Consider the following 72,089-nt stretch of genomic DNA (forward strand, 5'->3'; position numbering starts at 1 on the left):
CTGCCGCTATGGTCACCGGGTTGTCGTTTTACGGTCGTCACCGGCTTATTATTCGGTCATCGAGCAGCAATATGGCTTTTCTCTCCACGTGTCCCATGCTTATTGGCTTTGTTGTTCTCCATGTTAATATCAATTCTCTCTTTGATCAAGTACGTAAGAGAAAGTATTTAATCGTAGGATATAAATTCTTCAAGTAAATTAGGGGCTTATTTATACTAATAATACAAATTATATTAGGAAATTGCAAATTCTAGTTCAAATAGAAAATTTCCCATCGCAGGTTTATTTAATTAGGAGTAATTCTAAAATATTTAAAAACACCTAAGGGAATTCTGCAAAACTAAAATATCCCAATATCATAGTGAAAGTTAATTGAATTTACCTTGTATATATATTTTTTAATTTTGCAACAAAATATAATATTACTTTTTTTTTTTATGAATTGTTGTAATTTATTAATTAATTGGATTAAATTATGGGGTGGAAGTTTATTCCTAATTTACGTCCATCTTTTATATAAAAGAAAGAACGATAGCAATCTAAGAAACCCTAATGATTTACTATATACTAAACTAATTATTATTTTCATTTTTGAAATATTATTTCGCATGTCATGCTAGTGTATATAATGTATGGAAGTTAATCAAACATTCAAAATCCTAAACATGACTTTGACAGAAAGCAACACTTTCCTCTGTTTCTATTTTTCCAAACGTGAAGTGTTTCTTCATCATCAGAACTCGTGACGATATTTACTTAATTTCGTTCCACAACTAATCCCCATTCAGGCTCGGACTACTGTTAGTTGTACTGTCTATTTGTTTATTGGCTTGTAATTCTTGAAGGGGCACAATTGAATCATTGGCCATGTTTTGTTGGTTTCCTGTTCGATAATAACCAAATTTAGTAACAATGAAAATTCGGATATGAAGAATATACTTACCGGCCAGATGTTCAAAATGCTCAAGTGTCCATTGGGTATGTATCTTTGGTGAAGGTGATGTTGTTAAAAGTGGTATATATAGGATATCAGTTATTTGTGTGATTGAATGCATTTTTGTATATGCATATTTTGTTTTGTGTGTGAGTATAATTTACAATTGTATGAAACCATTTTCCTTGAGGGGTTTGTTTGTTTGTTCATGAGTGATGAGTAATCCTTCGGTTACTTTGCGATTTAAACGACGATGAAGGAGCTCAACAGAATTCGAAGATTGTAAACAAAGAGGGAAAATTGTTTTCTGGTATGAAAGGGCTTCTTTGTTAGATGTAGAAGGGCGTTATTTAGACGATAGCCTTATTTTTTTAGAGTAGTATTGAGAAGCTTAATGTTATAAGTTTTTAATGTGTTAATGATGGGTTTTCATATAGGTTAGTGGAGATAGACATAGGTAGTATGTTTTTTTTTCCTTTCTTTTTATAATACATATCCAAAAAGAATTTGGTTAGAGAAAATATAATGAAACTTTCTTGTAATATTTTTTTTAATTAATTATTTTTAAATCTATTTCTATCCAAAAACAATTAGGTCGGAGGAAATATAATTATGGGCAAATGGCAAAAAGGCCCATCACATGGGACTTAAATGCATTTTAGTCCACAAAAAAAACAGTCTCTCAATTAAGCCCATCCCCATGTCTTTAGTCTAAAATACCCTCAATAATATAATTCTTAACAATTCCACCCATTATGCTCTAACTTCCTAAATATTACACATTGACCCCGGATTTAAACAAATATATCACATTAACCCCCAAAACTTTTTTTTTTCAGAAAATAATTTTTTATTTGAAATGTTTTTTTTCCAGCCAGATTCCGGCATTGATCGCCGGAGACCGCCGGTCTCCGGCGTTGACTTTTTTTTTTATTTTTTTTTATTTTTTTTTCCTGAATTTTTTTTCCGGCCGGTCAACCACCGTTGACCGCCGGTCTCCGGCGTTGACTTTTTTTTTTTTTTGAATTGTTTTTTCTTAGAAAAAAAATATTTTAATTAATATTACTGTCTTGACTACTAAATTACTGTCTCAGACAGTAATATTACTGTTTGGGACAGTAATATTATGAATATTATTTTTCCGAACACTAATATTATTAATATTATTGTCTAAGACAGTTAAATTACTGTTGGAGACAGTAATCTAACATCCAAGACAGTTAAATTATTGTTGGAGACAGTAATTTAACATCCAAGACAGTAATATTAATTAAAATAAATATTTTTTTAAGGGAAAAAAAAAAAAAAAAAAGTCAATTAACAGTTAAATTACTGTCTCCGACAGTTAAATAACTGCTGGAGACAGTAATTTAGCAACGAATACAGTAATATTAATTAAAAATATTTTTTTTAAGAATAAAAAAGTCAATTAACAGTTAAATTACTGTCTTCGACAGTTAAATAACTGCTGGAGACAGTAATTTAGCAACGAATACAGTAATATTAATTAAAAATATTTTTTTTAAGAATAAAAAAGTCAATTAACAGTTAAATTACTGTCTCCGACAGTTAAATAACTGCTAGAGACAGTAATTTAGCAACGAATACAGTAATATTAATTAAAATATTTTTGAATAAAAAAAAAACAGTCAATTAACAGTTAAATTACTGTCTCCGACAGTTAAATAGCTGCCGAAGACAGTAATTTAGGACCCGGCGGTCAACGGGCTGTTGACCGGCCGGAAAAAAATTTCAGGAAAACAAAATTCAAAAAAAAAAAAAAAAAAAAAAAAAGTCAACGCCGGAGACCGGCGGTCAACGCCGGAATCTGGCCGGAAAAAAAATATTTCAGAAAAAAAATTATTTTCTGAAAAAAAAAGTTTTGGGGGTTAATGTGATATATTTGTTAAAATCCGGGGTCAATGTGTAATATTAAGGAAGTTAGAGCATAATGGGTGGAATTGATACGATATTGGTTAAAATTGGGGTCAAAATTGAAATTTGGGTTAAAATTGGTTAATTGATGAAATTGGGCTAAATTGGGGTGTAAATCATGAAATTGGAGTTGAATTGGGTTTCAATGAATTGGGGGTAATTTTGGTATATATAAAGGGATTTTCCTTATTTGCAAATAAGTTTGAATGGGGTGGATTTATTTGAAAGACAAAAAAGTAGGATGTCCCTATTTTAATTAAGTGCCCTTGTCATGGGCCTATTTGCCATTACCCCTATAATTAAATACTAATGATCTGTAATTGGATCAGAATATGCTATTTTGTAAATGAGAAAAAAATATAAAATGTTATAAACTAATTAGTTGTACGTAGTGGTAGATGTTGGAGAAAATATAATCAAGCCTTCAATTGTATCAGGATATCCCTTTTCTTAAGAAAAATAGTACTTGAGAAAATGTTAAACTAATTAATTTTGACATCATGACAACTACTAAACTGTTATTTCGTTTCAGTTATAAATACAAATTAAATAGGCATAAGTTATTTTTTGCCTCTGAAATGTCATTTGAATACTAGCTTATGTAAAATGATACTTTTGAACTATTAAAAAATGAAAGACACCTCCATATCAATCCCACTTTTATAAGTAGTGTAGAAAATGAGTCACTCCCTTTAAGAAAAGACAGGATTTTAGGGAACGTTACTACAAAAATCTACAAAGCATCTATCTATTTAGCTGAGTTTTTTTATTTCTATCCTTTGAATCTATTAGTACACTTCCTCTTCGTGTTCCTGCCTTCACCTACTTGCTCTCCAAGATGGAATTAAAGAATCTTTATCTTCCATCTTGAGGAGGAAGTATTCGAACATAGTCTAATATTCCCCAGTGTGGAAATTTCAACTTCAATGAGGGTTAGTTCTTGTTCTGGTCCGCTACCCTAACGGGCCGTTGAGTCACCATAATTTATATTCCTCCATCAAATACTTGTCAGGCCAAGATATGGGGGTCCCGGGAGCGAGAGATTTCGCCTTCCGGTGCAAGTATTCGAAGATAGTCTTAGTTTTATTTTTATGTTTATTTAGGGGAAAGTACAATTTGCACCCTTGAACTATGAGTGTTGTCATAAACACCCCCTTGAACTACAAAACGTAACAAAATGGCCCCTCCGTTTCAAATCCGTTTGTGTATGATGACGTGGCGAGTTGACTTTGTCCTTTATTTAATTACTTTTGTAGTTGCAATATTTTTTGACCTTTTTACCCTCAATATGCTACATTTGTATCTCTCCCACTCGATATACTGTATACATACACGTTCTTGTATGTACACACACATGTTCTTATTATTAATATTTATAAATATACATAATTTAATTACAAAATAAATTAATTATTTAACTCATATTTTACACATAAATACACAAAATTAAACCAAAACAAAATTCAAAAAATTGTAAAACTTTGCCTCAAGAGTACCCAAAAAATTCAACCAAAACAAAAATCAATATTTCTATTATCTCTCTTGCAAACTTTGGTACGCGCATTTATGTTGGTGTTGGATCCCGTCAGAAAAGAATTGCAAAAATCAGCGCTATTGGTTAGCCAATCGTCGGTGGTGGTTATCGACGTGGACAACCAACGCCGGAATTTCGTCGGCGATTTGAGAAGGTAACAAAAGGCGTCGAACATGATTGTGTGAGCGCTGCCTTGGAGGAATCCTCCTCCGCGCTGTGATAGTAAACGACGAGGGGCAATTTGGATGCCGAAGCGGGGAAAAATGCCGGCGAGGGGAGATACGAGGATGAATCTTCATTGGTGGGAATGTGTTTGCTGGGGACCGGAGATTTGGGATCGGAAGAGGCGGCGATTGTGGGAAGAATCCAAGCCGACGTGTGATGGTACCATCGGAGTTTTGGGTTTATTCCAGGTGGGAAGAAGAGTGCCCATTCACTTTAACTCAGAGATATCATTGACATGTTGAAGAAGAGAAGAAGAAATAATTGACTAGTCAAACGTTTTAAATTAAATAAATTTAAGGTTAATTAAGTAATTGCCCAGAAAAACTAACGGTGTTAATTTTCTAACGTTTGACCAAAAAACGGAGGGGCCATTTTGTTACGTTTTGTTGTTCATGGGGCTGTTTGTGACAGACCCCATAGTTCAGGGGTGCAAACTGTAGTTTTCCCTTTTATTTATTTTTGTATACTAAGCCTTATTTTTATTAAACGCGCTTACACATTCTCGCTCCTTATGTAACTTACTTTTCACATTAATAATAGTTTTCTTTTCATCCTTTATTTTTCGTCTCTCAATCTCCTTTCTTCTCCCCATTAGTAAGTGGCTAATTCTCTCGATTTCAAGAAGAAATAGAGAAGAGCATATTTTCTATTTTTACTTCAAATTAGTTTACTTACAATTTTTATTTTACAATCAAACAAGAAAATTATTGTACTTCACCTTTTTACCATTTTACTTGTCATTTTCACTGATCCAATCAAAGCATTCGTGATTCCATTTCACTGCGTCACAAAAATGCACATGAAAGAAGAAAAGTGTTAGGGTGATATAAAGAGCCTAGTCCCGGTTCCGTTAATAGAAAGAAAGAGTGAACTCATGAACATGTCTCTACTGGGGTCAACTCCTTGGACAACGTTGTACACCCTCTCTATTGTTCTGAAATCCTAAACATATTTCATAAGAATTTTCAAAAAAAAGTTCTAAATATTATTTTAGTTAAAAAAACTTAAAAAACGGTTCTAACTCATTGGTTTCGGTTTCAAGTCGGAGCAAATCTCAAATGCTAACATCCTTGACGGGTCAGGTCACGAATTTTAACAAGTTACGCCCCATTGTCATCCAGCCATCCTGTAAGCTCCATTGAAATTCCCACTTTAAATATAATATAAAAATTTCAAGAATTATTATAATTTTCATAAAGCACAAAAATGTAATCTTTCGGGTCGAATTTTTTTAGTTTTGTCCTGACAAAATTCCAAGATCCGAACAATATTAGGAGAAACGAAATACAAGTAACATGAAACGAGCAACAGTTAATCTTAGCCCTTCAATCAAAAAGGTTACACCAGATATATGTGGTGCAACCGAAAATACACAATCATAAAGTACCTATTTTTCTTCGGTTAGCTTCAACGTGCAGTACAACACCACTTGACCATTCATTCCAATGCTTCAAGCACATGTTTTACGATTCTTATTTTTCCCTTTTGCCAATAACTGATTGCGATGTAGACTTGGCCGACAGTTCATTCAAATAAGGGCCAATAAATTCTCAATGCTGCAAGCAAGAGACAATTCGAAACTTTCCAATTTTGGAACACTTTTTCTCATTACGATTTCCAAAATTACAATTTTCAGTTTTTCAGAATATTTTTTGGTTGGAACTGGAAATATATGTAGAATTTTTGAAATTTTCAATTTCCGATCCAATTTTAATTTGCGAAAAGTTTTGATATTTTCAACTAACTTCGTGAAAAATAGTTACATATCGAATATATTTTGCTACTTTCAACATTTTCAATTGTGGTATTTATACAAAATTTTAGTAGTTCATATATTTCCTTTCTTTCTCTAAATTATTCAAAAATGAGGATTCACCAACAGAGATGTAGTTCATATATTCCCTTTCTTTCTTATGGTAAGTTAAGTGTTATTAAATGTTCATATATTTTCCTCAAAAAAAAAATGTTCATATATTCGCCTTTTACTTTTTATTAATTATTTGCGTTCATGTTCTTATATTGAAACTACAAGGGGTCATGAACAAAAAATCAAACCACATGGGAGTTAAGTGTTATTTATCTTAAAAAACAACCTAAAAAATGTTTATAAGCTTTCCCCCTCTTGTTTGGGTAATTACAACCACCCCTCAACTATGTATTATCTTACGAAAATACCCCTCCAGAGGTAAATTTAGGGATGTTAAATCGAGAAAGTACCTCTGTCTACCGGATTCCAATTTCTAATTAGCTTCGATCAAAGCTACAAACCAACCATTGCTCGAGTTGACTTCCTAATAAGTTAATCCAATTCGTCCTTCGAAAATCAGCTTAACTCATCACCAACTTCATTTGTATAAGGAGCTACAAACTCATTGAAGGTGTCATCCGTCATTTTGCTAAGAATTGTAAGACAAGGCCACTTTTTAATCACACCCCGACTTTCCAAGATACCTAAAACTTCAAACCGTGACTTATACCGCTTCTCGATGCTGTGCATAAGTAATTTAGGGTTTTTAACAAAGCACGACGCGTCGTACTTCCCGGTCGAAAGTACCACCTCTTTTACTTTCTTTATCTTATCCTCCGATACAGAAAAGGCCTGAGGCATCTGCCTTACGGTTCTCAATATGTCATCTTCCGATAATCTCAGTATATTTCGAAAGGCGTCCAGTTTGAGTTCCCACGTCCCGTTTGTCATCGAACCAACAATCGCAACGGCATAAACAAACATTTTCGAATGCCGATCGACCCCCATTTCATCGACCTTTTCGACACACCTCCTCACAATTTCTTGCTTAGAAATAAAAAATCTCGGGAGATATTTGAAAATCATAGTTATCTGCTCCGTGGATACGCCGCAGCTCTTCAAGAATATAACGTTCGGCACCATGTTCTTATTCAAATCTGTTAGAAGCAACCAACCGGATTTTCTTAAAACCTTGGTTACCTCTTCGTTGGATCCAAACATACCCCTCAACAAAGATAATGCCGGTACGACTTTATTATTCGTGCTCGAATGTAAAACTGCGGGTACTTTCGATATTATATCTGCAATGTCGTTGTCGGAAAACCCGACGTCTTTGAACGCAGCGATTTTCGGCTGGATGGATCTTTCGAGACTTGCCGACAGCAAACGAGGCAGAAATACCACTTGTTGTTCTTGAAGCCAGCACATCTGGGAGCATGCTTGATCAAGATCCTGCTCCTCTCTTGAGTTATTAGATTTCTTTACAGACCTTGACCCTCTTGTGTAAATTGCCAAATGAGCATCTCTTTTGGGTTATTTTGTACTCATTATGTATACTTTGTATATATCTCTCTCGGATGATGTAGTACCCGAGATTGAGCTATCTTATATGTTGATGTATCCATATACATATTTCCCTTTGGATGTTGTTCCCAAGGTCGAGCTGATATTTTGATAATGTAGTATAAGTTTGTTATCATATCTTTTACAAACAATACTACTATTTGGTATTAATTTTATGTATTTAATTCAAGCAAACATTGAGAACATGGACAAAAGAGAAATTTGCCTACTTGATTTACCCAGACTTGAATACTTAAGCTTATTGCCTTTTTTATACAGGTCTAAAAAGCTTATAGTACAAGTTTTTAGTTGCTGAATTGGTGTTTTCAGGTTGAATTGTTGATTTTTCGTATTTGAATTGGTGATTTTCGTATTTGAGTTGGTAGTTTTCGTAGTTGGATTGGAGAAATCAATCACAAAGATGAGATTTATGAAGAATTGTGCCGTGTTGATGAGTCAGGGGACGAAGGTAAATTGGAGAAGATTGTGTTTTTGTAGTTTTATTCGCTCAAATCCACAACAGTTTTACTAGAATAATTGATTTCTTTATAGTAGTTTTCGATAATTTTATAGTTGTTTTCAATTTTTTGTAGTTGATTTCATTTTTTTTTATAGTTGATTTCGTTAAGTTAAGTTGTTTTTATTTCTGGTGAACTTGCTATTGTAAACCACTATTTTTTATAGTTGATATCGTTAGTTTTAGTTGATTTTATTTGGTAAACGTACTGTTTAAAACCACTATATTTCATAGTTGTTTTACAGTTTTCTTATAGTTGATTCGGAGAGAAAACGAACAAACAAATTTAGTTGTTTTCTGTAATTTTGTAGTTGATTCTTGAAAAAATTAGCCAAAAAGAAAAATGAAATTGTTTTCTAGCAACTCGCGTGTGGCGCACAATGAACTGTTAGGGACTTAAATAGTTTTGACTAATTTTCATAGGGGGTTCTTGCTAATATTAGTAACACATGGGTTTTTTTTAGCAATTAGAGATTGCACATGGATGGTTCTTGCAAAAAAACCCTCTAAATAATTAAGACTACCCTCTACATAACGCCCTTCTACATCGAATAAGTGCACATGTGATGCACGTGTTTTATTAATTTTTCAATTTATTTCTTAATTTTGCATTGTACTTGCTCCAATGATGTCCATTATCCGTTTTGACGGGCAATTTCTTTGAAATGGTTATTTTTGCATGTGTGTATCTCGTTCAAATGCTTAGTTTTGGATTGTATCTCGTTCAAACGCTTAGTTGTGGATTGATAAGTGTTTTAGTTAAATTAGTTTTTTGTTTTAAAAGTACTATTAATATTGCATTTTTTAACATATGCTAAATTTGATATATTTTTTTTTAATTTCCACAACATCTTTGTGCCTCTTCCCTATGAAAAACTTAACCATTTGTCCGCTAGATTTTGTTTAACGAACACCCTACAGAAGACCGCTTACCCTCTTCCTCTCCGTCTCCACATGCAATTTGATTCATCCAGTTTTGCAGTGTTTAAGATTTGGACTCATAAATTCATTTTCTTTAATAAAAATCTTCAAACTCAATCCTTGAACTTCATATGTAATCAGTCAATCTTAGACATTGAGCATTGGAAATGACCGACTCAGGTGATAAGATCTTTTATATTACGTGCATTAACTACTAGTGAAATAATGAATAAACACAAAAATAACAATAAAATAAAAAGACGTTCATATGTGCCAAAAAAAAAAGGCAGATAATATCATTATATAACCAGATCAACAACCTAACGATTATAAAATTTATCACATCATGTTGATATATATCTTGTTAATTAGCAAATATGTTCTATTAAAAACTCAAATATTAATAAAGTCTAAGCAAAAATTTAAACGACAATCAAGTATACATCAAAGTAGCAGCAGATTACTCATTTTCCTTGCTGATTTTGACAGAAAGCAACACTTTCCTCTGTTTTTATTTTTCCAAACGTGAAGTGTTTCTTCATCATCAGAACTCGTGTCGATATTTACTTAATTTCGTTCCACAACTTATGTCCATTCAGGCTGCTCGGACTACTGTTAGTTGTACCGTCTATTTTGTTTATTGGCTTGTAGTTCTTGAAGGGGCACAATTGAATCATTGGCCATGTTTTGTTGGTTTCCTGTTCGATAAGAACCGAATTAAGTAACAATGAAAATTCGGATATGAAGAATATACTTACCGGCCAGATGTTCAAAATGCTCAAGTGTCGATTGGGTATGTATCTTTGGTGAAGGTGATGCTGTTAAAAGTGGTATATATAGGATATCAGTTATTTGTGTGATTGAATGCATTTTTGCATATGCAACTTTTTTTGTGTGTGAATAATTTACAATTGTATGAAACCATTTTCCTTAAAGGGTTTTTTTGTTCATGAGATGAGTAATCCTTCGGTTACCTTGCGATTTAAATGATGAAGAAGGAGCTTAACAAAATTTGAAGATTGTAAACAAAGAGGGAAAATTGTTTTCTGGTATGAAAGAGCCTCTTTGTTAGATGTAGAAGGGCGTTATTTAGACAGTAGCCTTATTTTTTTAGAATAGTATTGAGAAGCTGAACGTTATAAGTTTTTAATGAGTTAATGAGGGGTTTTCATATAGGTTAGTGGAGAATCGGCATAGGAAGTAGTTTTTTTTCATTTATTTTTCTAATATATATCCAAAAAAGAATTTGGTTGGAGAAAATATAATGAAACTTTCGCCTATAGGTGTAAATTTTTTTTATAATTAATTATTTTTAAATCTATTTCTATCAAAAAACAATTAGGTTGGAGGAAATATAATTAAATAATGATCTGTAGTTGAATCAAAATATGCCCTTTTTGTAAATGAGAAAAAATTAAAAAATGTTATAAACTAATTAGTTGTACGTAGTGGCAAATGTTGGAGAAAATATAATCAAATGGCCTTTAATTGTATCAGGATATCCCTTTTCTTAGGAAAAATAGTATTTGAGAAAATGTTAAACTAAATAATTTTGTACATCATGGGAACTACTAAACTTATTTTGTTTATGTTACAAATACAAATTGAATAGGTATAAGTTACTTTTTTGCCCCCGAAATGTCATTTGAATACTAGCTACGTAAAACGATACTTTTGGACTATCAAAAAATGGAAGACACCTCCATATCAATCCCACTTTTATAAGTGGTGTAGAAAAGGAGTCACTCTATGGTGACCCTTTAAGAAAAGACAGGATTTTAGGGAGCGTTATTACAAAAATCTACAAAGCATCTATCTATTTAGCTCCGTTTTCTGATTTCTATCATTTGAATCTATTAGTACACTTCCTCTTCGTGTTCCTGCCTTCTCCTACTTGCTCTCCAAGATGGAATTAAAGAATCTTTATCTTCCATCTTGAGGAGGAAGTACTCGACCATATTCTAATATTTGCAGCTCCTATGTGAAAATTTCAACTTCAATTAGGGTTGATTTTTATCCTAGCCCGCTACCCTAACCGGCCGTTGAGTCACCATGATTTATGAAATTCCTCCATCAAATACTTGTCGGGCCAAGATATGGGGGTCCTGGGGGCGAGGGATTTCATCTTTTGGTGAGAGTATTCGAATATAGTCTTAGTTTTATTTTTGTGTTTTATTTATTTTTGTATAGTAAGCCTTATTTTTTAGGGCAAATTACCAAAACCCCCCTGAGGTAAGCCTAAATAACGAAAATCCCCCCCATGTTCTCGTAATTACGAAAACCCCCCTTGACTAACGGTTGACCGAATTTTTTTAACCGAAAACGTGAAATGTCTATTGTATCCTTCTGTTAAATATGTAAAAAATAAAGGGCAAATTACCAAAACCCCCCAGAGGTAAGCCTAAATAACGAAAATCCCCCCTGACATCCCTTTCAGTTGATGATTTATTGCTTTCATAAAAATTTATTTATTACTTTGTAATTTGTATTGATAATTTGATATTATAATTTTTTATTTTTTTTATTTATATATTTTAATTGATTTTATTTATCCAGAGGAGTATTCATACGGATTTATGCTTTTAGCTTGAATGATGCATGGTTGTATTTCTCGAATTGTAAAATATTTAATTTTATATATAAAAAATAATTAAATTTTGAAATCTCATTCATTGATTTTTTTTAATCCAATAAAAATACATTGTACATTCATAATGATTGATTATATTTGGGTTTAATTTAAGAAAAATAAGTATTTTGCAGACACTTATATATTTTTTATTTATATATTTTAATTGATTTTATTTATCCAGAGGAGTATTCATACGGATTTATGCTTTTAGCTTGAATGATGCATGGTTGTATTTCTCGAATTGTAAAATATTTAATTTTATATATAAAAAATAATTAAATTTTGAAATTTCATTCATTGATTTTTTTTAATCCAATAAAAATACATTGTACATTCATAATGATTGATTATATTTGGGTTTAATTTAAGAAAAATAAGTATTTTGTACATTCATAATGACCCCTCATTAAATAAAATGCTTACAATTACCCCCCTAAGGTTAATTTCGTGTACAAGGGCAAAATTGGTATTATCGGAGGAATATTCCGGAGAATCAAAAAGATTCTATCGAGTCTAACACCGTTAGAGCGATTTGTAAGACGTCTGCATACCTCAGGGGGGTTTTCGTAATTACGAGAACATGGGGGGAATTTTCGTTATTTAGGCTTACCTCAGGGGGGTTTTGGTAATTTGCCCTATTTTTTAAACGCGCTCATACATTTCTTATTTTTTAAACGCGCTTACACATTCTCGCTCCTTATGTAACTTACTTTTCACATTAATAATAGTTTTCTTTTCATCCTTTATTTTTCGTCTTTCAATCTCGTTTCTTCTCCCCATTACTGGCTAATTCTCTCGATATCAAGAAGAGATGGAGAAGAGGGAAGAAAGAAAGGACGCAACGATTTTACAAAGCATTTTCTGTTTTTTCCTTGGGCGGAGAAAACATATTTTCTATTTTTATTTCAAATTAGTTTACTGTTGAGTGTAGATATTACACTCAATACGTTTACTTTACGTGGATCTTTTGTTTAGATTTAATTATATTTTTGCTTTAATTGATTGATTTTGTGTTTTATAGGTGAAAAACGAGAATTAGGTGTCCATGAAGGAAAAAAGATCAAAAAGAAAGGAAAAAGTTGCAAATAAGGAAACAAATCAAATTGGAAAAAGGAATCTCGCCACAGCTTTGACAGTGTCCACCATTTCGAGCATATCTCTCTCATACGAACTCCGAATTAGGTGATTTTGACGGCATTGGAAAGCTAATTTTACGATTCTTATTTTTCCCTTTTGCCAATAACTGATTGCGATGTAGACTTGGCCGACAGTGCATTCAAATAAGGGCCAATAAATTCTCAATGCTGCAAGCAAGAGACAATTCGAAACTTTCCAATTTTGGAACACTTTTTCTCATTACGATTTCCAAAATTACAATTTTCAGTTTTTCAGAATATTTTTTGGTTGGAACTGGAAATATATGTAGAATTTTTGAAATTTTCAATTTCCGATTCAATTTTAATTTGCAAAAATTCTGATATTTTCAACGAACTTCGTGAAAAATAGTTACATATCGAATATATTTTGCTACTTTCAACATTTTCAATTGTGGTATTTATACAAAATTTTAGTAGTTCATATATTTCCTTTCTTTCTCTAAATTATTCAAAAATGAGCATTCACCCACAGAGATGTAGTTCATATATTTCCTTTCTTTCTTATGGGAAGTTATATAGTGGCCTTTTACTTTTTATTAATTATTTGCATTCCTGTTCTATATTGAAACTACAAGGGGTCATGTACAAAAAATCAAACAACATGGGAGTTGAGTGTTATTTATCTTAAAAAGAACTTACAAAATGTTTAAAAGCTTATAAGCTTTTCCAAAGTGTTTGGTAAAATTTTCGAAAAATATCTTAAAAGTTCAAACAATAAGCTATTGGAGAACAAATAAGAACGTTTTCACTCCACCTTTTTATTTAAGATCTTATAATTAGTAAAAATTATTTATAACGTCATTATTAAAACACTTTAAAATTAATTCTAAAAGCAGACGTAATAACTTATCAACTCTTAAAACAACTTATCAGATAATCAGTTGTTTAAAATAAGCTTAGCTAAACGGGCTAAACGGGCCCTTAAATATGCTGTTCAAAGATTCTTAAGGAGAACTTAAGCAGATTTCATTACTAATAAAAAAATGTGGAGTTCCACTGATTGCCTTGAGGATACCTGATTAACTTCGAACATCTATGTTGATAAAAGAAAGAAAGACACAGGAACTCGACCAATTATGAATTAATGACTCGATTTGCATCAAAATGGAACTTTGATAGTATTGCTGGGAAACGAAAAACGAAAGAAATTTTACAAAATGGTTCTGGGCGTGAAAATTAAAATTAGCAAGGCATGTCTTCGAACCGAAACATGCTTCAAAACAACAATTTTTAATTCGACATTCACGAATTAAAAATTACGAAGCCAAATTCTTACAAGATAAGGGCAAATTACAGCCACCCCGAGTTATGGTCAAATTACGAAAAACCCCCTCCTATTTGGGTAATTACAACCACCCATCAACTATGTATTATCTTACGAAAATACCCCTTCAGAGCTAAATTTAGGGATGTTAAATCGGTAAAACCGAACCGAAATTTCGGTATGCCAACATTTTATACCGTTTACAGAACTAAATATACGATTTGGTTTGGTAAATAACCGAATCATATAACTTTTATGTAAAAATATTTAAAAGGGGGGTAGCTGTAATTACCCAAACAAGAGGGGTTTTTTCGTAATTTGGCCATAGCTTAGGAGGGTGTCCGTAATTTGCCCTAAATTAAAATAAAAGATAGCCACAAGCATCAAGAAAGTACCTCTGTCTACCAGATTCAAATTTCCAATTAGCTTCGATCAAAGCTACAAATCGACCATTGACCGAGTGCTCGAGTTGACTTCCTAATAAGTTAATCCAAGTCCTTCGAAAATCAGCTTAACTCATCACCAACTTCATTTGTATAAGGAGCTACAAACTCGTTGAAGAAGGTGTCATTCGTCATTTTGCTAAGTATTGTAAGACAAGGCCACTTTTTAATTACACCCCGACTTTCCAAGATACCTAAAACTTCAAACCGCGGCGTATACCGCTTCTCGATGCTGTGCATAAGTAATTTAGGGTTTCTAACAAAGCACGACGCGTCGTACTTCCCGGTCGAAAGTACCACCTCTTTTACTTTCTTTATCTTATCCTCCGATACCGAAAACGCCTGAGGCATCTGCCGTACGGTTCTCAATATGTCATCTTCCGAAAATCCCAAAATATTTCGAAAGGCGTCCAATTTGAGTTCCCACGTCCCGTTTGTCATCGAACCAACAATCGCAACGGCATAAACAAACATTTTCGAACGCCTGTCGACCCCCATTTCATCGACCTTTTCGACACACCTCCTCACAATTTCTTGCTTAGAAATAAAAAATCTTGGGAGATATTTGAAAATTATAGTTATCTGCTCCGTGGATACGCCGCAGCGCTTCAAGAATATAACGTTCGGCACCATGTTCTTATTCAAATCCGTTAGAAGCAACCAACCGGATTTTCTTAAAACCTTGGTTACCTCTTCGTTGGATCCAAACATACCCCTCAACAAAGATAATGCGGGTACGACTTTATTATTCGTGCTCGAATGTAAAACCGCGGGCACTTTCGATATTATATCTGCAATGTCGTTGTCGGAAAACCCGACGTCTTTGAACGCATTGATTTTCGGCTGGATGGTTCTTTCGAGACTTGCGGACAGCAAACGAGGCCTGATTTTCAAGATCCTCTCCAATTGGGTATCGGTAAAGCCGACGCCTTTGAAGAATGAGATAATTGAATCCCAATTTTTCGGGATTCTCGGAAAAGCTAAAACAGAGGAAACGTGTGAAGCAACTACATGGGAGAGTTTATGTTTCTGCACTAAGAAATCATAAACCGCGGGGGTGTTCGGTTTACTGTAACTGGAGGTAGAGAAATAAAGCAGCGAAATTGAGAATGCAAATTGAGATGAAAAATTGTTCGGAGAAATGAAGGCTAGATTTTTGCGACGAAGTGCGTAACAGTTCATGGTGATTTAGTAACAAAAAAATACAATTTGAATCAGCGAACAGTGAAGACTCACTCGCCTACCTAAATCGAAGTGTCGGAGAGCATGAATTTGTTTTTCCGATTGAAAATTGGGCAGAATCGTTGCTCCGGTGAATTCAGAAAATTTTAGGGTTTTTCAATTTGGGAGATGTTCTTGTTATTTGAGAGCCGACCCGTTAGATTACGGGTAAATTTAAAAAAGCCTAGTGTAAACAACAGCCCCCTGATGTAAGGTTTATTTACAAAAAATGCCCTCATGTTTTCATAATTACTTCCACTCAAAATGTTGTAGCTTTCTTACGTTAACACCCTCTTGTAGGGGGTGAATGTAGGAAAATTACAAACTACAAGGGGCTGAATGTAATTTCTAGCATTACAATACGTACTCTTCTATTTCCATAGTATAGTTCTTATATAATATATATTATAGTTCACCTTATAACACGTTATCAGCACGAGCTTTTGCTCTACAACATTATAGGTTTGTAAAAATTGAATTTCTTTTTGTTGTAAATTTTTTTTACTTATTTAAGATGACCGGAATGGAAAAAAAAAATTCAAATCATTGATCTTACCGGCAGTAACTTTTTATCCTGGTGTTTAGCTATCAAATTACACCTCCAAAGACTAGATTTTGTGAAAGCCTTGGATTGTGTAGATATCAAGTAGGCAAACATAAAAGATGAGGCAAATGCTATGATTTTTATCCGCCATCATCTTTCCGAGGATTTGAAAGACGAATATATATATACAATTGAAAAGGCCATCATAAATATGGTAAAAACTCAAGGAGAGGTTTGATAACACCAAAGACTGTGATTCTCCCCCAGGCTCTATATTGGAAGCACCTAAGGGTGTAGGACTTCAAATCTGTTGCGGAAAATAATTCGGCACTATTTAAACTTGAATCCCAATTAGCCTGTGCGGAGTTAAAATATCTAACTATGATAAATTGGAGAAAACCTTCTTCACTATGCATGCCTCGAACTTGGTGCTCCAACAGCAATATAAGCAGCGCCAGTTTAAAATTTATTCGTAATTCATCTTTGTATTCCTCACAACAGAAAAAACAAATGAATTGTTGTTGAAAAATCATAATTTGCGAGTATGTGGGTCCCAAGCTGTGCCTAAAAGCACATGCTAATCAAAGTAGAATATGGGCTAATTTAGAGGTCGTGGGCGTAGATTTGGGCGTGGTGCCCGCAGAGGCGGTGGACGTGATCTCCTCAAGATATCAGAAATAATGACCGAGGTGGATATGAATATCCCGTCGAAATAATAGTACGGTCAGGCAGAGACAACCATTCAGGCAAATCGCGATAAAGGCAAGATGCCCGCAGAAAAAATTCCAAAAAATATGTGTACTAAATGTGGAATGACTGGACACTGGACAATGTTTGCAGAACTTCCCAACACCTGGTAAATTTGTACCAGGCTACAAAAGGAAACAAAGAAAACAGGCACATGCCATTGAGGCAGAAATACCACTTGTTGTTCTTGAAGCCAGCACATCTGGGAGCATGCTTGATCAAGATCCTGCTCCTCTCTTGAGTTATTAGATTTCTTTACAGACATTGACCCTCTTGTGTAAATTGCCAAATAAGCATCTCTTTTGGGTTATTTTGTACTCATTATGTATACTTTGTATATATCTCTCTCGGATGATGTAGTACCCCAGATTGAGCTATCTTATATGTTGATGTATCCATATACATATTTCCCTTGGATGTTGTTCCCGAGGTCGAGCTGATATTTTGATAATGTGGTATAAGTTTGTTATCATATATTTTACAAACAATACTACGATTTGGTATTAATTTTATGTATTTAATTCAAGCAAACATTGAGAACATGGACAAAAGAGAAATTTGCCCACTTGATTTACCCAGACTTGAATACTTAAGCTTATTGCCTTTTTATACAGGTCTAAAAAGCTTATAGTACAAGTGTTTAATTGTTGAATTGGTGTTTTCAGGTTGAATTGTTGATTTTTCGTATTTGAATTGGTGATTTTCGTATTTGAGTTGGTAGTTTTCGTAGTTGGATTGGAGAAATCAATCACAAAGATGAGATTTATGAAGAATTGTGCCGTGTTGAAGAGTTAGGGGACGAAAGTGAATTGAAGAAGATTGTGTTTTTGTAGTTTTATTCGCTCAAATCCACAATAGTTTTACTAGAATAATTGATTTCTTTATAATAGTTTTCGATAATTTTATAGTTGTTTTCATTTTTTTGTAGTTGATTTCATTTTTTTTATAGTTGATTTCGTTAAGGTAAGTTGTTTTTATTTCTGGTGAACTTGCTATTGTAAACCACTATTTTTTATAGTTGATTTCGTTAATTTTAGTTGATTTTATTTGGTAAACCTCATGTTTAAAACCACTATATTTCATAGTTGTTTTACAGTTTTCTTATAGTTGATTCGGAGAGAAAACGAACAAACAAATTTAGTTGTTTTCTGTAATTTTGTAGTTGATTCTTGAAAAAATTAACCAAAAAGAAAAATGAAATTGTTTTCTAGTAACTAGCGTGCGGCGCACAATGAACTGTTAGGGACTTAAATAGTTTTGACTAATTTTCATAGGGGGTTCTTGCTAATATTAGTAACACATGGGTTTTTTTAGCAATTAGAGATTGCACATGGATGGTTCTTGCAAAAAAACCCTCTAAATAATTAAGACTACCCTCTACATAACGCCCTTCTACATCGAATAAGTGCACATGTGTTGCACGTGTTTTATTAATTTTTCAATTTATTTCTTAATTTTGCATTGTACTTGCTCCAATGATGTCCATTATCCGTTTTGATAGGCAATTTCTTTGAAATGGTTATTTTTGCATGTGTGTATCTCGTTCAAACGCTTAGTTGTGGATTGATAAGTGTTTTAGTTAAATTAGTTTTTTGTTTTAAAAGTACTATTAATATTGCATTTTTAAACATATGATAAATTTGATATATTTTTTTTTAATTTCCACAACATCTTTGTGCCTCTTCCCTATGAAAAACTTAACCATTTGTCCGCTAGATTTTGTTTAACGAACACCCTACAGAAGATCCCTTACCCTCTTCCTCTCCGTCTCCACATGCAATTTGATTCATCCAGTTTTGCAGTGTTTAAGATTTGGACTCATAAATTCATTTTCTTTAATAAAAATCTTCAAACTCAATCCTTGAACTTCATATGTAATCAGTCAATCTTAGACATTGAGCATTGGAAATGACCGACTCAGGTGATAAGATCTTTTATATTACGTGCATTAACTACGAGTGAAATAATGAATAAACAGAAAAATAACAATAAAATAAAAAGACGTTCATATGTGCCAAAAAAAAGGCAGATAATATCATTATATAACCAGATCAACAACCTAACGATTATAAAATTTATCACATCATGTTGATATATATCTTGCTAATTAGCAAATATGTTCTATTAAAAACTCAAATATTAATAAAGTCTAAGCAAAAATTTAAACGACAATCAAGTATACATCAAAGTAGCAGCAGATTACTCATTTTCCTTGTTGAGTTTGACAGAAAGCAACACTTTCCTCTGTTTTTATTTTTCCAAACGTGAAGTGTTTCTTCATCATCAGAACTCGTGACGATATTTACTTAATTTCGTTCCACAACTTATCTCCATTCAGGCTCGGACTACTATTAGCTGTCTATTTTTTTTGATTGACTTGTAGTTCTTGAAGGGGCACAATTGAATCATTGGCCATGTTTTGTTGGTTTCCTGTTCGATAAGAACCGAATTAAGTAACAATGAAAATTCGGATATGAAGAATATACTTACCGGCCAGATGTTCAAAATGCTCAAGTGTCGATTGGGTATGTATCTTTGGTGAAGGTGATGCTGTTAAAAGTGGTATATATAGGATATCAGTTATTTGTGTGATTGAATGCATTTTTGCATATGCAACTTTTTTTGTGTGTGAATAATTTACAATTGTATGAAACCATTTTCCTTAAAGGGGTTTTTTGTTCATGAGATGAGTAATCCTTCGGTTACCTTGCGATTTAAATGATGAAGAAGGAGCTTAACAGAATTTGAAGATTGTAAACAAAGAGGGAAAATTGTTTTCTGATATGAAAGGGCCTCTTTGTTAGATGTAGAAGGGCGTTATTTAGACAGTAGCCTTATTTTTTTGGGGCTATTTCACAAAACTCCCTCGTTGTAATTCGGTAGAGTGATAACCCCAAATTCAAATTACATATTTGAGATAAATCCAAATAATTCAATAACCCAATATTACCCCTATAGTGGCACCTGGATTTATTAATCAGCCAAAACTTGAAAAATCACATATTACCACGTTGCCGAAACAACTCCTACAATTTCGTTGGCGACAACTGAATCTTCGGCGAAGCCCATTATAAATACCATTATTATCTCTGCAATTTTCGATACAACCGACCATGAAGAAATTCCCGGCAAGAAGTATGTGTTCTTTTTTTTTTTTACGATAATTTCAGATTCAAAACATCTACGGGAAAAAAAAAAGCGAAATTTTAATTCTGACTGTTGCAATTTTTTTAGGGGAACAGAAAGCCAATATGATGAACGGCATAAGGGCTTTAGATGCAGACACAAATTCCACTACAATTTTTATTGTTGATTTTTCGGAGCTCTTTTTTTTGGGGTTATCACTCTACCGAAATACAACGAGGGAGTTTTGTGAAATAGCCCCTCGTAGGATGTAGTTGATTATGCTCTTTGATAATTAAAATTGTTGTACTTAAAGATTGTATTACACTTCCAATACGGAAAATCAAGGTACTTCAATGTTTGTATTAGATCAATTCCACTATGTTATCAATAAAAATCCACTAATTTACATAGAATAGTTGTTTTTTAAAGTGAATTATTTGCTCAGAAAAAAGTGGGTTTCGGCAACAGTAATTTTGGATTCATGTCTTTCATGTAGTGTGTTCTTTTCAATATACATACATTACTTAGAATAGTTGTTCAAAGTGAATTATTTGCTTGAAAATTGTGGGTTTCAGCAACATGTTTTGGATTCATGTCTTGTATGTTGTTTATTCTTTTTAAACATGAAAACCACTATGTATAAACAGCTATATAAACATGAAAATCACTATGTATAAACAACTATATAAACATGAAAACCACTCTTTATAAACAAGTAAACAACTATATAAACATGAAATCACCCTGTATAAGCAACTATATAAACATGAAAACCACTCTGTATAAACAACTATATAAATATGAAAACCACTTTGTATAAGCAACTATATAAACATGAAAACCACTATGTATAAACATCAATATAAACATGAAAATCGCTCTGTATAATTAACAAAAACCACTATATAATTAACGAAAACCGCTATATAATTAACGAACCATTACAAAAAATCCACTATAAAATTATCAAAAACCACTATATAATTAAAATACTCAATTGCAAAAATCCATCACAGATATATCAAAATCCACTATGTAAATAACGTAACCCACTAAAAAACTCTACTACAAACTATCAAACTATAAATTCTAACAAGCCGACTATGAAACAACCATCTTCTCTCTCATGAACGAGCATACTCAATGTAATCTTCTTCTTCTTATTGTTACATTTCTCAAGCCTCATCCACCTAGTCATCTCCTTCATGTTCACTCCACCTGCTCAAGAAACAAAAAATACTATTCAATGTGCTGGGAGAGGAAAATCAAAATTTATCAAAATAATATTTTAGAATTTCTTTCTAAATAAACCACTTTGACTTATAAAATCAATAATATAAGTTTGGGGTCGGGATTACCATCACTTCAAATAAAGACGAAGAAAGAGTTCCTACAAAATTTTACAATTATAATTACTTTTATATACTTCATATAGTTGATTAATTCTATTGACGGCCATTTTATTTTTCTTTTTCAATAAAAATCCAAAAAGAAAAGAAAACAAAAATTACATAAAAAATTCCCACCCGAGGAAAATGCAACAAAACTTTGCGGGGTTTTAATAGAATTCAGAATCAATTTTTTTATTTTATAACTACACGCCACTTGTATGAGATTACCTCAGATGAAGTATTCGTTGGCTTCAGATCTGAAAAAAAACAGATCTGGCGAGGCAATAAACACAAGATGGTGACGCGTTGGTGGTGGATTAAACAGAATGTTGAGGAAAAGTTTGCACGTGGCGGCGGTTCGTTGATGAATAATTCCTCAGATCTCGCGTACTTCTTCGTTGCTAGCGGCGGAGGCAACAAAGGTGGTGGTGGAGACAGATCAGTAACACTTCCCGGTGGCGGTGAAGATTTTTTTATTGGAGGCAGAGATGAATAACTAGGGTTTCGAGAGATATGACAGAGAATAAAATGGTTGGGGTTTTTTTTTTTTTTTCGATAATTAAAATGGTTGGGGTTATGAAACGTGAAGTTAAAAGAAATATATCGAAGAAGAAAAAAATGTGGATAGGGGTAAAATAGGTGTTTCAAATGGAATGGGGCTATTACTAAAAGGGTTTTTTTTTTTGGATTTATCCAAAGACAACTTGTAAATGAGGGGGGTTTCCCTAATAATCCCTATTTTTTTAGAGTAGTATTGAGAAGCTCAACGTTATAAGTTTTTAATGAGTTAATGAGGGGTTTTCATATAGGTTAGTGGAGAATCGGCATAGGTAGTAGTTTTTTTTTTCATTTATTTTTCTAATATATATCCAAAAAAGAATTTGGTTGGAGAAAATATAATGAAACTTTCGCCTATAATTAATTATTTTTAAATCTATTTCTATCAAAAAACAATTAGGTTGGAGGAAATATAATTAAATAATGATCTGTAGTTGAATCAGAATATGCCCTTTTGTAAATGAGAAAAAATTAAAAAATGTTATAAACTAATTAGTTGTACGTAGTGGCAAATGTTGGAGAAAATATAATCAAATGGCCTTTAATTGTATCACGATATCCTTTTCTTAGGAAAAATAGTATTTGAGAAAATGTTAAACTAATTAATTTTGTACATCATGGGAACTACTAAACTTATTTTGTTTATCTTACAAATACAAATTGAATAGGTATAAGTTATTTTTTTGCCCCCGAAATGTCATTTGAATACTAGCTATGTAAAACGATACTTTTGGACTATCAAAAAATGGAAGACACCTCCATATCAATCCCACTTTTATAAGTTGTGTAGAAAAGGAGTCACTCTATGGTGACCCTTTAAGAAAAGACAGGATTTTAGGGAGCGTTACTACAAAAATCTACAAAGCAGAATCTATTTAGCTCCGTTTTCTGATTTCTATCATTTGAATCTATTAGTACACTTCCTCTTCGTGTTCCTGCCTTCTCCTACTTGCTCTCCAAGATGGAATTAAAGAATCTTTATCTTCCATCTTGAGGAGGAAGTACTCGACCATATTCTAATATTTGCAGCTCCTATGTGGAAATTTCAACTTCAATTAGGGTTGATTTTTATCCTAGCCCGCTACCCTAACCGGCCGTTGAGTCACCATGATTTATGAAATTCATCCATCAAATACTTGTCGGCCCAAGATATGGGGGTCCTGGGGGGCGAGAAATTTCGCCTTTTGGTGCAAGTATTCGAATATAGTCTTAGTTTTATTTTTGTGTTTTATTTATTTTTGTATAGTAAGCCTTATGTTTTAAACGCGCTTATACATTCTCTTATTTTTTAAACGCGCTTACACATTCTCGCTCCTTATGTAACTTACTTTTCACATTAATCATAGTTTTCTTTTCATCCTTTATTTTTCGTCTCTCAATCTCCTTTCTTCTCCCCATTAGTGGCTAATTCTCTCGATATCAAGAAGAGATGGAGAAGAGGGAAGAAAGAAAGGACGCAACGATTTTACAAAGCATTTTCTGTTTTTTCCTGGGGTGGAGAAAACATATTTTCTATTTTTAATTCAAATTAGTTTACTGTTGAGTGTAGATACTACACTCAATACGTTTACATTACGTGGATCTTTTGTTTAGATTTAATTATATTTGTGCTTTAATTGATTGATTTTGTGTTTTATAGGTGAAAAACGAGAATTATGTGTCAAAAATCAAAAAGAAAGGAAAAAGTTGCAAATAAGGAAACAAATCAAATTGGAAAAAGGAATCTCGCCACAGTTTTGACAGTGTCCACAATTTCGAGCATATCTCTCTCATACGAACTCCGAATTAGGTGATTTTGACGGCATTGGAAAGCTAATTTCAAGGGCTACAATTCTCGTTGGACAACGTTGTACACCCTTGGACAACTCCTTGGGCAACGTTGTACACCCTCTCTATTGTTCTGAAATCCTAAACATATTTCATAGGAATTTAAAAAAAAAAAAAAAAAAGAAGTTCTAAATATTATTTTAGTTAAAAAACTTATTGGGTTCGGTTTCAAGTCGGAGCAAATCTCAAATGCTAACATACTTGACGGGTCAGGTCACGAATTTTAACAAGTTACGCCCCATTGTCATCCAGCCATCCTGTAAGCTCCATTGAAATTCCCACTTTAAATACAATATAAAAATTTCAAGAATTATTATAATTTTCATAAAGCACAAAAATGTAATCTTTCAGGTCGAATTTTTTTAGTTTTGTCCTGACAAAATTCCAAGATCCGAACAATATTAGGAGAAACGAAATACAAGTAACATGAAACGAGCAACAGTTAATCTTAGCCCTTCAATCAAAAGGTTACACCAGATATATGGGCTTCAACCAAAAATACACAATCATAAAGTACCTATTTTTCTTCGGTTAGCTTCAACGTGCGGTACAACACCACTTGACCATTCATTCAAATGCTTCAAGCACATGTTTTACGATTCTTATTTTTCCCTTTTGCCAATAACTGATTGCGATGTAGAGTTGGCCGAATGTTCATTCAAATAAGGGCCAATAAATTCTCAATGCTGCAAGCAAGAGACAATTCGAAAACTTTCCAATTTTGGAACACTTTTTCTCATTATGATTTCCAAAATTACAATTTTCAGTTTTTCAAAATATTTTTGGGTTGGAACTGGAAATATATGTAGAATTTTTGAAATTTTCAATTTCCGATCCAATTTCGATTTGCGAAAAATTCTGATATTTTCAACGAACTTCGTGAAAAATAGTTAAATATCGAATATATTTTGCTACTTTCAACATTTTCAATTGTGGTATTTATACAAAATTTTAGTAGTTCATATATTTCGTTTCTTTCTCTAACTTATTCAAAAAATGAGCATTCACCAACAGAGATGTAGTTCATATATTTCCTTTCTTTCTTATGGGAAGTTATATCGTGGACTGGCCTTTTACGTTTTATTAATTATTTGCGTTCCTGTTCTATATTGAAACTACAAGGGGTCATGTACAAAAAATCAAACCAAATGGGAGTTAAGTGTTATTTATCTTAAAAATAACCTACAAAATGTTTAAAAGCTTATAAGCTTTTCCAAAGTGTTTGGTAAAATTTTCGAAAAATTACTTATAAGTTGAAACAATAAGCTATTGGAGAGCAAATAAGAACGTTTTTTAAAAATATCTCTACTCCACCTTTTATTTAAGATCTTATAATGAGTAAAGATTATTTATAACGTCATTGTTAAAACACTTTAAAAATTAATTCTAAAAGCAAGACGTAATAACTTATCAACTCTTAAAACAACTTATCAGATGTAAGAAATTATCAGTTGTTTAAAATAAGCTTAGCCAAACGGGCCCTTAAGTATGCTGTTCAAAGATTCTTAAGAGAAACTTAAGCAGATTTCATTAGTAATAGAAAAATGTGGAGTTCCAGTGATTGCCTTGAGGATACCTGATTAACCATTAAAACTCCGAACATCTATGTCGATAAAAGAAAGAAAGACACTAGATCTAGACCAATTATGAATTAATGACTCGATTTGCATCAAAATGGAACCTTGAATAATATTACTAGGAAACGAAAAAACGAAAGAAATTTTACAAAATGGTTCTGGAAAGAAAGAAACAGAAATCTATATCACGTTGCCTAGGAATGTTACTCAGACCAACCGACGTAAAAATTAAAATTAGCAAGGCATGTCTTCGACCCGAAACATGCTTCAAAACAACAATTATTAATTTGACATTCACGAATTAAAAAATACGAAGCCAAATTCTTACAAGATAAGGGCAAATTATGGCCACCCCCGAGTTATGGTCAATTTACGAAAACCCCCTCCTGTTTGAGTAATTACAACCACCCCTCAACTATATATTATCTTATGAAAATACCCCTCCAGAGGTAAATTTAGGGATGTTAAATCGGTAAAACCGAACCGAAATTTCGGTACGCCAACATTTCATACCGTTTACCGAACTGAATAAACAATTTGGTTCGTTAATAACCAAATTACATAAATTTTATGTAAAAATATTTAAAAGGAGGGGTAGCTGTAATTACCCAAACAAGAGGGGTTTTTTCGTAACTTGACCATACCTCAGGAGGGTGGCCGTAATTTGCCATAAATAAAAAATACAAGATAGCCACAAGCATCAAGAAAGTACCTCTGTCTACCGGACTCCAATTTCCAATTAGCTTTGATCAAAGCTACAAACCAACCATTGACCGAGTGCTCGAGTTGACTTCCTAATAAGTTAATCCAAGTCCTTCGAAAATCAGCTTAACTCATCACCAACTTCATTTGTATAAGGAGCTACAAACTCGTCGAAGAAGGTGTCATCCGTCATTTTGCTAAGTATTGTAAGACAGGGCCACTTTTTAATTACACCCCGACTTTCCAAGATACCTAAAGCTTCAAACCGTGGCTTATACCGCTTCTCGATGCTGTACATAAGTAATTTAGGGTTTCTAACAAAGCACGACGTGTCGTACTTCCCGGTCGAAAGTACCACCTCTTTTACTTTCTTTATCTTATCCTCCGATACCGAAAACGTCTGAGGCATCTGCCGTACGGTTCTCAATATGTCATCTTCCGAAAATCCCAAAATATTTCGAAACGCATCCAATTTGAGTTCCCACGTCCCGTTTGTCATCGAACCAACAATCGCAACGGCGTAAACAAACATTTTCGAACGCCTGTCGACCCCCATTTCATCGACCTTTTCGACACATCTCCTCACAACTTCTTGCTTAAAAATAAAAAATCTCGGGAGATATTTGAAAATCATAGTTATCTGTTCGGTGGATACGCCGCAGCTTTTCAAGAATATAACGTTCGGCACCATGTTCTTATTCAGATCTGTTATAAGCAACCAACCGGATTTTCTTAAAACCTTGGTTACCTCTTCGTTGGATCCAAACATACCCCTCAACAAAGATAATGCCGGTACAACTTTATTATTCGTGCTCGAATGTAAAACCGCGGGTACTTTCGATATTATATCTGCAATGTCTTTGTCGGAAAACCCGACGTCTTTGAAAGCAGCGATTTTCGGCTGGATGGTTCTTTCGAGACTTGCCGACAGCAAACGAGGCCTGATTTTCAAGATCCTCTCCAATTGGGTATCGGTCAAGCCGACGCCTTTGAAGAATGAAATAACTGAATCCCAATTTTTCGGGATTTTCGGAAAAGCTAAAACAGAGGAAACGTGTGAAGCAACTACATGGGAGAGTTTATGTTTCTGCACTAAGAAATCATAAACCGCGGGGGTGTTCGGTTTACTGTAACTGGAGGTAGAGAAATAAAGCAGCGAAATTGAGAATGCAAATTGAGATGAAAAATTGTTCGGAGAAATGAAGGCTAGATTTTTGCGACGAAGTGCGTAACAGTTCATGGTGATTTAGTAACAAAAAAATACAATTTGAATCAGCGAACAGTGAAAACTCACTCGCCTACCGAAATCGAAGTGTCGGAGTCCCGATTGAAAATTGCGCAGAATCGTTGCTCCGGTGAATTCAGAAAATGTTAGGGTTTTTCAATTTGGGAGATGGTCTTGTTATTTGAGACCCGACCCATTAGATTACGGGTATGATATGGGCTCGTTTGACAATTAACAAATAAGCATAAGCCCATTAGGGTAAGCCCAATGCGATAGGCCCATAATGAAGAACCCATGATGACTTAGTTCGGTACTATGACCGAAGTCGTCGTATGGCGCGAACCTCGGAACCTCGTGGGAGTACCTTCACTCGCCAGCCCAATACCAAAACGGGGTAAGGCGAGCCCAGGGCAATACAGGCCCAAGATACATGACTTGGGGGAAAAGAGAAACCCTAAAAAAGGAAAGCCTTGGAGGCCAAGCTCTCCTCATCTATAAATAAGAGAATCAACATACGCACACACACGAGAAAAATATACACTAGTCACTGTTACATTGCATACACGTTTTTCCTCTATTCCGATCACTGACTTGATCGTTGGAGCTTTCCCGCCGGGAACCCCTCCCGGCGTTGCAGGTTTATCCACCGGAGTACTGACGGAACTGGCTTAAGGAAGACGAAGACCTACGGACCAAATTAAGTGGCGCCGTCTGTGGGAAAACCTTTATAAGTTTGGAGCACAATTTCCAGGAAAAACACCAGATCTGCCCCTGGAAATCCAGATCTGAGTTAAGAACGTAGAGAAGAAATGGAAGAAGAAGGCACGATTACCCGAAACCTACAAAGGGAGCTGGATGCAGCAGCTCGTGACACAACTGGTGCTGATCCATCGTCCGTTCAGAAAGATAAGTCGGGGTGTAGCTTCCTTACACCTGAAAAGGAGGGTCGGATCCCTTTCACCCCAAGCAGCCCCTCTTTCGAGTTTCAGGATGGCGGAGCTGCTTCAAGAAGGCCAGCCTCAACCCCCGCTCAGGCTCCCAATGAGCGTACATATACCCGGGACGAGGTGGAAACCATGATTACCGCGGCCATCCGAAACTACACCCAAAATTTACCTCACGATAACCGACTCAGGAGAGATCCCAGACGTTCTCCGAACGAAGGACGAGCTGAGGACGAGGGCGATAGTTATTCGGAGAACCGAAGGGGTAATAGTCAGGGCGTTAGAACAGAAGTCGACAGTTTAAGACGCGACATAGATGAGTTGAAGGCCTTGCGAAGTGGGCCAGCGCGAGATCTCGTAAGATCTAGCCCTTTCGCTAGTTATCTCGATGGCGACCCTATACCGGCTAACTACCGACCGATCTTGTTTGAGTACAACGGCACGTCAGATCCAGCTGAACACTTGAGTCGGTTTAACAACACTGCCTCACTTCACCAGCTCACAGAAGGGGTGAAGTGCCGTGCCTTTGTCACCACTCTAGCAGGTCCGGCCCAAGCATGGTTCGGTCTGTTACCTGCCGGAACCATCCGATCTTTTGAACAACTTGCCAAAGCTTTCATGAACCAGTTCGCTAGCTCGAAGAAGTGTAAGAAGACCTCTCTGTCACTATTCAGCGTTCGTCAGAAAGAGAAAGAAAGCCTCAGGAGTTACATCAAACGGTTTACCTCGGCCACCCTAGAAGTCCCGACTACCAGTGACGAGGTGCTCATGGCGGCCCTTTCACAAGGGTTAAGAGATGATGAATTTTTCCGAGCTCTAGCGCTGGAGCCATCACCTGATTTCGATAATTTGTTAGAAAGGGCATCTAGGTTCATTAACTTAGAAGAAGCCCGCCAACAGAAAGTAGAAGAATCTCACCAAGTCACGAGCGTGCGGGTCAGCGAAGCGAAGAGAGGCAAGGAGTCCATGTTACCTCGCAGGGATGTCAATGTTCCCAGTCGGAGCATCGCCCCGGATGCTAAAGGATCTCGATTTCAGTCATACAAGCCCCTTACAGCTCCTCTATCCCAGGTACTGTACTCAATCGAGAAGAGAGCCGATCTTCGGTGGCCTCGAACCGCCCGCGGAGCCCCCCGACGAGACCCTACACTGGGAACCTTTTGTCGTTTCCATAATGAGTATGGACATACGACAGACGATTGTGCACATTTAAAAGACGAAGTGGAACGTCTCATCAGAGACAATAAGATCGGAGAATTTGTGAAGATAGACCCACCTCGTGGGCAAAAGCGTGAGGCCCAGTTCGGAAACCCGCCACGAGCGCCGCCCCCACCGCCAGCACCGAAAAGAGGGTACATTCAGATGATTTCGGGAGGTCCTACGGGAGGAGATACTCACCGGGCTAGGAGACGCCATCTCGGCAGCCTCAAAAATAATCATGAAGTTTGCCAAATCTCTACACCGAAGTATCGTCAATACCCCACTATCTCGTTTGGTCCTGAAGATGAAGCGGACCTAGATGATCTCCATTGTGACCCTCTCCTCATCACGATTAACGTTGGGGGGTACGACGTCGCTCGCGCTTTCGTTGATCCAGGAAGTTCGGTGGATGTCATATCCTACGAGTGTTTCCTGCAAATGGAGCTTGACCTCCCGATCTTCCCGGTCACCACGGCGATATTCGGATTCACGGGGGGATCCCTGACGCCGGTTAGACAAGTTAAAATCCCTGTCACTATAGGAATGCCACCTCGAACACGCACTCAAACTGTCAATTTCGTCATTGTCGAAGGATCACCAACCGCGTATAATATTGTGATAGGGCGACCGATGTTACATACCTTTCGGGCGGTCCCTTCGACCATTCACCAAAAGCTTAAGTTTCCAATTGATGGAATGGTGGGAGAGGTCAGGGGCGATCAAGCCCAGTCGAGATCATGTTATGTCGAGATGGTTAAGATAGCAGAGAAGGGGCGACGTGACACTCTCACCAAAGAAGATTTGGGGGACGAGAAACGCCCCCGAATTGACCCCGAAGATAAGGTTAATCACGTACAACCTATGGACGAATTGATGATGATTGACCTCGTCCCCGGTATGATGAAACAAACCCGGATAAGCAAGGATTTAGAACCATCTCTCCGAGACGAGCTGATAGCGTTACTACGATCTAATGAAGACATCTTCGCATGGCAACCAAGTGACCTAACCGGTATCTCACCTCGTACTGTTGTGCACCGGCTCAATTTGCGACCTGAGTGTAGACCCGTCAAACAAAAACGACGGCACTTCGGTACCGAAAAGGACGAAATCATACACAAGGAGGTCCAGCGACTTCTGGACATCGGACATATCAGGGAAATCCAATTCCCCACATGGCTATCCAATGCAGTTTTAGTGCAAAAAGCCAACGGCCAGTGGCGAATGTGCATCGACTTCAGGGACTTAAACAAGGCTTGCCCAAAGGACGATTATCCCTTACCTCGCATAGATCAACTTGTAGATGCCACTGCCGGCTGCGAACTGCTTAGTATGATGGATGCTTCGCAGGGATATCACCAGATTCCGTTGGACGAGAAGGATCAGCCGGCAGTAAGTTTTGTCACGGCCACGGGCACTTACTGCTACGTGGTAATGCCTTTCGGTTTGAAAAATGCAGGGGCCACATATCAGCGATTGATGGATAGAATGTTTCGGGCTCAACTCGGACGCAACATCGAAGTCTACGTTGACGACATGTTAGTTAAAAGCAAAAGGCGTTCTACACACCTCGCAGATCTAGCCGAGACCTTTGCCACCCTTCGTCTACATGGAATGAAATTGAACCCCGCGAAATGCGCATTCGCAGTACAAGCTGGAAAGTTTCTGGGATATGTCGTTAATCGAGAAGGTATTAAGGTGAACCAGGATAAGGTTGAGGCCGTGCTCCAGATGACACCCCCTCGCTCCATCAAAGAAGTTCAATCCTTAGCAGGAAAGGTGGTAGCCCTAGCCCGGTTTATATCACGGATGGCTGATAAGAGTCTACCTTTCTTTAAAATATTGAGGAAAACGGCTCAGTTCGAATGGACTAACGAGTGTCAGCTCGCATTCGAGGCATTAAAACGATCCCTCACTTGTCTGCCGATTCTCAGCACTCCCGAAAAGGGCGAAACTCTGTTCGTATACCTATCGGTAGGTGACGAATCAATCAGCTCGGTCTTATTCAAAGAGGTGAATAACCAGCAAAAGCCGATCTACTATACTAGTAAAATCCTGACTACGTCGGAAAGCAGATATTCTGAAGTCGAAAAAATAGCGTATGCTCTGGTCCTTACCACGCGACGACTCCGGCCTTACTTCCTGTCGCATACCATGATAATCCGTACAAGTTTACCACTTCGGCAAACCCTGGGCCAACCTACTGCGTCAGGACGAATTGTTAAATGGGCCATCGAATTAGGACAGTACGAGATCCAGTATCAACCCCGCACCTCGGTCAAAGGACAGGCGCTGGTAGATTTCATCCGGGAGACTACTCGAATACCAATCGAGAAAGAGTGGAAAATTTACGTAGATGGGTCATCTACAGCAACAGGAGCAGGGGCAGGAATAATAGTCATCGATCCCACAGGAACGGAGGTCGAGTTTGCCGTCCGATTACCTCGAGTTTCCAATAATGAAGCAGAGTACGAAGCCTTCATCCGCGGTATGGAGATCGCTCAGGAGCTCGGAGCGCGAGTGGTGCGGATATACTCTGACTCGCAATTGGTGATACACCAACTAGAGGGGGATTACGAAGTAAAAAATGATAGAATGAAGGGGTATGTGAATAAAGCTCGAGCAGTGCAAGAAACCTTCGAAGCTTGCACAGTGCATCAACTACCGAGGAACGATAACCAACGGGCCGACTTCCTCGCTAAAATCGGGTCGTCAGTCGCTGACTGTGTTGAAAGGAAAATCACTATCCTCATTGCCCCTACCCCGACATCGGGAGTCATGTTGATCGATGAAGAGCCGGACTGGAGAACACCTCTGTTCAAGTATTTCAGAGGAGAGCGAACTGGCACAAAAAGGGAACAAAATCGATTGGCGTATAAAGCGAGGCACTTTTACGTGCGGCACGAGGTGTTATATAAAAGGAATTTCGCTACAATCGATGCGAGATGTTTGGGAAAGCAGGAGGCTGAACACGTCCTTGACGAAGCACACCGAGGTGGTTGCGGTGAGCACGGAGGAGCTCGGGCCCTCATACAAAAGTTATATCGGGCAGGGTATTATTGGCCCGGTATGAAAGAAGACACACACCGATACGTTCAACACTGCGCACAATGCCAAAAATATGCCCCCCTTATCCATAAACCGGGGGAAGAGATGATTACCATGAGTGCCCCATGTCCCTTTGCTCAATGGGGGATTGACCTAGTGGGACCATTCCCTCAAACCACTGGCCGGAAAAAGTTCATCATCGTTGCGGTAGACTACTTCACTAAATGGGTCGAAGCTGAGGCCTTATCAAAAATATCAGAGGACGAGGTCATGCACTTCGTCTGGAAGAATATCTGTTGTCGGTTTGGTCTGCCTAGAAGCATCGTATCGGACAACGGCACTCAGTTCAACGGCAAGAAAATTCGTGCATGGTGCGAGGAAATGAAGATAACACAGAAATTCGTGGCGGTAGCACATCCCCAGGCTAATGGTCAAGTCGAATCCACAAACCGGACCATTGTCAACGGTTTGAAGAAGAGACTGGACGAGTTAGGGGGAAGTTGGGTAGACGAACTGCCCTCAGTCCTTTGGTCTTACCGGACAACAGTCAAAGCAGCTACTGGCGAGACGCCATTTCGGTTAACTTACGGAACCGATGCTGTTATCCCGGTCGAGGTGGCAATGGACACACTCCGCATCGCCACATTTGATGAAAGGACAAACGATGATGCCCTGAGGACACAGCTGGATGAGGTTTTTGACCTACGAGAAGCGGCGTATCTACACATGGAACGAAGTAAGAACCTGATCAAGGCTCGATACGATCAAGGGGTACGGTCTCGTTCATTCCAGATCGGTGATCTCGTCCTGCGACGAGCTGACGCACTAAAGCACACAGGAAAGTTAGAGGCCAATTGGGAAGGACCATACACGGTCACAAAATGTTTGGCTGGTGGAGGATATGAGTTGGCAGACGTAGAAGGAAAACCATTGCCACGAGCATGGAATGTCATCCATTTGAAACGCTTCTTCGCGTAAAAAAAAAAAAAAAAAAAAAAAAAAAAAAAAAAAAAAAAAAAAAGAGAGAGAAAGGAGATCGAGGCAATTAAGTCAGCGAAATCGAGACACACCTTGTACAGGCAAAACAACCATTAATAAACATCCATTTTCCGATCTGGGCTAGGCCCCGTGGTTTTTTCTCTCCTTATTTGGAGGGTTTCCACGTTAAAAAATCCTTGTGTTATTTATTTAAAGTTTTCATTGTGGCGTTAACTCGCGTGTTTTACTGTGGCGTTAGCTCGCGTGTTTCATTGTGGCGTTAACTCGCGTATTTCATTGTGGCGTTAACTCGCGTGTTTTATTGTGGCGTTAACTCGCGTGTTTTACTGTGGCGTTAACTCGCGTGTTTCATTGTGGCGTTAACTCGCGTGTTTTACTGTGGCGTTAACTCGCGTGTTTTATTGTGGCGTTAACTCGCGTGTTTTACTGAGGCGTTAACTCGCGTGTTTCATTGTGGCGTTAACTCGCGTGTTTCATTGTGGCGTTAACTCGCGTGTTTCACTGTGGCGTTAACTCGCGTGTTTCATTGTGGCGTTAACTCGCGTGTTTCATTGTGGCGTTAACTCGCGTGTTTTATTGTGGCGTTAACTCGCGTGTTTCATTGTGGCGTTAACTCGCGTGTTTTACTGTGGCGTTAACTCGCGTGTTTTATTGTGGCGTTAACTCGCGTGTTTTACTGAGGCGTTAACTCGCGTGTTTCATTGTGGCGTTAACTCGCGTGTTTCATTGTGGCGTTAACTCGCGTGTTTCATGGTGGCGTTAACTCGCGTGTTTCATTGTGGCGTTAACTCGCGTGTTTCACTGTGGCGTTAACTCGCGTGTTTTATTGTGGCGTTAACTCGCGTGTTTTATTGTGGCGTTAAATCGCGTGTTTCACTGTGGCGTTAACTCGCGTGTTTCATTGTGGCGTTAACTCGCGTGTTTTACTGTGGCGTTAACTCGCGTGTTTCATTGTGGCGTTAACTCGCGTGTTTCACTGTGGCGTTAACTCGCGTGTTTCATTGTGGCGTTAACTCGCGTGTTTCATTGTGGCGTTAATTCGCGTATTCGTACGCAAAATATTAAGATTGGGTACTAAGTTAAAATATAGGAGTGGTACAAGATTGAGCTGATGGATAAGCTTAAGGAATAAACACTACCGAAGATCAGTAGGGATATTGACAGACTAAGTCTGAAGCCCAAAACGACACAGACATAAAAGCGAATAAAGACATTTCAAGCATATGGAAAAACGGAGAAATTGTTAAGGAAATAAAGAGAGTAATGTTTAAGAAATACATATTCAAAATACAAAACATAAAAAATGGTTAAGTTTTTTTTTGGGTCTTCACTTCGGAACTGCTGCATCTGCTTCACTCCGATTCTCCGCATCCGGAGGGGTTGGCGAAACGGGGCTTGGCTGTGCCTCTCCGGAACTAACCACCATTCCAAGGGCTCCAATGTCCCCGACAAAGTCCGTAATGGCTCCTTGACGGGTAAACTCTTCAACAAGGCCCTGGTAAACCGGCCTCCACCATTCCAAGTTGGGGTCCTCATTAACGTCCCCCTCAAAACCCGGGATCACGTCATCGGGAAGGTCTTCGGCTAGTTCACTTTCCACCAACGGGAATTCGATGCCAGCACCACATAACCTCTTTCGAACGGCTGCAACCGCCGAGGAGAAGAAGAAACGAGCCAACCCTGAGGCTTCTCGGGTGAAAGTAGTCGAACGCCACAACCGGTGAAAGAAGCGACGAACGAACTCCTCAATAAAACGGAGACCCTCGGGCGACCCCGGGAATAGCCTTTGCCCTTCTTTCACCCCCTCGGCGAAATTAGTAGAGGCCTGCACTCCGGCTGCATACAGCTCGTTGGAAAGCCCTTTGGCTTTTTCTTCTAGGCTGGTGACATGAGAACCCAGAGAGTCCTTCTCCGCCTGTAAGATCTTCTCTCTCTCCTGCAGCCTCTTCACCTCGGCAAACAGCCCTTCCTTCGACGATTCAGACATCGCCAAACTCTCCTTCAGGCCCCGAACTTCTTTTCGAAGTTGAGTCACCTCCTTCTTTTGGTTATCGTATGCCTCACGCGAGACATCATCCCATCCCAAAGGACCCGAGAAAGCGATGGCGAATTGCTGCATGTACAAGGAGTTCAAACAAGGTTAGCCTTGAATAAAAAATATGAAATTAAGGAATTGGTCTGCATGACCGAGATCAGACAAACCTGTGTAATGTTGTGAAGAAGTAGCTCAAGTCGGTCGCCTTTACTCATCTGCCCGAAATGGGCAACGTCGGTGGGGAAGGCCAGGGACCGACATGCAGCAATGGCATTCTCTGCGTTTTGACAGAGATGAAGTCCGAAACCAGCCGGTAAAGATGACCCAGCCGCCCCAAGAGCCAACTCAGACCTCCGTTTCTTCGGAGCAGGTTCTCTCTCTACCACCTCTTCGGTTGAGGAAGGAGGCGGTGACGAGGCGAGAACTATTGCGGAGGATCGTTTAGAAGGTTCAGAATCCTCAGTTCGCGAGGGAGGTCCACCGCGGGCGCGAGGAGGAGCGGCGTTTTTCTTCGATGGCCTGGGCCTTAGAGCCCCTTCTTCCGAAGATCTCTTCTCGGATTCAGCGATTAGAGGGCGCTGAAACTCGGACGCTTCGAACCCAGGTTCCGGCTCGGAAGGACGGGTAGCCGGCTTGTCACCTCGGAACATCCTCTTCATCCTTAGATCTACGCACCAAAACAAACGGGCAAGGGGAGATACGCGGGTGAGATATAAGACATATAAGTACATAGCTAGCGAAACAACAAAAAACAGACCGACCGAAGTAAGACAGTGAGTCGAAGTAATAATTAGTGCTATAACCAAACCCACCTAAGTCTTCCCGAGTTAGAGAATACGTGCCGTTGTCGTGAAAACGGAAGTGGCGAAGCATCGGCGGAAAGCTGGTGAGGCTATCCGGGACGCCGTGGCTCGGTTGAAAGTGGGATATCATTTTTAATACACATTCGTCAACCGCCAAAGGTTTACCCCTTTTCTTTTCAGGCAGGGTGGCGAGCCAAGGACACAAATAAGGCGTGTCAACAGGATTTCTGGCGAAGAAATAGTGACCTTGCCACCCATCGGTTTTATTAGGTGGCATCAGAATCTTAAAACCCGGACGAGCCGAGATAGAGACATGGAAAGGACTCGAATTCTTTAATACCATTACACTCCGGAAGCGAGCTGGCGTGGGAATCACCCCCGACCAGGCGCATAGCATGCGAAATCCGGTCATGATTATTATGGCATGGGGGTGGAATTGGTTAAGGGACACGTTACATAATTGGGCAATCTCGGAAAACCAGGGCGAGATGGGAAAAGACAAACCGAAGTAGAATTGCTCTGAAAACCAAGTACTAAAACCTAAAGGAGGGTTTAGAGGGCGATCATCTCGCGAAGGAAGAATCAATTCGACATCGGTAGGAAGGCCTATGTCGCGAACTAAGTTAGTGAGATCTGTCTCGCTCAAAGTACTAGGTCCCCATTGGTCATCCAAATCTCGTCCTTCAGATAGGGAAGGAGAACCACTCCTCGCAGAAGACGAAATCTCTTTTCTGCCCCTCTTCTTGGGCCGTTCTAAGAGTTTGCCCGAGGGGGAGAAGTAGGGTCCTTCCTCCGACGAGGAAGAAATAGAAAAAGCGGGGTTTTCATCCCCCTCCCCGGAGGGCACTTTTTGGCCGAAAGGATCGGGAGAACGGGCAGACATTATCAATTCGAAGAGTTAAGGCGGGGGTAATAAGAGATGGGGGAAAGAAGTAGTACCTTTGTCGGGGTAGAAAATGGGCACGAAGGATAAGATCTCTGTCTCGGAAAAGCAGGTTCGCCGGAGAAGAAGTAATAAGAGAAGAGAAAGCACGAGGGTGGAAAAAGAAAAAAATCTTAAAAAATGGCAAGGGCCAGGTATTTATAGAAGAAGGGAAAGGAGAAAACTCGATCGTGACCGTCTATTCGGATGGCCAAGATTCAAAGTAAGTCACCCCGAACCCGATGCAAGAGGCGCCGATCGAAATTCCTCAATAATGACCTAGGGAAAAGGGAAGGTCAATCATAACCGTTTCTTCGGGCGGCCAAGATTCAATGAAGAATGCCTCGAATCCGACGCTGAAAGCACTGATTGAAATTTTTCCATGATGACCTAGGGAACTCGAATCGACCACACGGGATGTCAGAATAATTAAATGGAGGAAAAGTGGAAAGGTTGCGTGCACCAACCAGACGTGAACCGAAGTCCGAGCTCGCACCTCGTACTCCGTACTTATAACACGAGGTGAGAAGGAGCAGACTCGTATTATAAATAAGGAGTAGGGGGGAGTAGTTGATATGGGCTCGTTTGACAATTAACAAATAAGCATAAGCCCATTAGGGTAAGCCCAATGCGATAGGCCCATAATGAAGAACCCATGATGACTTAGTTCGGTACTATGACCGAAGTCGTCGTATGGCGCGAACCTCGGAACCTCGTGGGAGTACCTTCACTCGCCAGCCCAATACCAAAACGGGGTAAGGCGAGCCCAGGGCAATACAGGCCCAAGATACATGACTTGGGGGAAAAGAGAAACCCTAAAAAAGGAAAGCCTTGGAGGCCAAGCTCTCCTCATCTATAAATAAGAGAATCAACATACGCACACACACGAGAAAAATATACACTAGTCACTGTTACATTGCATACACGTTTTTCCTCTATTCCGATCACTGACTTGATCGTTGGAGCTTTCCCGCCGGGAACCCCTCCCGGCGTTGCAGGTTTATCCACCGGAGTACTGACGGAACTGGCTTAAGGAAGACGAAGACCTACGGACCAAATTAGGGTATATTTGAAAAAAAAACTAGTGTAAATTACAACAGCCCCTGAGGTAAGGTTTATTTACAAAATATGCCCTCATGTTTTCATAATTACATCCACACTCAAAATTTTGCAGCTTTCTTAAATTAACACCCTTTTGTAGGGGTGGATGTAGGAAAATTACAAACTACAAGGGGCTGAATATAATTTCTAAACACAAAGAGATTTTTTCGTATTTACCTTTTTTTTTTTTGTAATGAAGGAACCCGCAACCAACCATATAGGTGTACTGGGTAAACCTACAGTCTCGTATAATACCTTGCAAACCATACGAGAGACGTAAACCACCTTAGACTAACCATGTGTGACAAACTCAACCTAACGACCGTATAATAGAGATTTTTTTGTATTCAGACTTTACCTCATAGAGATGATTGTAATCTACCCAAAAAACTAATCTAAGCACATCTCCAACAAGATCAAGTATAACTTTTAGCTAAGAGTTATAGAAAATTTTTGTACTAACTATATGTATTAATGGGTGTATGGAAAATATATTTTTCATAAACAATAACATGTCTTGAAATAAAATTTCTATTAGTTTTAACATCTAGACATGTAAATGAATGATGAGAAAGAGAGAAACCGAGATATACACAAGGTCGAGAACGTGGCTCGAGTTTGTGATTGGTATAGGGACGAAGCCAAGGATAACATAGACATCCAAAAACACGAAGTGAAGTGTATTTTGGGTGATGACCAAATAACTTATAATATGTATGGCCTTGCATTTTCGAGAACAGATGTGGGCATACGATTTATAAGATATGCAGCAGTTTGAAATGCATATGACCATAGGTATGGAGGAAGAGATGCTTGATGAAGCAAAGTAAGGCCGGTTTCAACAATGTGGCGTTGTTTTCTTTCTGCGGAACCAACATGTTCGGGGTATAGGGAAGGGAAGTGAGGTGTTGAATACCAAACTTTGCTAAAATATGGGAAAGAGCTGTATATTCACCACCACCATCAGTGTACATGGTTTGAATATGAGTTTAAAAGAAATTTTCGACCAACTTTTTGAATTTTTCAAACACACTATAAACCTCAGATTTTAACTTCAATGGATATATCCAGGTGTATTTAGTGAAGTAATCAACAAAAATAATGTAATATCGAAAATTTCCAATAGAGTTGATCGGACAGGTCCCCAAACATCAGAAATAAATAACTGAAAGGGGTTTTCACAAATAACTAATCAGGTTTCGAAAGATAATTTATGGCTTTTATTACATAGGCAAGAGTTACAAGGATTAATAGAAGGAGAAGCATAGATATTATTGCTAGTATGTATTTTCTTCAGAATAGGTAGAGATGGATGACCGAGATGTTGATGCCACAATTGGGAGGTAAGGGCAAGAGATGCTGAAAGTGGTGGATGGAGAGATTTGGAGGAGGATAATGGTGCCGAGGCACTCGTACAAGTTGTTCCTACTCCGGCCTCGGGCCAACGATACTCTCGTGCTCAAATCCTTTACAAGAAATGATAAGGAAAAAAATCTATAGAGGCATGATTTTGCTTGCAAAATTGAGATACATAAATAAGGTTTTTCTTGATCATAGACGCACACAAAATATTATTTAATGTAAATGAGGTAAATGAAGATTGAAGAGTAGAAGAACCAATATGAGAGATAGAGATTCCATTACCATGCCAATTATAATGTCCTCGTTTCCAACGTATTCCGAGTGCATGGAAAGATTCTGAAGATCAGATGTAATATGATGGGTAGCCCCCGAGTCTAGAACCCAATTGTTGTTGCTTTTGCTTGAGTCCCCGTCAATAGAGTACGCCTGAGGTCGAGTGTATGTAGAAGATGGTCTACCGCGAGAGCGACATGTTTTGGCACTATGGCCTGGTTTGTCACATAATTGACACACAATACGAGATTGACCTTGCCCCTGATGATAATTTGGATTCCAAGAGGGTGAGAGAAATTGAGAACTTGAGTTAAAGTTTGTACCATGAGAATTTCGGCGGTAAGTTGGTGATTGCCGAGATTGAGTGGGGAAAGGAATAGACTGTCTGGAATTGTTATTGAAGTTGTTGTAGTGATTTGGTCTACCTTGAGGCCCCTTAGCTTGATGTTCTTGCCCCATAATTATTTTGTGTTTGAGCAAGTTGGACAGTAACATGTGTGTCACTTTCCTTAGATTGTCCATGATTTTAAATCATCTCTTCACCAAGAAGTTTGTCATAGAGATCTTCAAAAGATATTGGAGAGTCTCGAATGCGAACAACCATAGATAATTACTTAAACTCATCAGTGAGGCCATTTAGAGTGTGTGCCATTATTTCCACATCACCTAGTGAATGGCCAATGATAGCCAGATCATCAACAAGAGTTTTCCTTCTTTCTTGGCGCTCATTAGCATGGACAAAAGTGTGAGCATGCGAGTGTTCGCATAGCTCGTCTCCAATTTGATCCAGACCGCAGCGGAAGTAGTACAATTATTAATAGCAGGACCAATTGTGCTATGAACGGTTGATTGAATTGCTAGTAGTACAAGTCGGTTTTGTCGAAGCCCAAAAAAGTTTTCATGATCAGTAGTTGGTGGACATGGATGAGAGTCAACATAACCCAATAGACCATAACCAAATAGTAGATTGGTCATTTGCGATTTCTAGGATGCGTAATTTCCTCCATCTTTTGCTAGTTTGGAAAGAATTTGCGAAGAAGCATTTAAGGAGATAAGATTGCTACTGAATGGGGAGAGAGTAGCTAATGGGGTGGAAGTGGGATTTTGACAGATTCTTTGACTGGTGAGGATGATTGAGAAGACATGTTGTCGAGGGAGAAAAAGGAAAAAAAAAATTGACATGAGGAGGAAAAGATAGACGGAAAAAATTGAAGAAATATTAGCAAATCATGGAGAGCTTCTGTTCTTAAACAGAGATTGCTCTGGTACCATAAACGAATTGATAATATTGTATTGTATATTTCATTGACTGAACACATTACAATATATAGAGGTTACAACAGTCAATTACTACAATTATGGACAAATAAAAGGAAACAAATCAAACTAAATGAAAGAAATATTACAGGGAATAAAGTTAGGAGTGCCAATGATTCCACCCAGAGTTTGAGCTAATATATGTGCTAACTTTGTGCTTTATCAGACGGAACGCGGAGCAAGACAAAGGGGGAATGTCGGTGGGCGGCGGAGTGGCTGTGGCCTGTGGGTGTAGAGAGATAGAAGAGAACGAGAGTTGAGAGAGAAAAGAGAAACACTATCGGGTTAGATTTAGGTTATTATAAATTAAAACTAAAAGAACAAAATTTGTATTTCAAGTTGCCTACGGGGCTTAACAAATTAAGGTTTAAATTTAGGTTTTCAACTAGGACAAAAAAACACACATGACCTATCCCTATATATTTTCAGAAATAGGGGGTAACAATCATTTACCCTTTATTGTTTTATGAATACTTAGTTATAATAATATTATGGATAATACTATATTATTTGATATGAATGAAATATAAATACTATGATATATATATTTAAGGGGAAATCAGTGAGAACACACAAATACATTAGGGTATATTAGAATGGATCCAACCCATTTTGCATTATTATTAGTGATACCCCTACTTATTAATTAAATCATTAATTAAATTCAGTATATGGCAAAATCATATATGGCTTGCCTAAAGTTATCCCCATTCTCCACTTTTATTTTCTCTGGTCTTTCTATTATTCCCATCTATGTTTTTTTTTTTCACACGTTCTCTCCAACCCCAACCTCCTCCTTCTTGCCACCGCCCTCGTCATCGAAGCTGAAACATGGGAGCTCAAGTTGCAGGCTTTTCGGGATTTGGGTTTTTCAGATGCCGAAACATTGGCAATGTTGGAAGGCGCCTCCATTGTTTACAAAATCAATGGAGATGATAAAGACCATAAAAGAACTTGTGCTTGAAACAGGGAAGTTTAATATGTCTTCAATTGTGGATAACCCAGTGTCTCTTGCGTGTAGTATCGAGAATAATTATACGCCGAGGCTGGAAATTTTGAGGATGCATGAAAGTCGGAGGTTGATTAACTGGTGGCCTCGTCTCTCAACAATTTGCATGTTGCCAGATGTTAAGTTTTTTGAGAAATTTGTTGGCCCCTATTTGAGTGAACTTGGCCAAGCGTACGTCACAAACATTTATTGGCAAAGGATAATTAAACCGTAAAACATCCGCTCTGTTAGAATTATTTCGTGCAAATTAATTATATATTTGTGTCCGATGAATTCCAGATTCAGTTTTAAATACCGGTTTACTGTTTTACGAAGAGTTGCAACAGTTAATGAAACAGTAATAAAAAGACACAAATTTTAAAGTGGTTCGGATACAATTGTACCCTACATCCACGGGGACCTGCAAATGAAATTTACTAATCTTTAGTTTTACGAATACAATAATAGGACTTAATCGAAATGCAAAGACTCCCTCTTTGTCGACGCCGTTCTTGTATACTACGCTGAATTAACAAGCTTCACTTTGCAACACGTCCCTTGATCCGCACGGTTGAAGTTCCTTCAACGCTGAGTCCCTCAGTCGGCGGGTCGACCTCCTCCCGAGATCTTCTGAGTTCTCCTCCCGAAGAACCGATCTTCTTTTCGCGTGAAAGAAGCAAATTGTAACACCCCGTAAATATGTAAGTTGTTTAAGTGTGGGGATAATTGAATTTATTTAGTTGATATGTGTCGATATGGAATTATAATATATCTCGAATTTGATGGGAAGTGTAGAATTGTAATTATCTAAAGTTATGGCATCTATTTGGTAATTAAGAAAACTATTTGGCCCTATAAGGTAATTTGAGAATTTACAAGTGAGATAAGAACCAACGTGTACTTCGTCTATTCTAATTCCTTCTTTGGCAGCCACGTTTCTTCTTCTTCTCTCACCTTCTCACCGTCTCTCTCTTTCTCTCTATCTTCCTCTCTTCTCTCTCTCTCTCTCTATATTGATTCTTGGCTGAAATACCCAATTCATATTATCAGCATAATCGGGGCTGCGTGGATGCTTTAGCAAAGGGTATTAATGATCAGCTCATATGATTAGAAATATTGGGAAGTCGGATTTATAGTGGTGGTGGTCTCCTGCAGCAGTCGCCGGCGGTGGTGGCTGGAATCCGACAAAGAAGACGAGCTGTCCAGAATTTCAATTTCAGAGTTTTGCCTTTTCCGTAAATCAATTAAACGGAGGTCTTAAAGATGGAGCATCGATGATCCGAAGGTACCGTTCGAAACCTTAATAAGTTAGATTTCCAGTGGTGGTGGTTCTTGATTGTCTACATCAGCGGTGGTCATCGGAATTGGCTAGAACTTCAGCTCGCTCGTTGAAACGAAGGGAAGCAAAATCTGCTGCCGCACCTGTTTTCGGAGCCGAAATCGAAGGGTTTCGAATGCGAATTTCGAATCGGTTCCTTCAGGAAACTCGTAGAGGACATCGTAAAATATAAGTAAGTGTTCAATTGTATCGAATTAGAGTATTTAATATACGTGTTTTAGAGGTCGGAATCCGATGACAGTAATCTGCCGGAAACAGGGTAGTTTTGAGTATCTTCTTGCGGGACTGTTTTCGATATATTGGGATCATAATTTGGGCTAGGTGACTTCATGAAACTTGTAGATTAAACTTCCAGGTTTCATTTGATGTATTATTTGGACAATTTGGATAACTCTACAATTTGTTATGATTTTTCAAACGGGCTGTGACAGTAAACGAAATTATCCGAAAATCTGGCAGGTTTATGTATTCATCTTTCGGGGTTGTTATTGACGGGTTATGTTGTTAATTTGGGATTAAAGTCTTCAGTAAACTTGTAGATACAGATGTTACCTTCAACTTTATATATCGTTTAGGTCATTCGGATAAGTACGACGATCGTAGTGATTATTTGAATAGAGTGCCACGAGAAGCAATTCTTAGTATATGTTTAAGAAATTGACCATGTCATATAGTGGATGGTAATATGGCTATATTACTGTTTGGAATCTTATTTAGTTCTAATATTTGCATAGGTGTTGAGCGTAGTAAAGCTCTGACTCAAGGTTTAAGCTTAAAGATGCTTCTATAGCACTTCTATAACACTAGCGTTGGACTCCAGGTGAGAAACTATGACTCCTTATCCGATTTCTTTCCTGCGCTTAATATCTCCTTTGTTTGAACCAAATATATTCTCCATCTTGAATCCTTTGATGCATTGATTATATTTTTCTTGGAATATGATCCTTAATGTTTTGCGAGCATACTCGTTTCCTTGGCTCGAACTTGGAACCTTGATCTTGTTCTTGAAATCTTGAACTTGTCAATTCCCTTGGTTGCTATGTTCACGCTTAATTCCTACACTTGATTCCTTGGCCTGAACATTTTCCTTGAATCGATATTGAATTATATTTATTCTCAAAATCTTGTCTTGAATGCTTTCCGAGAATAAATATTTCGTTGGCTCGAACTTGAATCTCATGTTTATTGAATTCATTGAGATATTGATATACTCGTTCTTGGAATCCGATATTGAACTTATGGCTCTTCTTGACTCTCATATTCACGAATATTCTCTCCTTGGCTTGAACTGAATTCTCGAACATGTTCATTATCCTGAGACTTGATGTTCGATTATCGTGATCATGACTTATCTTGTGAATGAATGACTTGATTCTTGAAATGAATGACTTGATATTCCTAAAAGGAATAATATTGATTCTTGAACCTACTGTCCCCACCCTTGAGGACGCTCTTGGGGGAGCTGGGCCCTAGGACCATTTCGGCAAGACGATCGGGCAGTATTGGGCTGACGATGACTGGTCTCCCGAATGGTACCTCCTGATGGTTCGGACTCACGTTCGTTTGGAGTTAAACGTTCCTGAGCCGGATCGGCACGTTCCGGTCGTGCCTCTTGCTTGTTTCCGACCGAGTGGCCACTCGGGACGGAGTGGAGGGACAAGGATGTGATATGATTTTATTTGTTGGGAGTTACAAGGTTGGAGACCCCACCAAATATTGAACTCAAGCCGTACATGTTACACTCTTGTACATGTTACACTTCTGTTAATGAAATTCTTGTAAAGTCTCTCGTTATATGTTCTGTTCTGTTGATTCTCATCATACTCATGGATCATATGTTTTTCACTAAGTCATTCGGACTTATTCGTTTCTCCTTTCTGATATTAATGCGCAGGTAAAAGAAAGATTTATACCTAAATTTTCATACTAAGAGTTAAAGCTCATGTATGCCTCCGATTAGTCTCGTCGAGAGGTATCTCTATTTATGTTCCGTATAGGAATCCTTTGATCGAGAATTTTGTAATAGAGTAAGTAGTGTCGAAGTCGACTTGTAATAGAATCCCCTTTTGTAAACACGATGGTATAGATATTGGGGGTTTGATGTTTTGATCATCGCAATTTGAGGAGCATATTTGGGGTCATTGAATGTACTGCATGTTGAGTGGTGTTCCGCCACGAGGTACCTGCTACTCGGGGCGGGGCGCTACAGGTGGTATCAGAGCTTTGGTAGCTTTGGGTTGGATGCCCGGGCGATGATGAAAAGGGATCTTTGAGAATTGTAGAGCTATGAATTGAATCTTGGGAAATTGAGAAGATTGATAGTAATCGAGTATTAAAGGCATTGAGATAATTTTTTAGCGTGTAGATAGTGAGGAATAACCCGTAGAAATATCTATCATACACGACCTGAGACGCAGTTTGAGATTCTTGGTTCTTTTGGTTACTTCAATTGACTTCCAATTCTCCCAATTCTCCGACGTTGTTTATCACGAGTGAGGTCCCTAGTCTCACTTGAATTTGGTAATACTCTTTTTGCAGACGTCCCATTCTTTTGAGTACTATATAACTTTACTTCCTTATACGAACCATATTATCTCGTTTTGAGTATTAATTTACGGTGAACCAAATATTCGGGAGTTCTTTTGTTCACTCCTTATCATTCCAATGAATTCAGTTTTGCTTCGTTGGCCTATATTGTCTAATTTCATTTGTTGTTCGTAATCGATTTTTCATATCTCATTTTGATACCTCATAGTCTTAGTTACCAATTTATGAGGTTTCGTACCCCTTCAAATTCCGTATGGTTTGGATTATCTCTTGTTTTGAAGCCCTTTCCTTATTGTGTTACCATCTCCACTTTCTATCCTTTGTAAATATTCTATGGTTTTGGCTTATCTATTTGCCGAGACTTCTTATCCAGTTCACTCCATCCTTAGTGATCCAATTAGTTTGACTACGTCATGACTTTGGACATGTTCTTGTGAGGCTTCTTACTTTATTCTATTACCACCTGCTTTGATCATCTACCTGATTGTGAGGTTTTGTATCTCTTTGAACACTCTATAGTTTCGGCGAATCTATTTGTCGAGACTTTTTGTTTCTTGAATATTGCTTTACTTAATTTATACTACTTCATTTTTCAGTGTTCCAATTTCCTTGAAAATCTCGTGATTTTGTTCAAGTACCTTTGAGGTCCCTATTCTCGTTTGATTTGGCTATACTATTGTTATGATTCTGATATCGGGTCAATCTTTCTACCTATTTTGAGGTTCTTGTTATTTTGGCCTCAAAATTCAATTCTTGTACATGTATTGTTCCATTGTTATTATTGATCACAATGGAAATCCCATATCTCATTTCAAAACTCCTTATCTCATTTCAATACTTCGGCATCTCGGTTACCTATTTTTTTCAGGTATCTGATTCTTTGTATACAATATTGTTTGACTATCTTACTTCCTTCCCATTATTGATCATGAGTGAGGTGTTTGATCTTGTTTGAATGCTTCCATATTCTTGTTACGTTCTTTTTGAGATTCCTCATCTCATTTAATACTTCTTGATTTGGATAGCCTATTCTGTGAGGTTTCTTATTCCTTTGAAACCTTGTGATTCGACTTCTTCATATCGCTTCTTGTTGTTCCCTCTCACTCATAGGTCATTATTATTGATAATTCAAGGTAGAAGTTTGGACTTTTTATGGGTAATGTCGTGTAATGTGACTACGGTTGTATGCATCTATTGTTATATCATCTTATGGATTCGACGATTATCTTACTCGACGGAAAAGGGTTATGTAGTTATCACGACTTAGAAATTGTATAGAGTTTGTTGACTCTTAAGGTATCTTGAGCACTTTGAATTCTTGATTCTAATCGTCAGGGTACAGGGAGCTAAGTGCTATGCAGGGCAAAGTGCTACGATGTGGGAGCCACCTCTTGAACCTGCGGGACAAAGTGCTACCCAACGGGAGCCACCTCTTAATCTTGCATGAGACACCTCTAGAGCCCCTAGTGTCCGATAAGTCAGCTATATCTTAACATTGGATTATCAGTTTTTGCAATTTTATTCGGTTAATATCAAGAGCTAAGTGCTATGTGGAGAAGGTTTCTAGAGTACAACACCTATGTCAATAACACTATAGAGGATTGCACTTTTCTTTGTAAGATGTGAACGAACAACTACAAGAATTCGGCCTCATGATCGACTTGTTATTAATAAGTTTTACCCGTCATGTCGTTTGGTTGAAGTAATTCACCATCGGCATAAATAGACATAATGTGTGTAATGTTTCGGACGTGATTAGAGCATGCTTAATGTCGATGAATGACATTAGACTAGTTGACCTATGTTGAAATAGTAGTGAATTCAATGAATTAAGGCTACTCAAGTCGAATATTCTGAGTCATGACTTCTGTACGGTAAGTATTTATTAGGCATGCGGTTGCGAAACCACCGGAAGATTGTATCAACCGTTGCCATCTTCGATTACTCTTGATTTTAGAAGTAAAGCTCTTTTCCATCAACCGTTGCCTGGTCGACCTACTATTCGAAAACCTTCTCTTTGGGAACTCCATCTATAATTAAGCCCTTCTAGTGTCCCATGTTGATACAATAAGTAAATCAGGCTTGCCCGTCCTCGTTGATTGTAATTGTGGTGCATTCAATTCCACTTTATGTAGACCAATGAGAGGAGAATTTTTGTGGACCGGGAAAGTAGTTGCCTCCTTGTCTCCTGAAGATAATTTAGATCCGAAATCTATCTCTTGTAGCTAACTCACATTATCTCGATATAGATTATGAGTCATCTCGTTCTTATGAAAGCAACTATCTGCAATATGGGACAAAATTTCAGCTTACGAGAAACGTTCTCAAAACTAACTTCTCGTTTGAGTGGATGACTGGAAACATTGAAGGAACCTTGAGAACGTATAACGCAGATTATCGTGATAATTGGGAATCTATCAAGCTGGAATACAAACATTTTCGCAGTAGTTCATGGAATAAAGTGTCAATCAAGCTTGCAATTTCAGACTAGACGAGCGGCGGATAACCAATGATAGCAAATGCAAGGAGTGGTGATTGAAGTTCATAGGGAATGCTACGGTAAAGTTCGACTTATCAAATAAAGATCAAAGCCTACACAAGATTGTCAAAAGAGCTATGCAAATGTGGAACTAGATATATGATTCTAATTGCATCAAATTTTCGAGCGAAACGGAGGAGCAGAAACACGTTCTCTTGAGGAAGGTGACACGGATAACTAGGGAGAGATTTAAAGATTCGAACGATATCAGACCCTTATTAATCCCTTTCATTCCTCTCATCAGACCATTTGTAGCACTCCTAGCTACAACCCTAACTCGATTGTTTCCTCATAGTTGATGTACCTCACAATTCCCATTAATTGGTTGACGAACCGTATCTCGGCCTTCAACTACTAGAATATTATAAATATTCAGCATCTTGCTCAACGGTAAGGCTACATCGAGTATGAGACCGATGAATTGGATATATTTCTAATCAAGTGTCGGATATTAAGGTTCCACAAGCAGACTTCCTATTACTACCTCATATTGTATTTGAAGTAGTGTTTTCGAATTCATTACGATAGTAGTTTGACTCGTTACTTAAGTGAATACCAAGTTTGGGACATATTGATCGTTAAGGAAACAATTTATAATATATTTTAGGTATACCGACTAAGCTAACACCATTTTGATCGATTTTGAATGTTACTCCTTGAAGTGACATGGCTTGAAGATAAATTATCATATGAATAGAAATCGGTTCTTATTGTCGGCACCAACCTTCTATACATACTGGAGACTATACGCACAAGTGATATCTATCATGATAACGAATTCTTCAATCACAAGATTTGAAGGTGTTATGGAGAAACCACCAAGTAGAAGAAGCGAGGATGAGTACGAAGATAATTTTAGGAAATTGTATTTCCATGTTCGAATAATAGTTGAGAATCTGGGGACCGGATTCTATTAAGGAGGGAAGAGTGTAACACCCCGTAAATATGTAAGTTGTTTAAGTGTGGGGATAATTGAATTTATTTAGTTGATATGTGTCGATATGGAATTATAATATATCTCGAATTTGATGGGAAGTGTAGAATTGTAATTATCTAAAGTTATGGCATCTATTTGGTAATTAAGAAAACTATTTGGCCCTATAAGGTAATTTGAGAATTTACAAGTGAGATAAGAACCAACGTGTACTTCGTCTATTCTAATTCCTTCTTTGGCAGCCACGTTTCTTCTTCTTCTCTCACCTTCTCACCGTCTCTCTCTTTCTCTCTATCTTCCTCTCTTCTCTCTCTCTCTCTCTATATTGATTCTTGGCTGAAATACCCAATTCATATTATCAGCATAATCGGGGCTGCGTGGATGCTTTAGCAAAGGGTATTAATGATCAGCTCATATGATTAGAAATATTGGGAAGTCGGATTTATAGTGGTGGTGGTCTCCTGCAGCAGTCGCCGGCGGTGGTGGCTGGAATCCGACAAAGAAGACGAGCTGTCCAGAATTTCAATTTCAGAGTTTTGCCTTTTCCGTAAATCAATTAAACGGAGGTCTTAAAGATGGAGCATCGATGATCCGAAGGTACCGTTCGAAACCTTAATAAGTTAGATTTCCAGTGGTGGTGGTTCTTGATTGTCTACATCAGCGGTGGTCATCGGAATTGGCTAGAACTTCAGCTCGCTCGTTGAAACGAAGGGAAGCAAAATCTGCTGCCGCACCTGTTTTCGGAGCCGAAATCGAAGGGTTTCGAATGCGAATTTCGAATCGGTTCCTTCAGGAAACTCGTAGAGGACATCGTAAAATATAAGTAAGTGTTCAATTGTATCGAATTAGAGTATTTAATATACGTGTTTTAGAGGTCGGAATCCGATGACAGTAATCTGCCGGAAACAGGGTAGTTTTGAGTATCTTCTTGCGGGACTGTTTTCGATATATTGGGATCATAATTTGGGCTAGGTGACTTCATGAAACTTGTAGATTAAACTTCCAGGTTTCATTTGATGTATTATTTGGACAATTTGGATAACTCTACAATTTGTTATGATTTTTCAAACGGGCTGTGACAGTAAACGAAATTATCCGAAAATCTGGCAGGTTTATGTATTCATCTTTCGGGGTTGTTATTGACGGGTTATGTTGTTAATTTGGGATTAAAGTCTTCAGTAAACTTGTAGATACAGATGTTACCTTCAACTTTATATATCGTTTAGGTCATTCGGATAAGTACGACGATCGTAGTGATTATTTGAATAGAGTGCCACGAGAAGCAATTCTTAGTATATGTTTAAGAAATTGACCATGTCATATAGTGGATGGTAATATGGCTATATTACTGTTTGGAATCTTATTTAGTTCTAATATTTGCATAGGTGTTGAGCGTAGTAAAGCTCTGACTCAAGGTTTAAGCTTAAAGATGCTTCTATAGCACTTCTATAACACTAGCGTTGGACTCCAGGTGAGAAACTATGACTCCTTATCCGATTTCTTTCCTGCGCTTAATATCTCCTTTGTTTGAACCAAATATATTCTCCATCTTGAATCCTTTGATGCATTGATTATATTTTTCTTGGAATATGATCCTTAATGTTTTGCGAGCATACTCGTTTCCTTGGCTCGAACTTGGAACCTTGATCTTGTTCTTGAAATCTTGAACTTGTCAATTCCCTTGGTTGCTATGTTCACGCTTAATTCCTACACTTGATTCCTTGGCCTGAACATTTTCCTTGAATCGATATTGAATTATATTTATTCTCAAAATCTTGTCTTGAATGCTTTCCGAGAATAAATATTTCGTTGGCTCGAACTTGAATCTCATGTTTATTGAATTCATTGAGATATTGATATACTCGTTCTTGGAATCCGATATTGAACTTATGGCTCTTCTTGACTCTCATATTCACGAATATTCTCTCCTTGGCTTGAACTGAATTCTCGAACATGTTCATTATCCTGAGACTTGATGTTCGATTATCGTGATCATGACTTATCTTGTGAATGAATGACTTGATTCTTGAAATGAATGACTTGATATTCCTAAAAGGAATAATATTGATTCTTGAACCTACTGTCCCCACCCTTGAGGACGCTCTTGGGGGAGCTGGGCCCTAGGACCATTTCGGCAAGACGATCGGGCAGTATTGGGCTGACGATGACTGGTCTCCCGAATGGTACCTCCTGATGGTTCGGACTCACGTTCGTTTGGAGTTAAACGTTCCTGAGCCGGATCGGCACGTTCCGGTCGTGCCTCTTGCTTGTTTCCGACCGAGTGGCCACTCGGGACGGAGTGGAGGGACAAGGATGTGATATGATTTTATTTGTTGGGAGTTACAAGGTTGGAGACCCCACCAAATATTGAACTCAAGCCGTACATGTTACACTCTTGTACATGTTACACTTCTGTTAATGAAATTCTTGTAAAGTCTCTCGTTATATGTTCTGTTCTGTTGATTCTCATCATACTCATGGATCATATGTTTTTCACTAAGTCATTCGGACTTATTCGTTTCTCCTTTCTGATATTAATGCGCAGGTAAAAGAAAGATTTATACCTAAATTTTCATACTAAGAGTTAAAGCTCATGTATGCCTCCGATTAGTCTCGTCGAGAGGTATCTCTATTTATGTTCCGTATAGGAATCCTTTGATCGAGAATTTTTTAATAGAGTAAGTAGTGTCGAAGTCGACTTGTAATAGAATCCCCTTTTGTAAACACGATGGTATAGATATTGGGGGTTTGATGTTTTGATCATCGCAATTTTGAGGAGCATATTTGGGGTCATTGAATGTACTGCATGTTGAGTGGTGTTCCGCCACGAGGAACCTGCTACTCGGGGCGGGCCGCTACACAAATCTTTTGCTGTGTTTTTCTTCTCGAATAAGATCACAACTCAGGAGCAGCAACGTAAGAGCAGAAAATAGTTTTTCTCTCAAATAAAAGGGACAAATCTTCACACACGTTGATGCTCTTCTTTTTATATATTTCCTTAGAGAATAGTAGAGCCCTACACAAAATTAGAGCCCATTAGGTTAGATTTGATCTCACGTAAGGAAAGAAAGAGTTGTGTAACAAGAAAGGTCTTAGTCAAGAAAATTCCTTGTCAACAAAACACTTAGGCAATTAAATAAATTAATGACAAAATAAGAGTTTAAAGAATTAAGGAAACTTCCCTAGTTTTTATACACGGTTTTCACACACGTGTTGAAAACCCGAAATTAGAATCCTCTCGGATTCTAACAATCTCCCCCTTTGTCATCTATTTATTATAATCAAGTCCTCCCCCTTGATCAAATACCTGACAAAACATTAAACTGCATAATAGAGTAACTGTTAGAACAGTTCAAAACAAAACATCAGTCAAAACAAGGAGAACAGAGTTAAGCCTATCAGACTATTACATGCCCTTGTTCAGAAAACAAATAAAGCAATAATAATAAAAAAAATAAGTCCAGAATATCTTCAGCATCAACGAACAACTCCTCTTCATCATCCGTATTAGCCTCAGCTGTTGCATCATCAACTGTTGGAACAGTTGGAACACCAGCTGGATCAGCAGTTCCAGCAGCTCCAGTAACTCCCCTTGTATGAGCAACTCCCTGATGTGAGGACTCGTTTCCAACTCCCCCTGAAGTGTCTCCCCCTTTCTGAGCAAGGGTAGTAAAATAGTCGAGCTTTGTCTTCACTTCAGCTGCTCGGGTGACAACAGCCTCATATTCCGCCGAGAGGAGAGAAATAAAATCTGAAAGTAAGGGAGCGGTAGCGGAAGAAGCAGCTTGGCAACGGGAAGAAGGGGATGGACGGCACGGCAAGTCATCCACACGGGGCACACGGCGAGAATCGAACTGAGGGTCCACTATCTTCGAAGAGACAGAGAGAGGAAGTGGGAGAGACGGGACTGCGTGCTTCCGATTTCTAACGTAGCCTTGATCACTTAGCAAACGGTAGATCAATGAAGGAAACGAGAGAGAGTAGGCAGTAGACTGAGAGTCGGCTTCGGCCACGATTTCTTCAAAAATGAATTGCGCGAGATCACATGGGATTCCACTGCCAATGTAGTAAAGTAGAAGTCCCCTTCTCCGAGTCAGAGTACCGTGATGAGCAGTGGGGAACCGATTTGTAGTTCCAATGCCAAATAAGAGACGGTACTTCATGGTAAGATCCGTCGTCTTGAGAGGCCATGTGCTCAGCTTGCCTCCAGTAAGGGTGGATATCAGGTCAGAGTCAGCAACTATCAGAGCCACAGTTCCAACTGTTGACAGATCAAAGAGAGATGCAATACGAGTAGGATTGAACTCGTAGACTCGATTAAAAACATACACCCGTTCGTAAAAACAACTTCGACTATCAGAGACTCCATTAGTTAGGTTGGCATAGAAATCATGAACCACTTGACAGACGCCACCGGATTTGATGCGCTCGGAGAAAGAACCGAGAATTAAAAGCATCGACAGCAGTGATAGGCACCACGGGATCCGGTGCAGAGTTATCAGCGGTGGTGCGAGTAGCGGAAGGCGAGGCAGAGTGAGTAGCGCGGCGATGAGAGCGGCGAGGTGGCGGTGGTGCAGGGCCTTGGCCTTGGTGGACTGACGAGAAAGGCGGTGGTGGGGATGAGTCCGGTGCGGTGGTTGACGGCGGCGGCGATGTCGGTTCAACTGGTGATGGAGACGATTGGGAAGTCGGAGAGTGTGGCAGCGGAGAAGAAGGTGGAGAATAGGTGAAGGGTGACGGCGGCGTCACTGGCGGCGACGGAGGTGGAGAAACCCTAGGAGCCACAACAACTGGCAGATTGCCAAAATTTTCAACGGAGGCTGATAACAACTCAAAATATATATATTGATAAAAGGAAATTACAGATAACAGTGATTGAATCGGGAAGCTTAAACACGTGAAAAGCTTCGAGAATCAAGTCCAAACATTCAGCTCAAAACCTAAGAAAACTTAACCTAAAAATCAGCTGGTTTCCCTCAGCTCAACTTTCCCTATTTATACCCAATCTATAACTAGAAAGTGCTACTTAAGATAAAAAACGTGAAAACGCTTCATCAGTCAGCAACTCTTCCTTTTCTTCCTCTATTCTTCGGCCACGTGTCTTGATGGGAGTCGCTACTAATAAAAACGTGATAAGCTTGAAAACGCTAAACAGAAATGCGTTTTAAACTGCGTCTTAGTAATATAGGTGTGGTAAATATAATATTAAATAATCTGCATGTCTTCTTCCCTCTTCGTCTCTTTTCCTTGCATGTCTTCTTCTTCCTCTCTTACTATAATTATGTCTTCTGGAATGAGCTCGTAACAATGCCTTCCCCTAAAATGTCCTTGTCCTCAAGCACAGAAGGTGGGAAAGCGTCGCTGGATGTCCTCGCAATCCTCCCACGTTGAATCTTCGTCTGGAGCGTTGAACCATTTGATCAGCCATTGTGTTACTGCCCGATTGCCCTTCTTCACTAACCTGCGATCAACAACAGAATGTGGTTCGAGTAATATGTGCCTGTGTGCAGTGATTGTAGTAGGTAAGTGTTTTTGGCTGATTAAAGGCCCTTTTTTCTTCTTAAGTTGAGAGACATGAAATGTTGGATGGATCTTGGAATTCTGTGGCAGTTCTAGTGTATAAGCCACCTCCCCAATTCTCTGTAGTAACTTATAAGGTCCAAAAAAACGAGATGATAGCTTGTTATACGTTTGAGTTCGAGCAGATTGCTGCCTATAAGGCTGCAACTTCACAAACACCCAGTCACCAACTTGAAAAGTCCTCTCACTTCTCCTTTTATCTGCCTGCATTTTCATTCTGTTTTGTGCCCTCAATAACTGCTCTCTTATCACTCGGATCGTGGCTTCCCTATGTTGCAAGCTTCTGCCCACCATTTCATTAGAGGCTGCCATGGGAATATAGGGTAAATGAAGAGGAGCCTTCTGACCATACATCACTTCATAAGGGGTAGTTTGCAAGGATGAGTGAAAGGTGGTGTTGTACCACCACTATGCTAAAGGCAGCCATTGTGCCCAGTCTTTAGGTCTCTCTCCACTCATGCACCTTAAGTAACCTTCCAAGCACTTGTTGACTATCTCAGATTGACCATCAGTCTGAGGGTGATAGGCAGTTGAAGTGTGGAGTTGTGCTCCTTGAAGCTTGAAGAATTCCTGCCAAAATTTGCTCATGAAGATAGGGTCTCTATCACTGACTATAGTCTTAGGCATTCCATGTAGTTTGTACACATTCTCCATGAAGAGTTGTGCCACTGAGCTGGCTGTGAATGGGTGCTTTAAGCTCATGAAATGTGCAGCTTTACTTAATCTGTCCACCACCACCAAAATGGTGTCTTTTCCCCCAGAGCTTGGTAAGCCACCAATGAAATCCATGGAGATGTCTTCCCATATCTTTTCAGGGATGGGAAGAGGCTGCAGCAGCCCTGGTGTTGCTACAGTTTCTCCTTTGTTCCTTTGACAAACATCACATTGTTGCACAAAAGTGTGCACATCTTTCTTGAGTCCCTTCCAATAAAAGGTCTGTTTGATCCTTTGTAAAGTGCTGTGGATGCCAGAATGCCCCCCACTGCAGCACCATGAAAGTGGTTCAAAATTTTTTGTCTGAGCTCCACCACCTCTCCTACCACCAATTTCCCTTTTCTCAACAACACTTCTGCATTCCAAGAATAAGATGGTCTGTTGCCTCTGCCTTCTTTCAAATCATCAATAATCTGCTTGAGTCTGAGGTCCGAAGTGTAAGCTCTTCTTATCTCTTCCATAAATGAGCATTGAGGAATTGAAAGTGTGAAGCAACTAGCTTCTGGAACAGTGACCCTAGACAGTCCATCTGCCACTACATTGTCCTTCCCTCTCTTGTATGATACTGAACAATCATACCCTAACAACTTCACTAACCACTTTTGTTGAGCTGGAGTGGCTACTCTTTGATCCATTAGGTACTTCAGACTTTGGTGATCAGTTTTTATAGTGAAATGATTTCCAATCAAATAAGGTCTCCATTTCTGAACAGCAGTCACTAATGCAAGGAGTTCTTTTTCATAAGTAGATAGAGCTCCTTGGGTCATGTTTAGAGCCTTGCTCATGTAGGCAATTGGTCTGCCTTGTTGCATTAACACTGCTCCCATACCAGTTCCAGATGCATCAGTTTCAATGGTGAATTCCTTAGAAAAATCAGGGAGTGCTAAGACTGGGGTTTCAGTCATGGCTTTCTTGAGATCATTAAATGCCTGTTGAGCCTCCTTACTCCATTTAAAGCAGTCCCTTCTCAATAACTGAGTTAAAGGCTGGGCTATCTTGCCATAATCTTTAACAAATCTTCTATAGTAACCAGTCAACCCCAAGAATCCCCTCAGGTGTTTAATTGTTTTGGGGGTGGGCCAGTCAGTCATGGCCTGAGTTTTGGTGGGGTCAGCTGCCACCCCCTCTGGTGTAATTACATGTCCTAAATACTCAATGGAAGAACTTCCAAAAGAGCATTTATTCATCTTAATAAACAGTTGGTGTAGTCTTAAAAGCTCTAGAACTGTCCTCAACTGCTCTAGATGGGAGTTCCAACTCTTGCTATAGACTAAAATGTCATCAAAAAAGACCAAAACAAACTTCCTCAGTTGTTCTTGGAACACCTGATTCATGAGGCTTTGAAAGGTGGAAGGTGCATTAGTTAGGCCAAATGGCATCACTAGAAATTCATAGTGCCCATGGTGAGTTCTGAAAGCTGTTTTCATAATGTCTTCCTCATGCATTCTGATTTGGTGATAACCAGATCTCAAATCCAGCTTAGAGAAAACCCTTGCCCCATGCAATTCATCTAATAGTTCCTCAATCACTGGAATAGGGAATTTATCCTTAACTGTGTTTTTGTTCAGTTCTCTATAGTCCACACACATCCTCCAAGAGTTGTCCTTCTTTTTCACCAACACTACTGGTGAAGAGAAGGGACTACTACTGGTTCTAATCACCCCTGCATTCAGCAGCTCTTGCACTATAGCCTCAATTTCATTCTTTTGCACAGTTGGATATCTATATGGTCTAACATTGACAGCCTCTGACCCTTCCTTGAGGTGTATCTTATGATCATGGTCTCTATGAGGTGGTAGGCCCTTAGGTTCCACAAATAAGTCTGCATAATCACTGAGCAGCACTTGCAAGCCTTCTCTGCCTACACACTCCATAGCATTCAGACTAGCAATGCATTCTGGTACTCCTTCTAATTGATCACTGTTAGCAGGTGCTGGTTCCATGGTCAGTGTAGTGCCATCTTGCAAACTTCCATTACATTGATAAGCTATTTGGGAAGGTTTTTGCAAAATCTTGTTCAGTTTCTTGTTGGAGACTAGCTTGACTGAGTTAGGCTGGAGACCTCTCAGTACCACATTCCTTCCCATGTGGTTAAATTCCATCTTTAGATGCAAATAGTTGCTGCAAATGTCCCCCAATGTTACTAGCCATTGAATGCCTAACACTAGATCACAGCTCCCTAATGGTAGTGTCATGACTTCAGCAGAAAACTCTACCCCATGCATTTTCCAGGTGAAGTTAGGACACTTGAATCTTGTAATGAGCCTGCTTCCTCCAGGTACATTCACAGATGATGGTTTCATCTCCACCAATTCACAACCTAGTGATTTTGCAGTCTGCTCATCCACAAAATTGTGGGTGCTCCCATTGTCAATTAAGATGTGTATAGTATTTCCCTTGGCTGACCCTGTGAGTCTCATGTTTCTGAAGTCATGTGTGCCAGTCATAGCATGCATGGAAACTTGAGAAAGCTGTTCCTCTCCATCTTCTACCCTCTCTTCAGTCACTACACTTGGGTTGTACTCCATTTCACTTTCAATCATAGACTCATCCTCAGGTATCTCCATCACATACATCTGCCTCTTTTTGGGGCAGTTGTGGTCTCTGGAGTACTTTTCATCACACCAGAAGCACAAGCCCTTAGCTCTTCTATCATCAACTTCTTGGTTACTCAGCCTTTTGGTTTGGTTGAAGGATTGAGTCTGGTTTCTGGGAAAGGTTGGGCTATTTCTGTTGGATTGTGGGCTAGAATAATTATTGGCTGTATAGGTATGGGTGTTTTGGCTAGGGTTTCTATTGATATTTAGGTTGTTTGGTCTGTTGACAGTGTATGAAGCTCTGATAGGGTTTTGGGTAGGGTTGTAGGTAGGGTTATGGTTTTGGCTAGGATGTTTCTTTGGAGATAAGGTAATGGTCTGTTCTTGCAGCTTAGCTAAGCTCACTACCTCCATCATGTTCTTGGGTTTGAACATCCTGATTTGCAAAGAGATTTCAGGTTTCAATCCCCCCAAAAAACAACTCACTGCATAAGGTTCTGAAAGGTCCACACAGTTCATTAATTCATCAAATCTGTCAAGGTAGTCTTGTAGGGATCCAGTTTGCCTGAGGTTCATAAGCTCAGACATGGGATCTTCGAAGAGCAGTGTGCCAAATCTGCTATTCAGAGCCCTAATATACTCTTCCCAGCTTGGAATCTCTCTTGTTAGACGTGCCTTCATGAACGTTTGGTGCCACTGAAGGGCCCTCCCTTCCAAGTGCACTGCTGCTAACTTCACCTTTGAGCTCGATGGTGTGTCATCCACATCGAAGAATTGGTCACATTTGTACACCCAGCTGCGAAGGTTTGTGCCATCAAACTTCGGAAATTCCACCGAGGAACACTTAGTAGGTAGTTGATACTCTGCCCCCCACTGAGGACCTTCCTGATTCCCCAGATCTGGAGGTCTGCCCCCATTGTCATGTGGAGCTGCTTGTTGTTGCAGCTTGGCCATCATCAAGGTCATCATAGCACGGTTCTCCTCCACGTTCTTAGCATTAGCTTCAGATATGGCCTGCATTTGTTCCCTCATCATGTCCATATCCTTCCTCAGCTCAGCATATCTAGTACCATCAGCCATGGTGTTTCACAGAATCGATGGCTCTGGATACCAATTGATAACAACTCAAATATATATATATATTGATAAAAGGAAATTACAGATAACAGAGATTGAATCGGGAAGCTTAAACACGTGAAAAGCTTCGAGAATCAAGTCCAAACATTCAGCTCAAAACCTAAGAAAACTTAACCTAAAAATCAGCTGGTTTCCCTCAGCTCAACTTTCCCTATTTATACCCAATCTATAACTAGAAAGTGCTACTTAAGATAAAAAACGTGAAAACGCTTCATCAGTCAGCAACTCTTCCTTTTCTTCCTCTATTCTTCGGTCACGTGTCTTGATGGGAGTCGCTACTAATAAAAACGTGATAAGCTTGAAAACGCTAAACAGAAATGCGTTTTAAACTGCGTCTTAGTAATATAGGTGTGGTAAATATAATATTAAATAATCTGCATGTCTTCTTCCCTCTTCGTCTCTTTTCCTTGCATGTCTTCTTCTTCCTCTCTTACTATAATTATGTCTTCTGGAATGAGCTCGTAACAGAGGCAGCCGTGAGGAGGAGTGGGGGCTCCCAAAAGGCGAGAGGCACGGCATCCAACGGCTCCTCGAATACAGATCGGGGACCAGAACGGCGAGGCGACACTGAAGTCGCCGGCGATGTGGTCGCTGGTCGAGAAGGTCGTCGTTTGGACGAAGAAGACGATCCACCGGTGTTCTTTCGTTTCCCCATGATAATGTTCTTGATTCCCTTCGATTTGGTGGAAATTTTGGGGAGTTTGCTGCAAACGAGTAAGACGAAGCAACAGAGCAGTAGGGAAGAAGAAGAAAGAAAATTGGGGAGAAAAACAAAAACGGGAAGAATGAATAACCAGGGATGACTGTTGGTCTTCTTATGGGTATTTTAGCAATTAGGAAGAATATAGTGAAAAAAATTGCAAATATTATTCTGCCAACCATTGAGTGCAGTTAATGAAAACCAAAGTTAGATATAGCAACTCTGAACCTTTACATATGAAGCCCAACACAGTTCAAGAAAACTTCGAGAAGAAAAAAATGCTCAGAAAAGTGATTTACTCCGAAGAAATATATTGCCGCCAAAAATTACGAACCCACCCCGGTTTTGTTTTTTTTTTTTTTTTTTTAAATAAATAAATGCCTAACATGCAGAGGCAAATAACTAGGAAAGAAAATAAACGTGAGAAGGAGAAAAAAAATATGAGTGAATAAACACAAGTGAATAGGATACTATTAGGACTATCAAACCAAGAGAGTATCTTCAATTTTTTTAAAAAAAAAGCAAGCTCCAAGAGAGTAGACTAAGGAGACTAACAGCAAACTTATTATCCTCAAGTCAAGCACAAAAAACACTCTTATTAGGTAGCATACACACACTACCAATGGTAGCTTTTTTCATGAAGAGTAGAGCAATTAAAATAGAGAGATAGTTATGGTCGTGCAATGTGTAGTCCCCTGGGCTTTCTAATTGAGTCGTGTAGTGAGTGTTTGGTCATGTGGTTTACCGGCTCGACTAAAAAAGGCTTCGAACTATTCACTGACCGCATATAAAATTTATGATGTCGTGCAATGTGTAGTCCCCTGGGCTTTCTAATTGAGCCCTGTAGCGAGCTTTCGGCCATGTGATTTACTGACTCAACTCAAAAAGGCTTCGAACTATTCACAGACCAATTGATTGACATTATATATAGTATTAACGAAAATTCAAGAGTAGCTTTCACTCATTTGGAGCAGCAGCTTTTCCTTATGAGAGTGTTCAACCATGACAAGACTGTGAAGGGTGGTAAACAAGCTAAAGCCTCTGTAGCTATCATTTGGGGATTGATGAAGTTCTACCTCACAAAATTCGAAAGTACAGATAGTATCCAATACATAAGGGGTCTCATCACATGCAGTATGTCTAATGCATAACCTAGATGAACAAAATGCAATATGCGTGATGTGTCCATAAAACTTTAAAAGTTGCAAGTCTGGACACAGACTGTTGCAACAGTTTATGCAACTGCACAGGTCAGACAATACAAATTCCAAGCGAATTTCGCAAGGAATCAAACCTTTGTGCATCTAGGGGTTTAGTAAAGATGTCAGCAAGTTGTTTCTCTGTTGTGACATACTCTAATGAGACAGTTCCTTCCTCTACTAGATTTCTAATGAAATGATAGCGAATTTCAATATGCTTAGTTCGAGAGTGCTGTACTGGATTCTTGGAAATATTAATTGCACTCATATTGTCACAATAAATATGCAATAAATCTTGACTAATACCATAATCACATACCATTTGTTTCATCCATAAGAGTTGAGCACAACAACTACCTGCAGCGATATATTCGGATTCGGCAGTGGAAAGTGAGATGCTATTCTGCTTTTTGCTGTACCAAGAGACGAGATTATTCCCAAGATAGAAACATCCTCCCGTCGGGCTTTTTCGATCGTCTGCATCACCTGCCCAATCAGCATCGCTAAAACCTGCAAGTATTGTGTTAGTATCCATGGAATACCAAATACCGAATTCAGTTGTTCCACTTACGTAGCGAATGATTCGTTTGACAGCACTTAGGTGACATTCCTTGGGGTTTGATTGATACGTGGCACAAACTCCAACACTATAGCATATATCTGGTCTGCTAGAAGTAAGATACAGTAGACTACCTATCATGCTTCGATAAAGTGTGGGATCTACAGAAGTTGCATCCAACTGTCGCGACAGTTTGTCATTCGATCCCATAGGAGTTCTAACAGTTTTTGCAGATTCCAAACCAAATCGTTTGACAAGATTTTTAGCATACTTGGATTGAGTTATGAAAATTCCATCACTCATTTGTTTAACTTGAAGACCTAAATAATAGGTAAGTTCCCCAACCATGCTCATTTCAAATTCACTAGACATTTGTTTAACAAATTCTTCAATTTTTGTTTGAGAGGTAGACCCAAAAACAATATCGTCAACATAAATTTGAGCAATTAGGATGTCTCCCTTTGATTTTTTAAAGAAGAGAGTTCGATCAACGCTACCCCTAGTGTAACCCTTGTGAGATAAAAATTCTGTAAGACGCTCATACCACGCTCGAGGCGCTTGTTTGAGACCATACAGAGCTTTGTTCAATTTGAAAACATACTTGGGATGATGTGGATCTTGAAATCCTTTGGGTTGTTCAACATAAACTTCTTCTTTTAAAATGCCATTTAAGAAGGCGCTTTTGACGTCCATTTGAAAAAGTTTGATTTTTAGAAAGCAAGCAATAGCAAGGAGTAATCGGACAGATTCTAGTCTAGCAACAGGAGCAAAAGTTTCATCGAAGTCAATGCCTTCGATTTGACTATACCCTTGTGCAACTAATCTAGCTTTGTTACGAACGATATTTCCATGTTCATCAGACTTATTTTTAAAAACCCATTTTGTGCCTATTATATTGACATTATCAGGCCTAGGAACCAAAACCCAAACGTCATTTCGAACGAATTGTTCTAGTTCCTCATGCATGGCTTGAATCCAATACTCATCTAATAAGGCTTCTTTAACGTTTTTGGGTTCTATAGTCGAAGTGAAACACACATACCTTGCCATTTCCTTGTAGTCTACCTTGGGTTTACCTCTGGTTTGAATTCCTTCTTCTACCGGACCAATGACTTGATCCACTGGATGATTCTTCTTGACTCTTTTCAAGGGTTCCCTGTGAGTTTGGTCATCCAATTTGAGAGGGCTGACTTCAGCTTCATCTCCTGTTTCAGAATCAGCGTCACTTTCTTCTGAAATGGTAGAGGTTGCATCAGCTGTTGGAACTGTTGGTGTGACACTAGAGCTGTTATCTGATTCCTTTGTTGGTTCTTCTTCCAGTGGACCTGCATTATTATTAAAATCATCAAATTGAACGTATGCAGATTCCATCACGGATTTAGTTCTAAGATTGAATATTCTATAAGCATGACTATTTCGAGAGTAGCCTAAGAATATTCCTTGATCACTTCTAGCATCGAATTTCCCAAGCTGTTCTCTGTCATTCAGAATATAACAAGTACAACCAAAAGTACGAAGATAGCTGAGTTGAGGTCTTTTACCTGTCCAAATTTCGTAGGGAGTTTTAGTGGTACCTGGTCGAAGATAAACTCGATTTATGATATGACAAGCAGTGTTAACTGCCTCTGCCCAAAATCGAGGAGCAATCTCCTTTGCGTTCATCATGACCCTGGCCATTTCTTGCAGAGTGCGATTTTTGCGTTCAACCACTCCATTTTGTTGAGGTGTTTTAGGTGCGGAGAATTCATGAGATATTCCATATTTTTCACAAAAGTTAGTAAATAAGGAATTTTCAAATTCTCTCCCATGATCGCTCCTAATTCTCTCAATGTCACGTTGTTTCTCAACACTCACCTTTTTGCACAGTTTTTTAAACACATCAAAAGAATCAGATTTTTCCCTAATAAATTCTACCCAAGTAAATCTGGAAAAATCATCTACACACACGAATATGTACCGTTTTCTACCTATACTTTCTACTTGCATTGGTCCCATAAGGTCCATGTGTAGAAGTTCTAGGTTTCTACTGGTTCTCACATTAGCTAAAGCCCTGTGTGAACTTTTGATTTGTTTACCCATTTTGCAATCACCACATATTCTTCCTACTTCTTTAGTGAGTTTGGGCAGACCTCTAACATACTCACTGCTGGAAATTTTTACGAGATTATCAAAGTTCAGATGTCCTAACCTTTTGTGCCATAGCACTGTAGAGTCTGACAAACTGTTGAAACAGTTCATACCAGCAGATACAAGAATATAGCAGTTGTCAGATGATCGAGTTCCTTGAATAACACAATTCTCGTCTTTGTCCAAGACTCGACATGCGAATTTGTTGAATCTGACTTCAAGATCTTGATCACATAACTGGCTGATGCTTATCAGATTTGACGTGAGTCCTTCTACAAGTAGTACATTCTTCAGCTTTGGCAGATTCTCATGATTTAGCGATCCTTTCCCTAGCACTTCACCCTTTTTCCCGTTTCCAAAGGTAACAGCTCCACCGGTGATTTGTTGGTAGTTTTTCAAAAACTCTTTAACACCGGTCATATGCCGTGAACAGCCACTGTCAAAATACCAATCATTAGCAGTTTGCTTTTAAAGAAGTAATGGCAGATAAACATTTAAACGTGGACTTTTCAACCCAAATTTTTTGCTGAGGCCTATTTGAAATATCAATTTTATTTTTGGGTTTTTGAGAGGGTGAAGGAAAGTAACCAGCCCTAGCAGAGTACAGAGAACGAGCCACTAGTTTTTTCACAAGTTTTAAATATTTGAAACATCTAGGACGTATGTGACCTGGATTTTGACAGAAAAAACAAGTGGGAATAAACCTTTTCTTTGAATGGTGTTTCGTTGCTTCAACAGTTGCAACTGTTTGTGCGACAGAAACTTGTTTAACAAAGTTGATATTTCTATTTTGATCTTCCTTTCGCTTTAGATCAACTTTGGGTAGCTGACTTCCTCCTATGCCTAGACAATTATAGTTTGGCTTATTGTTATTTAAGATTACATCTAGATTACCTCTACCCATGTTCAATTTTGCAATTGCTTCTTGAGTTTGAGTAAGTTTAGCCTGTAAACCGTTTTTCTCTTGATCACTAGATATGACCCTCTCCTCAAGAGTAGAGATTCTTACCTTTAGTGTCTTGTTTTCCTCCATAAGTACAAGCTTCTCCTTTTCCAGGAAGTTATTTACCTTAACAACGTCGAGCCATTTTTGGTACATTTTTTCATATACCTCTTTTACTTCGTCCAAGGTTGGTTCTTCCTCATCACTGCTGCTGTTCTGATCCTCTGCAAAAGAAGAATTTTCGTTTAGATTTTTGTCATAATCAGAACGCACATTTTCATACCTGGATTCTGTTTTACAGACTGTTGCAATAGTTGATTCTGAGCTGTCCAGAGGAACTTTGCTGCTGAATGCCACAAAGTTAGTGACTTGATCGTTGTTTCCTTGGTCATCATCAGATTCTTCTTCATCGCTCCAAACAGTAGTAAGTGACATTCTTTTCTTTTTCTTCAGGGTGTTTGCGCATTCTGATTGAATGTGACCAAAGCCTTCGCATTCTCGGCATTATATTCTTCTCGGTTTTGACTCCTCTGAGTTATCTGGATTTGAATTTCTCCTAGAGTTTTGAAAGTTCCCTGTGTTGGGAAGGTTTCCCCTTTTACCGATCTTTTTGAGAAATTTTCCAAAGTTTTTCGATAGTAGTGCCAAGGATTCTTCAACCGTCTGCTCATCTTCTTGAGTTGACGAATTTTGGGGTGTTGCATATGAAGTTTCTGCTTGAAAGGCTATCTTCTTCTCTCGAGGTTTTTCACGATGATTTTCACCATGATTGAGTTCTTGAGCTAGAAGTTTCCCCATGAGTTCGTCTACTTTGAGCGTGTCAACATCTCTGACTTCTTCAATGGCAGCAATTCGGTAAGCAAATCTTTCAGGTAATGAGCGCATCGCTTTTCTCACTAGTTTGCTTTCCGAGTAGGGTTCACCGAGTGCGTATGATTCATTGGAGATATCACATAGTTTAGCATGGAAGTCAGTGATTGTCTCATTCTCCTCCATCTTCAAGTTTTCGAATTTGGTGGCCAGCATTTGTAACTTGGATGTCCTTACAGTTGACGTTCCTTCGTATGTGACTTGAAGGATTTCCCAAGCTCTTTTTGCAGATTCACATGACGCTATTAGTTTGAATTGATTATCATCAACACCACTAAATATTGCGTTTAGGGCCCCTGAGTTGTAGTTTGCGAGTAGTATCTCTCCATCATTCCAATCTGCTTCTGGTTTGAATACTTCCACTTTGTCTTCTCCTTTGACCATGGGAGGTGTCCAACCAGTTATGATGGCGCGCCATGCTCTCTCATCTATGGATTTGATAAACATCTTCATTTTTGATTTCCAGTATGAGTAGTTGGAGCCGATTTGGAGAGGTAGGCGAGTAGTTGAAGATCCTTCTCGTTGAGTATTCATATCTGCACAAAATAAGAGTAATCAGTTCCCAAAATCTCACTAGATGTATTTAGTGACAGGCTCTTGATGCCAATTGTTAGAATTATTTCGTGCAAATTAATTATATATTTGTGTCTGATGAATTCCTGATTCAGTTTTAAATACCGGTTTACTGTTTTACGAAGAGTTGCAACAGTTAATGAAACAGTAATAAAAAGACACAAATTTTAAAGTGGTTCGGATACAATTGTACCCTACATCCACGGGGACCTGCAAATGAAATTTACTAATCTTTAGTTTTACGAATACAATAATAGCACTTAATCGAAATGCAAAGACTCCCTCTTTGTCGACGCCGTTCTTGTATACTACGCTGAATTAACAAGCTTCACTTTGCAGCACGTCCCTTGATCCGCACGGTTGAAGTTCCTTCAACGCTGAGTCCCTCAGTCGGCGGGTCGACCTCCTCCCGAGATCTTCTGAGTTCTCCTCCCGAAGAACCGATCTTCTTTTCGCGTGAAAGAAGCAAATCTTTTGCTGTGTTTTTCTTCTCGAATAAGATCACAACTCAGGAGCAGCAACCTAAGAGCAGAAAATAGTTTTTCTCTCAAATAAAAGGGACAAATCTTCACACACGTTGATGCTCTTCTTTTTATATATTTCCTTAGAGAATAGTAGAGCCCTACACAAAATTAGAGCCCATTAGGTTAGATTTGATCTCACGTAAGGAAAGAAAGAGTTGTGTAACAAGAAAGGTCTTAGTCAAGAAAATTCCTTGTTAACAAAACACTTAGGCAATTAAATAAATTAATGACAAAATAAGAGTTTAAAGAATTAAGGAAACTTCCCTAGTTTTTATACACGGTTTTCACACACGTGTTGAAAACCCGAAATTAGAATCCTCTCGGATTCTAACATGCTCCAAGCACTCGAATGAATGGTCAATTCGAAGCTAACCGAAGAAATTAAAATTAGGTACTTTGCTGATTTATAATTATGTGGATTATGTACTTGGCTCCTTAAACGTGTCTGCACCCCATAATATATATATATATATATATATATATATATATATATATATATATATATATATATATATATATATATATATATATATATATATATATATATATATATATATATATATATATATGTATATATATATTATTTGGTACGCTTATTTGAACTTTCAAATGTGTCTGATCTTGGCAAAAATAATTGCACATATTAATTATAAAAATAACCCTTCAAAGTTAACTATGTACCAAAATATCCAGTTATGATTTATACATTAGAATTAATATTATTTCCTTAATGCTTGCTTCTTTTTTGCATATTGCATGCACTTTGTTATTATTACATACAAAGCTTAAGGTTATATTTGTGGTGGTTTTGGAGCATTTGCATGGGCCTTAATTAGTGGATTTGTTTCTACTATCGATCGAGTCTTGCAATTAAAGAGTTTGTATATTTTTCTGTTACCTTTCACTTAGCTTGTTCGGTTGTCATGTTTGTGTTTGTTTTTTTTTTTTTTTTGGTTTTTTTTTTTTAAAGTGGTATTGTGTTTACGATTATGTGGATTGTGTATTTTTGGCTTCTTAAACATGGTTGCTCATTTCATGTGACAAAAAGTAATTTGTCTGACCATGTTACTTGTATTTCGTTTCTCCTAACATTGTCCGGATCTTGGAATTTTGTCGGGGCTAAAAAATTTCGTCCCCAAATATAACATTTTTGTGCTTTACGAAAATTATAATAATTCTTGAAATCTTTATATTATATTTAAAGTGAAAATTTCAATGGGGCTTACAGGATGGTTAGATGACAATGGGGCGTAACTTGTTAAAATTCGAGACCGGACCCGTCAAGGATGTTAGCATTTGAGATTTTCTCCGACTTGAAATCGAATTAAACCATTGAGTTAGAACCGTTTTATAAGTTGTTTAACAAAAATAATAGTTACAAACATTTTTTTTTTAAATTCCTATGAAATATGTTTAGGATTTCAGAACAATAGCGAGGGTGTACAACGTTGTCCAAGGAGTTGACCCCTTGCAGTCTGTAGACATGTTCATGAGTTCACTCTTTCTTTCTATTAATCGGAACCGGGACTAGGCACTTTATATCACCCGAACACTCTTCTTCTTTCATCTGCATTTGTGACGCAATGTGTTGGGCTAAATACCTAACACGCAAGTGCACGTATCGCAAACAAGTAGTAAAAATGGACTCGTGAGAGTTGGATGTCGATCCCACAGAGAATACTCAAATTATCTAATCCTAAGTACCAAATTCTAACAATTATGATTTTTATCCAGCCTACGCAAGGTTGTCAAATTTAATCAATTAAAAAATTAAACTAATTATGAAAGCAAATAATCGCGAGAAAATATCAATATAAAAACGGATCTAGGATTTTATCTTCCCCTATGTGATAATTCTTCACCCAATTAAACCTCTATCATGCAAGTTACGATTCCCGATTATTAACCCGAGACACTCAATTACTCATAACCCGCTGTCGCGTGTATTATGAGTCTATTATTTATAACCGATTCACTATATGTCTATGCAAACCAATTATAAATAAAGCATTAAATAACAAGTCTCGTAAGCGGCTACCTAAGGTATTATCTATATGTCTACGATAATACATGCAATTAACACACTCATCCGGTGAAAACTACTCGAAGGCTCTTCTATCCTTGTTCTAATTACTAAAATGATCTGTCAATCAATTCTAACAATAACATTTAGCAACATAAGATCAAATAGAAGAAATAGAAGATCAAATAGAAGAAATAATCATGAAATTTAAACTTGCATAATATTAGAAAAAATAGGTTTGAATCACCACATAGGATTCCAACAAAATCCTAGATTAAAAGCTTAGCTACTCATGTTCTCTAAGAAAAACATAATAAAAATACAAAAATTCATACAAATCGAAAAGAAAAGTAAAGGAAGAACTATGATGAAGATTCGTCAAGTGTTCGTCTTCGTTTCTCCGTTCTCTTGCTCCTAGATTATGTGAAAAAATCCTCAATTCGTGCTTGGTCTTTGCCTTTTTATAGATGTCTCGACTTGGTAGAATATTTAGGTTTGCTTGTGTGATTAAAACTCCAAATTTGCTCCTAGCGTGTTTTCACACGGCCGCGCGAGAATAAGTACAATTCTCACACGACCGTGTCAAATTCCGAAACTTTCTGCCCACGTTCTGCAGTTGGCATGGCCGTGCCAAAAATAGGCTTATTTTCACACGGCCGTGCCAGGCCAGTTTTCAGCTTCCAATTGTTTTCTTCTGCTTTTGCCTGTTTTTGTCCATTTTAATTTTGCTCGTTTCATCCTTAAAATTCCCAAATCTTCAAATTATACCTAAAATACAACAAACCAAGAATTAAGCACCATAAACTCAAAAAAATTATACAAAAATCCTCGTATAAAGGTATATATTGAGTGTAAAATATACATTCAACACACTCCAAACTTGAACTTTTGCTTCTCCTCAAGCAAAAACTAGCAACTTTCAAAGAAACTTTCTCAACAAATGCCTCTCATCACATAGATAAATGGTCAACTTCACATTTTAAGAATTTACAAATATCATGACAATTTTCAAAAATTTGCAAGCTCGTAATTCAAAGATACGTATTCACTTACCATTGCTAAGAACCACAAACCATGCTATCGCTTCAAGTATCCCATATTTGTAAATTAAAAGTGGAGAAAACTTATACTTACACTTACATAACAATATTCGACTCCAAAGACTCACCAAATTTATTTACTCGGTTAGTATCAAATAATTGAGCTCTTGGGATCATTAGGACTTTTTGGCTTTCATATGTTGGGCTTTTGGTACAAGGTAGGAAATATGGGTAAAAGTGGCTACTCTTCTCATTTCATCTCACAACTAATCACTAAGAGTTGCACTTGACAAAATTTTTAACTCTCACTCTTGACTTGAGGTGTTTTCGCTAAGATTTAGCTTTTGGAATTATTGCTTCACCTCGAAGGACTTATTACCTAACTCGATTTGTTCAAGAGTTCAAAAGTCTCCACTTTTGCTCTTCACATGATGGTTCGAGTTTTTTTTTTTTTTTTTTTTTCGAAGAAGAAAAACGTAACAAATTGTCCAACCAAACTTCAAGGGATAACTTATCAAGAGTTCACCATCTAATCTACCCACTTTAATTCGACTAAAAGAAAGATCACCGTTTCTCTAAGGTTCAATCAAGGTTCGAATGATAAGAAATTAAAGGTAGGCTTGAAAGGCTCAAACGGTTCAAAAATGGCCCAAATCACTTCCCAATTTGCTCAACAGTCTAATATTTCACTTTGTAAATTCCTAAGGTAAGTTCTAAAACCGAATAACATATGATATAGCATAAATCAATTCCACATTTCAAAACACAAAACTTACAACCAAAGCAAGGCATAATTCGTGATTCCTAACAATGACTCATTCCTACGAGACTTTGAATCAAAAGCTCACCAAAATTCGATCACAATCAAGAATAAGCAAGCAATTTCATCATTAAACATCAACCATCTTTCATCATCATGATTTATCAACACATTCTTAATCTCAACAATCTTTTTTTTTTTTCCGAATTTAAAAGAAGCAATAAATAAATAGACAACTAAATAAAAAAACCTAATGCATGCAAACTAACAATCAACTAAAGCACAATTAAAAAGAAACATAAAAGAAAACAATTAATTAACCACCCCCAAACTTAAAATTCACATTGCCCTCAATGTGATTCACACGAAGTTTAAGGATAGAAAACACCTGATTAATCGTCTTGACCATCGACGGGTTGCTCTCCACCTCCGCCTTGCTCATGAGCATTACCGTCCTCCTCGTCCTCAGATAGCTCGGGTACTGGCTCAAGGATCGGTGCGGGCAACGGTCCTGGTTCGGCACACTCGGGTGTCCCGCATGCTAAATGGCGTACAATAGCTTGGAGCATCTTCCCCGACCACCGTTGAAGGGATTCGATTGTGCTAACTTTGTGCTCCACCGTGGCTAACCGATTTCGAGTAATCACCAACTCCCGCTCCAT

General features: G+C 38.2%; 3 protein-coding genes and 2 long non-coding RNA genes across 5 annotated transcripts; 2 read left to right on the forward strand and 3 right to left on the reverse strand.

Moving 5' to 3' along the window:
* Positions 1 to 14,779: 14,779 nt before the first annotated feature.
* LOC105973923 (uncharacterized) lies at positions 14,780 to 16,266 on the reverse strand. Its single transcript, XM_012998964.2, has one exon. The coding sequence runs from the start codon at positions 16,052 to 16,054 to the stop codon at positions 14,936 to 14,938; it is 1,119 nt and encodes a 372-aa protein (XP_012854418.2). The 5' UTR covers positions 16,055 to 16,266; the 3' UTR covers positions 14,780 to 14,935.
* Positions 16,267 to 26,006: 9,740 nt separating this feature from the next.
* On the reverse strand, positions 26,007 to 27,880 carry LOC148771560 (uncharacterized). Its single transcript, XM_088815421.1, has one exon. The coding sequence runs from the start codon at positions 27,803 to 27,805 to the stop codon at positions 26,687 to 26,689; it is 1,119 nt and encodes a 372-aa protein (XP_088671547.1). The 5' UTR covers positions 27,806 to 27,880; the 3' UTR covers positions 26,007 to 26,686.
* A 7,428-nt stretch (positions 27,881 to 35,308) lies between these two features.
* Positions 35,309 to 37,702, reverse strand: LOC148771561 (uncharacterized). Its single transcript, XM_088815115.1, has 3 exons — positions 36,859 to 37,702; positions 36,184 to 36,812; positions 35,309 to 36,094 (listed from the first exon to the last, which is right to left on the reverse strand). The coding sequence occupies exons 1-3, from the start codon at positions 37,700 to 37,702 to the stop codon at positions 35,309 to 35,311; spliced, it is 2,259 nt and encodes a 752-aa protein (XP_088671241.1).
* Positions 37,703 to 43,682: 5,980 nt separating this feature from the next.
* Positions 43,683 to 46,104, forward strand: LOC148771562 (uncharacterized). The gene is made up of 2 exons (XR_016030221.1): positions 43,683 to 44,293; positions 44,856 to 46,104. It is a non-coding gene; the product is annotated as an uncharacterized LOC148771562 (long non-coding RNA).
* A 4,249-nt stretch (positions 46,105 to 50,353) lies between these two features.
* Positions 50,354 to 52,775, forward strand: LOC148771563 (uncharacterized). The gene is made up of 2 exons (XR_016030222.1): positions 50,354 to 50,964; positions 51,527 to 52,775. It is a non-coding gene; the product is annotated as an uncharacterized LOC148771563 (long non-coding RNA).
* The last annotated feature ends 19,314 nt before the right edge of the window (positions 52,776 to 72,089 follow it).

This window comes from Erythranthe guttata, chromosome 3 (genome assembly GCF_056151865.1).
Source record: "Erythranthe guttata isolate IM_541 chromosome 3, IM_541, whole genome shotgun sequence".
Taxonomy (NCBI): domain Eukaryota; kingdom Viridiplantae; phylum Streptophyta; class Magnoliopsida; order Lamiales; family Phrymaceae; genus Erythranthe; species Erythranthe guttata.

Bases quoted from the DNA above. Each gene is read 5' to 3' on its own strand.
- LOC105973923 (XM_012998964.2), bottom strand. From the start codon at position 16,054: ATGAACTGTTACGCACTTCGTCGCAAAAATCTAGCCTTCATTTCTCCG.
- LOC148771560 (XM_088815421.1), bottom strand. From the start codon at position 27,805: ATGAACTGTTACGCACTTCGTCGCAAAAATCTAGCCTTCATTTCTCCG.
- LOC148771561 (XM_088815115.1), bottom strand. From the start codon at position 37,702: ATGTCTGCCCGTTCTCCCGATCCTTTCGGCCAAAAAGTGCCCTCCGGG. The intron at 36,813-36,858 runs GCACGTATTCTC...GTTTGGTTATAG, and splicing joins CTTCCGTTTTCACGACAACG to CACTAATTATTACTTCGACT. The intron at 36,095-36,183 runs GTTTGTCTGATC...TTGTACATGCAG, and splicing joins TTCTTCACAACATTACACAG to CAATTCGCCATCGCTTTCTC.